The sequence below is a fragment of the Lagenorhynchus albirostris genome, chromosome X, assembly GCF_949774975.1.
Source record: "Lagenorhynchus albirostris chromosome X, mLagAlb1.1, whole genome shotgun sequence".
In the NCBI taxonomy this organism is placed as follows: domain Eukaryota; kingdom Metazoa; phylum Chordata; class Mammalia; order Artiodactyla; family Delphinidae; genus Lagenorhynchus; species Lagenorhynchus albirostris.
In genome coordinates this window covers 84914028-84982427 of record NC_083116.1, presented here as the reverse complement: position 1 = coordinate 84982427, position 68400 = coordinate 84914028, and the positions used below count along the sequence as shown (strand labels likewise).

General features: G+C 41.7%; 1 protein-coding gene and 2 pseudogenes across 2 annotated transcripts; 1 reads left to right on the top strand and 2 right to left on the bottom strand.

Annotated features, from left to right (window-relative positions):
- The first annotated feature begins 18236 nt into the window (after positions 1 to 18236).
- Positions 18237 to 44287, top strand: GNL3L (G protein nucleolar 3 like). 2 transcript variants are annotated; one of them, XM_060138610.1, is made up of 16 exons: positions 18237 to 18345; positions 20576 to 20644; positions 27076 to 27116; positions 27947 to 28054; positions 28791 to 28907; positions 29647 to 29730; positions 30261 to 30396; positions 31319 to 31422; positions 33154 to 33298; positions 35331 to 35418; positions 35904 to 36078; positions 36165 to 36307; positions 36616 to 36752; positions 38504 to 38631; positions 42152 to 42371; positions 43981 to 44287. In XM_060138610.1, exons 2-16 carry the CDS (start codon positions 20626 to 20628, stop codon positions 44061 to 44063), a joined length of 1728 nt encoding a protein of 575 aa, XP_059994593.1. In that variant the 5' UTR covers positions 18237 to 18345; positions 20576 to 20625; the 3' UTR covers positions 44064 to 44287. The 2 variants fall into 2 exon arrangements, with proteins under 2 accessions (XP_059994593.1, XP_059994594.1); XM_060138611.1 differs by lacking the exon at positions 18237 to 18345 and adding an exon at positions 18401 to 18418.
- Positions 44288 to 54168: 9881 nt separating this feature from the next.
- On the bottom strand, positions 54169 to 55500 carry LOC132513160 (ubiquilin-1-like; annotated as a pseudogene).
- Positions 55501 to 59568: 4068 nt separating this feature from the next.
- Positions 59569 to 60367, bottom strand: LOC132513255 (small ribosomal subunit protein eS4-like; annotated as a pseudogene).
- Positions 60368 to 68400: the final 8033 nt, after the last annotated feature.

Here is a 68400-nt window from a genome sequence, read left to right as displayed (position 1 = left end):
TATGCAGAAAACTATAAGACACTGATGAAAGAAATTAAAGATGATACCAACAGATGGAGAGATATACCATGCTCTTGGATTGGAAGAATTAATACTGTGAAAATGACTATACTACCCAAAGCAATCTATAGATTCAATGCAATCCCTATCAAATTACCAATGGCAGTTTTTACAGAACTACAACAAAAAATCTTAAAATTTGTATGGAGACACAAAAGACCCCGAATAGCCAAAGCAGTCTTTTTTTTTTAAATTAATTTATTTAATTTTTGGCTGTGTCGGGTCTTTGCTGCGTGCGGGCTTTTCTCCTGTTGTAGCAAGTGGGGGTTACTCTTCCTTGCGGTGCACAGGTTTCTCATTGTGGTGGCGTCTCCTGTTGCGGAGCACGGGCTCTAGGCGTGCAGGCTTCAGTAGTTGCAGCACGCAGGCTCAGTAGTTGTGGCTCGCAGCTCTAGAGCGCAGGCTCGGTAGTTGTGGTGCATGGGCTTAGTTGCTCTGTGGCATGTGGGATCTTCCCGGACCAGGGCTCAAACCCATGTCCCCTGTATTGGCAGGTGGATTCTTAACCACTGCGCCACCAGGGAAGCCCTAGCCAAAGCAGTCTTGAGGAAAAACAATGGAGCTGGAGGAATCAGACTCCTTGACTTCAGACCATACTACAAAGCTACAGTAATCAAGATAATATGGTACTGGCACAAAAACAGAAATATAGATCCATGGAACAGGATAGAAAGCCCAAAGATCAACCCATGAACCTATGGTCAACTAATCTATGACAAAGGAGGCAAGGATATACAATGTTGAAAAGACAGTCTTCAATAAGACCACCATTCAATAAGTGGTGCTGGGAAAACTGGACAGCTACATGTAAAAGAATGAAATTAGAACGCTCCCTAACATCATACACAAAAATAAACTCAAAATGGATTAGAGGCCTAAATGTAAGACTGGACGCTATAAAACTGTTAGAGGAAAACATAGGAAGAACACTCTTTGACATAAATCACAGCACCATCTTTTTTGATCCACCTCCTATAGTAATGGAAATAAAAACAAAAATAAACAAATGGGACCTAATGAAACTTCAAAGCTTTTGCAAAGCAATGGAAACTACAAACAAGACGAAAAGACAACCCTCAGAATGGGAGAAAATATTTGCAAACGAATCAACGGACAAAGGATTAATCTTCAAAATATATAAACAGCTCATGCCGCTCAATATTAAAAAAACAAACAACCCAGTCCGAAACTGGGCAGAAGACCTGAATAGACATTTCTCTAAAGAAGACATACAGATGGCCAAGAAGCACATGAAAAGCTGCTCAACATCACTAATTATTAGAGAAATGCAAATCAAAACTACAATGAGGTATCATCTCACACCAGTTAGCATGGGCATCATCAGAAAATCTACAAACAACAAATGCTGGAGAGGGTGTGGAGAAAAGGGAACCCTCTTGCACTGCTGTGGGAATGTAAATTGATATAGCCAGTATGGAGAACAGTATGGAGGTTCCTTAAAAAACTCAAAATAGAATTACCATATGATACAGCAGCATATATATACTAGGCATACTAGGCATATACCCAGAGAAAAGCATAATTCAAAAAGACACATGCACCCCAATGTTCACTGCAGCACTATTTACAATAGCCAAGTCATGGAAGCAACCTAAATGCCCATCGACAGACGAATGGATAAAGAAGATGTGGTGCATATATACAAGGGAATATTACTGAGCCATAAAAAGGAACGACATTGGGTCACTTGTAGAGACGTGGATGGATCTACAGACTGTCATATAGAGTGAAGTAGGTCAGAAAGAGAAAAACAAATATCATATATTAACACATATGTGTGGAATGTAGAAAAATGGTACAGATGAACCAGTTTGCAGGGCAGAAATAGAGACACAGATGTAGAGAACAAACATATGGACACCAAGGCGGGAAAGTGGCAGGGGCATGGTGGTGTTGTGATGAATAGGGAGATTGGGATTGACATATATACACTAGTATGTATAAAATGGATAACTAATAAGAACCTGCTGTATAAAAAAATAAATAAAATTCATAAATTCAAAAAATAAAAGAAAACAAAAAAATTGAGTGTTAACTGATAAAAAACAAACAAAATAGACTACATAGTAACATGAATTTAATATATAAAAATATAACTAAAAAAGAAAATAAAACTTAATGTGATAATATTAACACCAAACATCTTTTGTATCGATAAATATAAATGGTCTTAGCTCATCTATTTAAAGAAAAACATTTTTGTATTGGATCCCTGAGCAAAACTCAACTACTGTATTCAAGAGAGTCAACTAAAACAGATTCAGAGAGGTTAAAAATAGAAGAAGGGCAAAGGTATACCAGTCAAATGCAAATAAAGAAAGCAGAGGTTGTAATCTTAATTATCAGCCAAGTTAGAAAGTCAGAATGAAAGGCATTAATTGACTGTCAATGTCATGAAAAGGAAAGACTAAGGAACTGTCCACAGGTTGGAGGAGATATGATGACTAAATGCAATGTGGGATTCTGGTTTGGAGCCTGGAACAGAAAAAGGATATTAGTGGAAAAACTGGTGAAATCTGAATAGTCAGGAGTTTAGTTAATAGCAATGTACTAATGCTAATCTCTTAGTTTTCTCAGATGTAGTCATATAAGATATTAACATGAGAGGCAACTAGATGAAGGGTTCTATAAAACTAAAATTATTCTGAAATAAAAAGCTTATTACAAAAAAGAATTGAGACAAAAAAGGCCACAATTCACAATGAAAATATAAAGTTATGAGTATTTTTGTATCAAATAACATAGCAACTTTCACAAAGCTGAAATATTAAGAGATACAAGGAGAAATAGATAATAGATTGAAACAAACTAAGAACAGGAGAAATTTAACTCACCTTTCTCATTCCAGGACAGATCAAATGAACAACAACAGCAACAAAAACCCAGTAAGAATACAGAAAACCTAAACAACAAAATCAATATTAGGCCAAGAAGAAAATCTCAATAAATTCCAAAAGGTAGAACTAATACTGACAATGTTCTCTGATCACAACTGGATAAAGGCAGAAATCAATGTAAAAAAGATCTTCCATCTGAATATATAAAAACTCTCTGTCAAACAATTCTTGGGTCAAAGGGCAAACTCAAACCAAAATTGCTGAATTTCTAGACAATAATAATAATGAAAACATTACATATCAGAATCTATGGGTACAGATAAAGCAGCAGTCAGAGAAAAGTTCATTGCCTCAAAATACTTATACTAAAAACAAGGGAAAAAATTAAATGAACCCAACTCAGAAAGTTAGTGAAAAGAGAAACAGAATAAACTTACGGGGAACAGAAGGAAAGAATTAACAAAGAGAAAAGCTCAAATAAAGGAGTTAGAAAACAGGTAACAGTAGAACTAATAAATAAATAGATTAACCAATTCTGTTAAAAAGAAATAAATAAGCCATTAAATAATAATCAAAAAAAAAGGAGAAAGCACAAAGACACAAACCAGGAAATGAAAAGTTGGACATAACCATAGCAAGAGGACATTTTAAACATTATGAAGGACTTCCTCATGCAACTCTATGCAAATCGTTTTAAAGACCTTGAAGAAATGGAAAACATCCTAGGAAAATATAATTTACCAAAACTCTAAAAGAGAAAAGTCCATATAGACCAATTTCCATGGAAGAAACAGAAAAAGTTACAAAGAGCTACTTTCCCCCCAAAGCACTGGGCCATGATGATTTCACAGGGGAAGTCTGCTAACACTGAAAAGCAGATCATTTGAATGCTATTTTTATTTTCCTGATCCTAGATAAAGAAGGAACACCTTCATATTCTTTTTATGAAGTGAGTATAACATTGATATCAAGATCTAACAAAGATTTCACAAGAAAAAGAAAATGATATAAACCAATCTTCACTTATGAATATCGATGCAAAATCCTAAATATTAGCAAACAGAATCCCTGACTATGTGGAGTTTATTTTCAAGAATGCAAAAATCATTCAATATTAGGAAATCCATTAATACAATCTAACATATTGTTGAATCTAAGGAGAAAAATCATATCATCATTTCCAGAGATGCCAAAGAACCATTTGACAAAATTCAATACCCATTCTTTACAAAAAATTCTTTATAAAAATTTCTTCCTTAATATAATTATGTCTGCCTCTTTCTCTATCTATCTATCCATCCATCCATCCCCAAATCCAGCAATCCTGCACTTCACTTAACCAGGAAACACTAGCAGCATTTATATGCTAAACTCACAAGGGTATCTACTCTCTCCACTACAATTTAACATTATATTGGAGGTAGCAAAAGCATTGTGATTAGAAAAGAAAAAGAAATTAGAAATTACAATTGGAATGGAGGAGGTAAAGCTATCATTCCTTATAGATAAGACTGTAGAGCCAGAAAACCCAAGCAAACCAATAGAAAACTATTACAAACAAGAGAACTCAGCAAGGTACCAGGATATAAAATTAATATATAGAAATCATTCAGTTAGAAGACATATGGAAGAGAAGGCTTCATTTATCATAGCAACAAAAAAAGACAAAATAATGTCTTAGTCTGTTGTGGCTGCTATAACAGAATACCACAGACTGGTTGGCTTATAAACAACCGAAATTTATTATTCAGAGTTCTAGAGGCTGGGAAGTCCAAGATCAAGACACTCAAAGATTTTATGTCTGGGGAGGGCCCACTTCCTGGTTTATAGACAGCCATCTTTTTGCTGTGTCCTCACATGGCAGGAGTGGAAAGGGAGCTCTCTTGGGTCTCTTTTATAAGGGCACTAATCCCAGTCATGAGGGCTCCAATCTCATGATCTAATCACCTGCCAAAGGTCCTACCTCCAAACACTATCACATTGGGGGTTAGGTTTCAACGTAAAATTCGGGGGGTGGGGGCAGACACAAACATTCAGTCTACAGCAAATACCTAGAAACAAACTTAACAAGAAATGTCTAAATCCTTCAAGAGAAAACATTTGTAACACTCTGAAGAAACAAATAGAAAGGCACCCCATTTTCTTAAATAGGAAGACTCAAAATCATAAAGATGTAAAATTAATTTATAAATTTAGTATAAGCTAATTAAAAATACCATATTTTTTCTTTTTCTGAAACTAGACAAGCTGAATTAAAGATCAAATGGAAAAATAACGAACAAGCACAGCCAGAATATCTCTGAAAAGGAAGAACAATGATGGGGGACTACTGCTACAATAATTCTCTATAAAAAACCAAAATGAATATTTAGATACCCAAACTTAGACAGAGTCTATGGTCAGCTGAGAGGTTCTATGCACTGGATCAGGCTCTGTTGATCTCAACTCTGCCAGCTCATGTATCTGCACTAAGTTGGTGGCTTGGCTGGAGGTTGGCTGCTATAGGATGCCTTGGCTGGGAGGACCAGGCTCATTTCTATATGTCTCTCACATCCCTCCAGCAGACTAGCCTGGGTATGTTCTCACAGCAGTGGCACGGGTCCAAGAGAGGAAGCAGAATATGCAAGAGCTTTCTCAAGTCTCTGCTTATATCAAATTTGCTACTATCCTGTTGGTTGAAGTAAATTATATGGCCAAACTCAGTCACTATGGGAGGGCACTACCAAAGGGTGTGAAGACACATAAAAAATTGGGGCCATTAATGCAATCTATCACAAAAGTACAAATCAAAATCTAGAATCCATAAAAGAAAACATAAACTTGTTTACATAAAAATAAAGTAAAATTTGCTTGGAAAATATCCATTAGCAAAGTCAAAAGAACAACAAACTGGGAAAAAAATACTGACAACTGATATCATTCACAAAGGTCTAATTTCTCTAATTATATAACAAGCTTGTAGAAATCGAGAAAATAAACAGAGCATATAAATAGACAACTCACAGGAAAAGCCAAAAATGACCCTTAAACATATGAAAAGATGCTCAACCTCACTCATCATAAAAGAAATGTCAATTAAAACTACAGTGAGATACTGTTTCTCACCTATCACATTGGCAAAAATCCGAAAGTCTTTAATGATACACTTTCTGAGCGAGGTGGTGGTGAAACACATAAACTCATACATGGGTGGTAAGTGCAAAATGGTACACCTACGGAGGGAAATTTTGGCAATATCTACCAAAGTTATAAATGTGATTCTTAGAATTTATCCTATAGAAATATCTGCATACATATGAAATGTCTATTCATCATGGCACCATTTGTAATACCAAAGGACTGAAAATACCCTGAACATCCATCAGTAGGGTATTGCAGTCATTAAATAAACTATTACACATCCACATAATGTAACGGTTTCTCAGCTCTCAACAGTTTCAAGTCATACTACATGACTTTCTATGTAGTGGAAACTTTCTAATGCTCTGATATGCAAGGACCTGCAGGATGTATCACGTGAAAAAAGCAACATGTATAACTGTATGTATAGTATGTCACCTTTTGTGTAAGAAAGAGGGAGATGGAATACGATATACGTTTACACTTGTTTGTATCTGCATAAAGAGACACTGGAAGAATAAAAAAATAAATGAATAAAACTGGTAACTGTGGGCGGTGTGTATGGTGGCAACTGGGTAGAATGGACAAAGATGAGTGACAATTCTCAAAGTATAATTTTTATATAGTTTTGCTATTCAAAATGCATGTATATTATCTATTCAAAAAATAAAAATATTCAGAATAGTAACTAAAACTGTAAAGTCACTAGGAATTAAATTAGTAAAAACACAATAATTCTAAAGAGAAAACTTTAAACTCTTAATAAAGAGCACAGGTAGAAGGTGAACTGAACAAATGAGGAGATATTCCATGATCTTGGATGGGACAAGTTAATATTTTGATAGTGTCAACTCTCCCAAATTAATCTATAAATTCAGTGCAATTCTAATCAAAATTACAGTTGTTTTTTTGAAGAGCTTGATAAAATCTTTTGAAGATTTATGAAGAGTTATAGTTAAAAGACAACCCAAAAGAAGACTAAAGAGGAGGAGACTTGCCCTATCAGATTTAAGATATGTTACAAAATATTAAAAAAATAGGTGGTATTGGTACAAGAACAGAAACAGACCTATGTGTGTATGTTTCATAATATACGACAAAGGTGGCATGGTAAATCAATGAAAAAGGAAGGATTGTTTAGTATTTGGTGGTGGGAAATGTGGCTCACTATGTGGAAAAAATAAAATTGCATACCTACCTAACACCATAAATGAGCGTGGATTCTAAATGGATTAAAACCTAAAGGTGAGGGGGTCGGAGGAAGATGGGGGAAGAATAAGGCATGGAGATCACCTTCCTCCCCACAGATACACCGGAAATACATCTACACGTGGGACAACTCCTACAGAACACCTACTGAATGCTGGCAGAAGACCTCAGACCTCCCAAAAGGCAAGAAACTCCCCACATACCTGAGTAGGACAAAAGAAAAAAGAATAAACAGAGACAAAAGAACAGGGACGGGACCTGCACCAGTGCGAGGGAGCTGTGAAGGAGGAAAGGTTTCCACACACTAGGAAGCCCCTTCGCGGGCGGAGACTGCAGGTGGCGGAGGGGGGAAGCTTTGGAGCCACGGAGGAGAGCACAGCAACAGAGGTGCGGAGGGCAAAGCAGAGAGATTCCCGCACAGAGGATAGGTGCCGACCGGAACTCACCAGCCCGAGAAGCTTGTCTGCTCACCTGCCGGGGCAAGTGGGGCTGGGAGCTGAGGCTCCGGCTTCAGTCAGAGCCCAGGGAGAGGACTGGCGGCGTGAACACAGCCTGAAGGGGTTAGTGCAACATGGTTAGCCAGGAGGGAGTCCGGGGAAAAGTCTGGACCTGCCAAAGAGGCAAGAGACATTTTCTTCCCTCTTTGTTTCCTGGTGCGCGAGGAGAGGGGATTAAGAGCGCTGCTTAAAAGAGCTCCAGAGACGGGGGCGAGCCGCGGATAACAGCGCGGACCCCAGAGACGGGCATGAGACGCTAAGGCTGCTGCTGCTGCCACCACCAAGAAGCCTGTGTGCAAGCACAGGTCACTATCCATACCTTCCTTCTGGGGAGCCTGTGCAGCCCGCCACTGCCAGGGTCCCGGGATCCAGGGCCAACTTCCCTGGGAGAACGCACGGCGGGCCTCAGGCTGGTGCAACGTCCCGTTGGCCTTTGCTGCTGCAGGCTACCCCGCACTCCATACCCCTCCCTCCCCCCAGCCTGAGTGAGCCAGAGCTCCCAAGTCAGTAGCTTCTTTAACCCCGTCCTGTCTGAGTGAAGAACAGACAGCCTCCAGCGACCTACACGAAGAGGCGGGGCCAAATCCAAAGCTGAGCCCCAGGAGCTGTGCGAACCAAGAAAGGAAAGGAAAATCTCTCCCAGCAGCCTCAGCAGCAGCGGATTAAATCTCCACCAGCAACGTGATGTACCCTGCATCTGTGGAATATATGAATAGACAACAAATCATCCCAAATTGAGGAGGTGGACCTTGAGAGCAAGATTTATTATTTTTCCCCTTTTCCTCTTTTTGCGAGTGTGTATGCTTCTGTGTGAGATTTTGTCTGTATAGCTTTGCTTTCACCATTTGGGGTTCTGTCGGTCTGTTTTCTTTTTGTTTTTTTATTTACTTTTAAAAAAAATTTATTTTATTTTATTTTATCTTACTTTATTTTATTTTACTCCCTTCCTTCCTCCTTTCCCTCCTTCCTTCCTTCCTTCCTTCCTTCCTTTCTTTCTTTCTTTCTCTCTCTCCCTCTCTTTCTCTCTCTCTTTCTTTCTTTCTTTTCTTCTTTTTCTCCCTTTTATTCTGAGCCACGTGGATGAAAGGCTCTTGGTGCTGCAGCCGGGAGTCAGTGCTGTACCTCTGAGGTGGGAGAGCCAACTTCAGGACACTGGTCCACAAGAGACTTCCCAGCTCCAAATATTATCGAACGGTGAAAATCTCCCAGAGATCTCCATCTCAACATGAGCACCCAGCTTCACTGAACGACCAGCAAGCTACAGTGCTGGACACCCTATGCCAAACAACTAGAAAGACAGGAACACAACCCCACCCATTAGCAGAGAGGCTGCCTAAAATCATAGTAAGTCCACAGACACCCCAAAACACACCACCAGACGTGGACCTGCCCACCAGAAAGACAAGATCCAGCCTCATCCACCAGAACACAGGAACTAGTCCCCTCCACCAGGAAGCCTACACTACCCACTGAACCAACTTTAGCCACTGGGGACAGACACCAAAAACGACGGGAACTACGAACCTGCAGCCTGAAAAAATGAGACCCCAAACACAGTAAGATAAGCAAAATGAAAAGACAGAAAAACACACCACAGATGAAGGAGCAAGATAAAAACCCACCAGACCTAACAAACGAAGAGGAAATAGGCAGTCTACCTGAAAAAGAATTCAGAATAATGATAGTAAAGATGATCCAAAATCTTGGAAATAGAATAGACAAAATGCAAGAAACATTTAACAAGGACCTAGAAGAACTAAAGATGAAACAAGCAACGATGAACAACACAGTAAAAATGAAATGAAAAATACTCGAGATGGGATCAATAGCAGAATAACTGAGGCAGAAGAACGGATAAGTGACCTGGAAGATAAAATAGTGGAAATAACTACTGCAGAGCAGAATAAAGAAAAAAGAATGAAAAGAACTGAGGACAGTCTCAGAGACCTCTGGGACAACCTTAAACGCACCAACATTCGAATTATAAGGGTTCCAGAAGAAGAAGAGAAAAAGAAAGGGACTGAGAAAATATTTGAAGAGATTATAGTTGAAACTTCCCTAATATGGGAAAGGAAATAGTTAATCAAGTCCAGGAAGCACAGAGAGTCCCATACAGGATAAATCCAAGGAGAAATACGCCAAGACACATATTAATCAAACTGTCATAAATGAAATACAAAGAAAACATATTAAAAGCAGCAAGGGAAAAACAACAAATAACACACAAGGGAATGCCCATAAGGTTAACAGCTGATCTTTCAGCAGAAACTCTGCAAGCCAGAAAGGACTGGCAGGACATATTTAAAGTGATGAGAAAAACCTGCAACCAAGATGACTCTACCCAGCAAGGATCTCATTCAGATTTGATGGAGAAATTAAACCTTTACAGACAAACAAAAGCTGAGAGAGTTCAGCACCACCAAACCAGCTTTACAACAAATGCTAAAGGAACTTCTCTAGGCAAGAAACACAAGAAAAGCAAAAGACCTACCTACAATAACGAACCAAAAACAATTTAGAAAATGGGAATAGGAACATACATATCGATAATTACCTTACATGTAAATGGACTAAATACTCCCACCAAAAGACACAGATTGGCTGAATGGATACAAAAACAAGACCCATATACATGCTGCCTACAAGAGACCCACTTCAGACCTAGAGACACATACAGACTGAAAGTGAGGGGATGGAAAAAGATATTCCATGCAAATGGAAACCAAAAGAAAGCTGGAGTAGCAATTCTCATATCATACAAAATAGACTTTAAAATAAAGACTATTACAAGAGCCAAAGAAGGACACTACATAATGATCAAGGGATCGATGCAAGAAGAAGATATAACAATTGTAAATATTTATGCACCCAACATAGGAGCATCTCAATACATAAGGCAAATACTAACAGCCATCAAAGGGGAAATCGACAGTAACACATTCATAGTAGGGGACTTTAACACCCCACTTTCACCAATGGACACATCATCCAAAATGAAAATAAATAAGGAAACACAAGCTTTAAATGGTACATTAAACAAGATGGATTTAATTGATATTTATAGGACATTACATCCAAAAACAACAGAATACACATTTTTTCTCAAGTGCTCAAGGAACATTCTCCAGGATAGATCATACCTTGGGTCAGAAATAAAGCCTTGGTAAACTTAAGAAAATTGAAATTGTATCAAGTATCTTTTCCAACCACGACGCAATGAGACTAGATATCAATTACAGGAAAAGATCTGTAAAAAATACAAACACATGGAGGCTAAACAATACACTACTTAATAATGAAGTGATCACTGAAGAAATGAAAGAGGAAATAAAAAAATACCTAAAAACAAACGACAATGGAGACACGACAGCCCAAAACCTATGGGATGCAGCAAAAGCAGTTCTAAGAGGGAAGTTTATAGCGATACAATCCTACCTTAAGAAACAGGAAACATCTCGAATAAACAACCTAACCTTGCACCTAAAGCAATTAGAGAAGAACAGAAAAACCTCAAAGTTAGCAGAAGGAAAGAAATCCTAAAAATCCGATCAGAAATAAATGAAAAAGAAATGAAGGAAATGATAGCAAAGATGAATAAAACTAAAAGCTGGCTCTTTGAGAAGATAAACAAAATTTATAAACCATTAGCCAGACTCATCAAGAAAAAAAGGGAGAAGACTCAAATCAATAGAATTAGAAATGAAAAAGGAGAAGTAACAACAGACACTGCAGAAATAAAAAAGATCATGAGAGATTACTACAAGCAACTCTATGCCAATAAAATGGACAACCTGGAAGAAATGGACAGATTCTTAGAAATGCATAACCTGCCAAGACTGAATCAGGAAGAAATACAAAATATGAACAGACCAATCACAAACACTGAAATTGAAACTGTGATTAAAAATCTTCCAACATAGGGAGGGTGGGAGGGAGGGAGATGCAAGAGGGAAGACATATGGGAACATATGTTTATGTATGACTGATTCACTTTGTTATAAAGCAGAAACTAACACACCATTGTAAAGCAATTATACCCCAATAAAGATGTTAAAAAAAAAATCTTCCAACAAACAAAAGCCTAGGACCAGATGGCTTCACAGGCGAATTCTATCAAACATTTAGAGAAGAGCTCACATGTATCCTTCTCAAACTCTTCCAAAATATAGCAGAGGGAGGAACACTCTGAAACTCATTCTACATGGTCATCATCACCTTGATACGAAAACCAGACAAGGATGTCACCAAGAAGGAAAACTACAGGCCAATATCACTGATGAACATAGATGCAAAAATCCTCAACAAAATACTAGCAAACAGAATCCAACAGCACATTAAAAGGATCACACACCATGGTGAAGTGGGGTTTATTCCAGGAATGCAAGGATTCAATATATGCAAATCAATCAACATGATACACCATATTAACAAATTGAAGGAGAAAAACCATATGATCATCTCACTAGATGCAGAGAAAGCTTGTGACAAAATTCAACACCCATTTATGATAAAATCCCTGGAGAAAGTAGGCATAGAGGGAACTTTCCTCAACATAATAAAGGCCATATATGACAAACCCACAGCCAACATCGTCCTCAATGGTGAAAAACTGAAAGCATTTCCACTAAGATCAGGAACAAGACAAGGTTGCCCACTCTCACCACTCTTATTCAACATAGTTTTGGAAGTTTTGGCCACAGCAATCAGAGAAGAAAAGGAAATAAAAGGAATCCAAATCGGAAAAGAAGTGGTAAAGCTGTCACTGTTTGCAGATGACATGATACTATACATAGAGAATCCTAAAGATGCTACCAGAAAACTACTAGAGCTAATCAATGAATTTGGTAAAGTAGCAGGATACAAAATTAATGCACAGAAATCTCTGACATTCCTATACACTAATGATGAAAAATCTGAAAGTGAAATCAAGAAAACATTTCCATTTACCGTTGCAACAAAAAGAATAAAATATCTAGGAATAAACCTACCTAAGGAGACAAATGACCTGTATGCAGAAAATTATAAAACACTGGTGAAAGAAATTAAAGATGATACAAATAGATGGAGAGATATACCATGTTTTTGGATTGGAAGAATCAACATTGTGAAAATGACTCTACTACCCAACGCAATCTACAGATTCAGTGCAATCCCTATCAAACTACTACTGGCATTTTTCACAGAACTAGAACAAAAAAATTCACAATTTGTATGCAAACACAAAAGACCCCGAATAGCCAAAGCAATCTTGAGAACGAAAAACGGAGCTGGTGGAATCAGGCTCCCTGACTTCAGGCTATAATACAAAGCTACAGCAATCAAGACAGTATGGTACTGGCACAAAAACAGAAAGATAGATCAATGGAACAGGATAGAAAGCCCAGAGATAAACCCACGCACATATGGACACCTTGTCTTTGATAAAGTAGGCAGGAATGTACAGTGGAGAAAGGACAGCCTCCTCAATAAGTGGTGCTGGGAAAACTGGACAGGTACATGTAAAAGTATGAGATTAGATCACTCTCTAACACCATACACAAAAATAAGCTCAAAATGGATTAAAGACCTAAATGTAAGGCCAGAAACTATCAAACTCTTAGACGAAAACATAGGCAGAACACTCTAAGACATGAATCACAGCAAGATCCTTTTTGACCCACCTCCTAGAGAAATGGAAATAAAAACAAAAATAAACAAATGGGACCTAATGAAACTTCAAAGCTTTTGCACAGCAAAGGAAGCCATAAACAAGACCAAAAGACAACCCTCAGAATGGGAGAAAATATTTGCAAAGGAAGCAACTGACAAAGGATTAATCTCCAAAATTTACAAGGAGCTCATGCAGCTCAATAACAAAAAAACAAACAACTCAATCCAAAGATGGGCAGAAGACCTAAATAGACATTTCTCCAAAGAAGATATACAGACTGCCAACAAACACATGAAAGAATGCTCAACATCATTAATCATTAGAGAAATGCAAATCAAAGCTACAATGAAATATCATCTCACACCAGTCAGAATGGCCATCATCAAAAAATCTAGAAACAATAAATGCTGGAGAGGGTGTGGAGAAAAGAGAACACTCTTGCACTGCTGGTGGGAATGTGAATTGGTACAGCCCCTATGGAGAACAGTATGGAGGTTCCTTAAAAAACTACAAATAGAACTACCATATGACCCAGCAATCCCACTACTGGGCATATACCCTGAGAAACCAAAATTCAGAAAGAGTCATGTACCAAAATGTTCATTGCAGCTCTATTTACAATAGCCAGGACATGGAAACAACCTAAGTGTCCATCATCAGATGAATGGATAAAGAAGATGTGGCACATATATACAATGGAATATTACTCAGCCATAAAAAGAAACAAGACTGACGTATTTGTAATGAGGTGTATGGACCTAGAGTCTGTCATACAGAGTGAAGTAAGTCAGAAAGAGAAAGACAAATACCATATGCTAACACATATATATGGAATTTAAGGGAAAAAAAGGTCATGAAGAACCTAGGGGTAAGACAGGAATAAAGCCACAGGCCTACTAGAGAATGGACTTGAGGATATGGGGAGGGGGAAGGGTAAGCTGTGACAAAGTGAGAGAGTGGCATGGACATATATACACTACCAAATGTAAAATAGATAGCTAGTGGGAAGCAGCTGCATAGCACAGGGAGATCAGCTCGGTGCTTTTTGACCACCTAGAGAGGTGGGATAGGGAGGGTGGGAGGGAGGGAGATGCAAGAGGGAAGAGATATGGGAACATATGTATATGTACAACTGATTCAGTTTGTTATAAAGCAGAAACTAACACACCATTGTAAAGCAATCCAATAAAGATATAAAAAAAAATGCACAGACACAAAATATTCTCCACCGTGGGCCAACCTGGTATTAAGTGCCTCCTGAGAAGATACAATATGAAGTAAGCGGTATCCTCTATGTCCGGTTATTGCTGAAATTATTTAACCTGAATAATGGTTTATATAATTTATATAATTAATAATTTATATAATCATAATTATATAATTATATATAATTATATAATTATATATAATTATATATAATTATATAATTATATATAATTATATAATTATATAATATATTTAATATATAAAATTATATAATTAGATATATAATATATATAATATATAATATATATAATTACATATAATTATATACAATTATATAATTAATAAGTTTATATAATTAATAATTTAACCTTTCATGTGGAAAGAGCAGATGAATCCAGATATTCTGTGGGATATTCTATAAGAAACTGGCCTGGACTCTTGAAAAGTATTGGTGTAATCTCAAACACACAAAAAATCTAGGGGTACTATTTTAGATTAAAAGAGGTTAAAGTGCTAAAACAACCAAACGTAATACACAAACCTTAATTAGATACTGGGATCAAAAAATCAGAGCAGGTCTAAGAACATTTTGGGCTCAATTGGAAAATTTGTATATAGGGTATCTTTGATGGTATTATTGAATTAGTAAGTTTTCTTAGGTGTGATAACAGTATTGTGGTTATGCAGGAGAATGTCCTTATTCTAGTAGATGAGTGCTGAAGTTTTTAGGGGTGAGCTGTTATACTGCCTGCAAGAAGATGTACACATATACATATAAAGAGAAGTAGAACAAATTTGGCAAAATATTAAGAGTGTATGGGCTTTCATTGTACTATTTTTTCAACTGTTCTGAATTTTGAAAAATGGAAAAATGAAAATTTTGGGGAAATACATGCATGTAAAACAACAATACATATTTTGCAAGAACACATATAAACAAAAAGATATGCATAAAACACTTTAAAATGCTTGCCTACATGAAGGAAATGAGAGTGGGAAGTAGAGATGAAAGAGAATTTAAAAAACAACAAAGACCTCTCCCTAAAGTAACACTCACTCATTGAATACATGGAAAACAAAGAAAAGCACAATGAAGAAAACTAAATTCATTGATAATTTCATTTTCTCTGTCAGCAGTTCTCAAAATGTGTTACCTGGACTAGCAGCAGCAGCAGCTTCATCGTCATCATCATTTTCTTCTTCATCTTCTTCTTCATCACCACCACCACCACCACCACCACCACCACCTGAGAACTTGTTAGAAATGCAATACAGACTTAACTAAAACACAATTCTGGGTGTGGGGCCCAGCATCTGGTATTTTAACAAGCTCTCCCAAGTGATTCTGCTGCAGCCCAGGTTTGAGAACCACTGATCTAGATTTAGACACCATTAATTTTGTTATAGATCCTCACAGTCTTTCTAAAAAAATATGAAATACTTCAGGCATACAAATAAGTATGAAGAATAATATAGCACACACCCATGTACCTATTACCCAGATAAAATATTAGACAGTCAAAGTCCCCTGTGTATTTTTCTCTCATTTTGTTCCCTAGAGATAATCACCATTCTGCATTTGGTGTTTAATTCCTTTGTTTAAAAAATATTGTTTACATAGCTATGTAATTGATAAACAACATAGTGCACTGTTTTCTAGTTTTAAAAAATCTATATAAATGGTCTCACACATCATGTATCCTTCCACAACTTGCATTTTATCACAGCAGTATGTTTCTGAAATTAATCTGGATTGATATAACCAATTCTGGTTCATTTTTTTTTTACTGTTGTATATAGTAGTCTGTTGTGTGGCTACACCACTATTTATTTATTCTCCTTTTGGTGAACTTTTAGATTGTTGAGATTTTTTTCTCTATTACTAACAGTTCTGTGATGAATATTCTTTTCTTGATTGTTTTCCTTTTATCTTTATTTTGCAATGAATATTCTTGCACATGCCTCCTTGTGCATATGTTTAAGAATTTCTCTAGGACTTAACATACATATATATATATATATATACACACACACACACACACACACACACACACATACACACACACACATCTCTAACAGAATTGCTGGGTCCCAGGGCCATCTTTAACTATTCTGATTGTTTAACTATTCTTAATTGTTTTCCAAAGTAGTAATACCAATTTTCATTCCTATCAAAGACTTCATCACAAATTTTTTCCTCATGGTTTGTGCATTTCGGACTTTGTTTAAAAAGTCCTTCCACAGTCCTAGGTCACAAAGATATTCTCCACCCTCTCATGTGGAAATAAATAGGGATCCAGTTTTATTTTTCTCGTTATGGTGAGCCAAATTTCCCAGCACTATCTACTAAAATGTCCATTTCCCATTGATTTGTGGTGTAGGCCCGTAAACTTACCCGTTTAACAAACATTTGCTGAAGCGTGCCTTGTACCAGTCTTGGGCTGGGTCCTGCTGAGGGCGCGAAGATAGATGGCTCCTAGTCTCAGGGAGTTCACTCTCCTGTGAGGAGATACAGCCACATAAATGATTATAATACTAAGTGATAAATGCAACAAGGTGCTCTGAGTTTCTCTCTCAGCTGGGAAAGTTCATAGAAGCGACAAGAGTTAGGTCTTAAAGAAAAAGGAAGAATTTGCTAATGCAGGGGGGAAGGTGAAGGTGGCTAGGGCTGGTTTGGGGTCCAGAGGAGTTGTGTTTCTCTAGGGTAAGAGTTTAGAAGCCTTCCATGGATGTAGGGGCAGTGAGTCCTTCGCACGTAAGAGGTAGGAGTAGGCAGAGGGAGTCATTTTCTGCCTGGATATGCTAGAGGTTGATATCCTTGGGGTACAGGGGCTCGGCCTCACCCCAAAGTTTAGGCTAGAGGAAGAGGAGTGGCTGGAACTAAGTTATCAGGAAGAAGACATTTTCAGACTAATAATTATTTTTTTAAGGGGGAGACCTCATTCTCCAGCCAGGTCAGGAGCTCCCTGAGATGGCTTCTGAAGAAACTCTTACTTGCCCCCACTCCAGAGGTAAATCCATTCCCTCCAGCGGACTCTGCTCTGGGGCCTGAGGGAGGGAGGGGGGGAGGAGGAGGGGAAGAAGGCAAATGGGTGGGAGAGGCTTCCAGTTCTTCCGTCTGTAGGCCTGGCCGTGGATCTGCGCTGCAGCAGAAAGAGCTCTGAGTGACTCCCTCAGGGTTCCTCTGGGACCCCGCAAGCCGGGACGGTTGCTGGGAGCAGCTAACCTAGTCATTTCAGGTGGGTATACTCAGCAAAACATGTGACCCTGGCGGCCATTTTCTCACACCCTGCCCGTCGCCATCTTCCGTTGTAGACAAAGGCACCGACCCCCCCACCCTTGTCTGATGCGGCCTTGGCGATCACTTGGTCACTAAGATTCGAGAACATACATATTTAGGGCCAGGCAGAGGCCCGCAGACAAGAACTTGTCTTACAAGTAGGTTATATGCCCACACCAGCCAACGAACCGCTGCCGCCTCCCCGCCTCCCCCCCTCGCCGCCTCGCCGCCTCGCCGCCTCCCCTGCTCGGCTATTTCCTTACCTTACGGAGCGTCCGGGAGGCGGGGCCAGCGCGGCCCCGGGGAAGGGACGGGAGGGAGCGAGCTGTCAATCCTAAGCCCCGCCCCCGGGTACGCTCACAGCGAGGCTGGGATCCGGAAGTCGAAGTCTAATGCTGCGAGCGCAGTCTGTGGGCTGACAGTGTTGTACTGTCTTCTCTTCTCAGATCTTCTCCGGAAGTGGAGGTAAGGCACGACTCTCTTTTTTCGTGGTGAGCGCTCACCCAGCCGGCCGCGCCGAAAGGATCAACTATTTCAGGTGAAACCCGAGGCGCCCTCTGCCCTGGACTAGAGAGGTGAAGAGTCGGGCTCCTTCCAGGGTAGAAGGGCCCGGATGAGAGGCAGGGATTGCTCGCCTGTGGACATGCGCCCAAACACATTCTTGCGGGGTAGAGGGGCACGGACGCACCTCATCTGGACAGGTATAGACCCCTGGACACACTGTATGGAGAGTTACAGACCCCACTTGTGTGGAGAAGCGTCGAGTGCCCTCCTCCTTTTAGGGTAGTGAGGTTCCATTCCGTATTTTCCCGGTGTAGACAGGCGTGGACACCCCGAAGGTGTGGCGACATCGACCCCACCCGTAAAGAGACACATCTCCCTCCTCACGAGGCTGAACGGCGCAGATTTCTACTGGCGCTAAGGCACACAGATCCACCTCAGCGCACACCTTTTCCCTTAGGCAGAGGCTTTGATGTATTTACCCCCACCCCCGCCTGACGACCAGAATAGAGGAGCTCCGAAATTTTAATATACAGAGGAGTGAGCCTCCTTCCCTTAGCGTCAAGACCTAGAGACCTCCCTACCTCGCCCCCGTGTAACTAATTGACCGATGTCTCGCCCCCGCTCCTGCAGAGGCGGTAGACCACCCCTCCCTATGTGTTTGGAGGCACAAGTCTCATCCCACAGAGAAGCACGCAGATTTACCCCTTCTAGGCTAGAGTGAGTCCCCATTATGGAAAATCAGATCTCACCACCTCCTCCCCAGGTGCTGGCATACTGAATTTGTAAAGGCTTGACCCAAAAATGCCCTGCAGCAAACAACAGCAGACCTTAACCCATGAAGAGACAGTCAGAACTGCCTCTCCTGGGGTACCCGGGGAAGAAGGGCTCAGATTTATTCTCTTTTTTAGGTAGACACAGATCATCCCTCCTCTCCCCCCTTCCCCAAGGATTTAGAATCACCAACTGTAGGAAAGGAGAGACCCCAAGGGAGCAGAGAGGTGCCCTCCAATGTTGAGGAGCAGTGACATCACTGATCACCCCATAGTGCGTGCATATGGGCTACCCCCTTATCCGAGGTAGAGGAGCTCAGATCTTTTTCTCCCTATCCAGGAAAAAAACCCACAGGAACCCCCCCCCCACCTACTGTAAGGGCCGTTCCATTGAATGTATAGCTGCATTCCCCCCTCCCCCATGCAGAGAACCAGAGGTCCTTTTCCTTCAATATTAACACGCTGCTGACTTCAACCCGTACACGAGATAAACAGATCGTGCCCCATCCCATCTCTCATGGAAGGGGCTAGAGTAACCCACTGCGGGCAAGGTGCAGACCCCATTCATGCAAAGCTGCATAATTCCCCCCTTTGTTAGCATGGCACTAATGTCACCTTGTAGTGGAGATCGGTATATCAGTCCCATCTCATGGCCCTCCCTAGGATAAAGTGATTCAAAGTACCCCCCAGCCCCGGTCCCTGCACAACTTACAGATGTAGACTTGTGCTCCTCTCCCATGCAGCGAAGATGCACACAGCCACTGTGCCGGTTTATCTAGTTCCTCTGTATCCTGGAGTAGAGTGACAAAAGGCATCCTGCCCTCCTCCCCCCTGTCACCAAGGAACAGACCCCAGCCATACATACAGGTGCACATTTTTCCCCCCTCCCCCAAGATTTTGCACTGACCTCAGTCCACATAGACATACAGATAAAAAGCCCTATTCTGAGGTCCCTTTTCCCCAGGGTAGATTCCTGGGATATGTCTTTTCCTCCCACTTCCAGGGTAAATGAGAACCCCCTATTTGGGGAAAAGAGGTGCAGTTAATACCCTTTGTAGAAACAGATTGTCCTTGCATACCACTCTCCCCTTAGAGAGGTTTAGTGCTAGTCCCTTACCTGGGGTATCCTATATCTGATGCATTGAGGCACTGACTCCACCCAGGAAGAGAGGTTTAGACTTAATTTCCCATTGGGTAGTGTGACACTACCTTCCCTGTAATATTATTATTATAATTAATTATACTCAGCCATACCAGGTGCCAGCTCCAGTATAACCCCTTCTCTCAGATTCCTCTAATTGTTAGGGCTTCCTTATCATGTTCTTTAACATTTTATTTTGCCTTCAGGGGGCTCAGAAGGGGCTTATAGCATTGTGGTTCCTCTCTCTGTCTTCAAATTGGTTCTTCTCTCATTCCAACAGGAAGAAAAAAGCCTGCAGATTTGAATCTACCTGCTTTCAAGCTAGTCATCATGGTGAAACTTAGACACAGTGAGTTTCTTTTACCACTTCTTCCCAATCCTAAGCTTTAATGAATATTCATAGTATTTTAAAAAATTTCCCAGAATGGGGCTTCCCTGGTGGCGCAGTGGTTGAGAGTCCTCCTGCCGATGCAGGGGACACGGGTTCGTGCCCCGGTCCGGGAAGATCCCACATGCTGTGGAGCGGCTGGGCCCGTGAGCCATGGCCGCTGAGCCTGCGCGTCCGGAGCCTGTACTCCACAACGGGAGAGGCCACAACAGCGAGAGGCCCGCGTACCGCAAAAAAAAAGAAAAAAAAATTGTCCAGACGCACAGTATTTGTAAATTGTCCAGTCAGTAATAGTATTTGCCTACCAGTGTTGTTGTGAGGATTTAATGAATTAAAATAGGTAGAACACTTAGAACAGTGCCTGGCACATAATAAGTGGTCTGTAAGTATTAGCTTTAAAGATTCAGCCTTCATTTCTCTTTGGAGTTTAGCCCCTCAGAGGATGCATACACTGTCTGCCACTGAATTATTGTCTGATCTCTCTTGAGCTTTGGATTTTTCTTACCTATGAAACAGACAGTGTGGATACATTGCTGTTCTTTCTGCCTTCAGGACTCTTTCCCTTTCCTTCTCATCCTTTAATGGGATAACTCTTGCTTGTTTTTCAGATTTCAACTTATACATCATTTCCTCTGGGAATCCCTCCTGTTAACCTCCTCCCTTGGTTTCTACTTGTCTGTGTACCCACAGGAACCAGGGCTGTTGACTCTATGATTGGGTCTGTCTCTTTCACAACACTGTTAACTTCTCACTGACATCTGGTTCATCTTTGTGTCCCAAGGGCCCAGCATGACCAGGCATAGCTATTTGGCACTTACTGTATGCCAGGCACTAGAATGTCTCAATTAATAGTGCTAACTCAATCCCCCCCTCCTCCCACCATGATGCTTACAGCCTAGAGGGAGAAGACAAATGTGATACATGGACTCTTCCTTAAAAGAGGGAAGGCAAAGGCAGTAGGACAGGTCTGGTTCTGTGCTTCCCTGCCTTTATCCTGCTATGGCCCAAGCAGAAAATGATAACATTTGGATAGCACACTGGATAGACTGGATGAGAATTGTGCAACCCAGTGGCCTTGTATTCTGTGTGAATTGTGGCCCTGCCTATGTAGGGCTTGGTGAAAAAAAATTCACTTACTTTATATAATCATAAAAATTTCATCAAGAATCAGACTTTGGTTATGTTAATACCAAAAGCAAATAATCATTTTTTCACGTAACACAAGAAAAGTGAACAAAAGTAGTTATACTCTATTTAAGAATATCAAATACAAGATAATAATAAAAGTATTATTTTTTAATTAATTTTTATTGGTAATAGGATTATTAATAGTGATGAAAAACAATAATTACCTGGTGAAATAGAGTGTATGCATACAAAGGAACTCTGGCAGTTTAAAAAAATGAGGAAGTAGTATATGGAAAGACTATTATATGGAAAAACTGTTAGATGGAAAGATCTCCAGGATTTGTTAAGTGAAAAAAGCAAGTTGCTGACAGGAGTACATAGTATGTTACCTTGCCTGGGAGAAAATGGAGGGAAATAAGAATATAAATTTGTTATTTGCATAAAGAAACTGAATGATGCATCACAAACTAATAAAGTGGTTTCTTGTGGTGAGGGGACTGCAGTGGCTAGGGACAAGTGTGGGAGGGAGATCTCTCAGAATACATGGTTTTATTTTTATTTATTTTTCATAATTTTTATTGGAGTGTAGTTGATTTACAATGTTATGTTACTTTCAGGTGTACAGCAAAGTAAATCAGTTATACTTATACATATATCTACTCTTTTCTAGATTCTTTTCCAACATAGGCCATTACAGAGTATTGAGTAGAGTTCTCTATGCTATACAGTAGGTCGTTATTAGTTATCTATTTTATATATAGTAGTGTGTATATGTCAGTCTCAATCTCCCAGTTTATCTCCCCCGCTTTCCCCACTGGTGACCATAAGTTTGTTTTCTACATCTGACATGGTTTTACTTTGGAACCATCTGACTGTATTACCTGTTAAAGAACAATCATACATATCTGCATTAGTGGGAAAATGGTGAACATTAAATTAAATAGAAAAACTTTACATGTGCACACAAAACAAAGACTTTCACTGTTAAATTGCAACTGAAGTCTTGATCAGACTAACTAGGATGATTGCAGCGGAAGATGGGGGAGGTGCTTCATGGTGCAGCTCCCTGCACCCTGGGCTAGAGATACCTTGGACCCAAATGGTAATGATAATGATTAAATCTGGGAAGGTTATTGAGAAGCCCTAGAAAGAGTGTTCACATACAGTTTCAACTGTTGTACGTTTTTGAATGGCTATTAAAAAGGAGGGTACGTTTTATCATTTAAAAGATTTACAACCATCAATGATTGGTGGCACAGGTATGTAATCCATCGTAATGACAGACTGGAATGTAAGCTGCACAGGGAGGGAAATAGGGTGGCCGTTGAATAAAGAACCGAGTGGCGCCAGTGTTTTGGAAGTCTCTAGGAGGTTGAACAAATGTGCTTGAAGATAGTTGAGAGGGGTGTCTGAGATTGCTTTCTGAAGTACAAGCAGTTATAGATGATGATCATAGATGTCACCAACGCAATGCGTGGGCAGGTGGCTACATGGAATGGGGATGTCAAGGAAGTGGGAAACCTGAGCATTGGAAGGGGCCCAGTGATCACCAAAGTTGCCCAGGTTGATGATGGCAGGAGTTCAGTTGAAAGTAAAGCTATGGACTTCCCTGGTGGCGCAGTGGTTAAGAATCTGCCTGCCAGTGCAGGGGACACGGGTTCAATCCCTGGTCCGGGAAGATTCCCACATGCCGCGGAGCAACTAAGCCCGTGCACCACAACTACTGAGCCTGCACTCTAGAGCCCGCATGCCACAACTACCGAAGCCTGTGCACTCTAGGGCCTGCATGCCCCAACTGCTGAGCCTACATGCTGCAACTACTGAAGCCTGTGCACCTAGAGCCTGTATTCTGCAACAAGAGGAGCCACCGCAATGAGAAGCCTGTGCACCACAGTGAAGAGTAGCCTCCGCTCGCTGCAACTAGAGAAAGCCCACGTGCAGCAACGAAGACCCAATGCAGCCAAAAATTAAAAAAAGATAATTAAGAAAAAAAAAGCTATGAGCTAGGTGCTTCAGTAAAAGAGGAAAAGTGACTCATAGGTGACAGGCATAGCAGCAGTCTCAAAAAAAAGTAGGATTCCCCCCTCCCCCCTCTTTTTTAACAAGAGGGAGAAATTGGTTTGGCAGTGGTGAGTCTGCAAGATACCTCCTGCACCTACTGGCTCCAAGGTATTCATGTTAATATAAACTAATAGCCACCTTTCAAGCCTGCAGGTGAAGCAGTGTCCTCAGGGGAGAGCTGAGTCTCTATTAAGGCAGGAGGTTGAGGAATTGTTCCCAAGAAAAGATGGAAGAATTAGGGGAGTGCTGATCTCCTAAGTGGGAGTTTCAGAGGGCATAGTGGGAAGTCAGATGCAGGGGTAGATGGAGGATGGGGGCAGAGTCACTGCCAGGCTGGGGATACAGGGATGTAGTGGGGTGAGAGTATGGGAGATGATGGATGAATGGAGAGATCCACCTTTGAGTATTGATATGAGAGTTGGTGGATGGAGATATTGGTGGTCAGAGAGATTTAAGGAAATTCTTCAAGGTCATATAGCTAGGTAGTTATTGAGCCAGAACAGGAACCTAGGTATGGCTGGCTAAAAAATGGTAGCTGTTTTCTCTCTGAAGCTATTAAAAAACAGTAACAGCGGCTCCTGGGTGTTGCAGTGTTGTGAGTGTTGCAGTGTTGTGACTGCACCCCTACCCTCTTCCTCGCTTCTCCTCCCCTCTCCTTCTCCTCTCTGAAGCAGACGTTTTTCGCCACTTTAAGTGATGTATTTTCTTTCATCGTGTGCCTGTATCCAGTGCAGGCCCTCATTTTCCAGGGAAGTTAGGCCGATGGAAATTGTTGAGTAAAATGGCCAGACCTGGTTCCTTCCAAACCTCACATTCTTTTCATTGCAACATGAGTACTTTGGAAGAAAAGGAGACTTGGGATCTGATTTTTTTTTTGTTATGGGGAGATTAGGCCCATTCACATTCATTATGATAACTAATATGTTTGGTCTGATTTTTACCATCTTATTTTATATTTTTTGTTTGTTTCTTCTTATTCCCTTATTACTTTTAAAAAGTTTAACAAGTTAAAAAGAAATCCTCCACCAGGACTTAAAATTACGTTGGTAATTGCATTCATATTTATATCAAGCATAACTAAATTTTTTTTATCACTTTACCAAAGTTAAATAACTATTTTTGCCCTACTCTTCCAAAGTGAGACCTTTAGCATGATTTTATACTTATTTTTGCTGGTATACTTCCTCAAGTAGTTTTACCAGAAAGGGAACACAGGTGGTAATCTTTGCACATGTCTGTCTTTTACCTTCACGTAAGAGTGAAATATTGATCAGTTATAGGAATTTAGCTTGGAACACGGTCCCTTGTCTCAGTACTTTGTAATGGTTATTCTTCTGTCTTAAGTGTTCAGAATTGTGGATTTGAGAAGGCTGTCTGCTTCTCTCACATTTGTTGGGAATGCCTTCTGTTTGGAAGTTACAAGATTTTCTCTTTATCCTTGGAGTTCAGAAATTTCATCAGTGTATGCCTAGGGCATATGTCTTTTGTTAATCTTGATGCTCCATGCGCCTTTCTAGTCTGAAGCCTCAGTCCTATTTTCAACTTGGGAAACTTTCATCTATTATTTTAAAAAATAATTGCTTCTCCATTTGTATCTTTTCTCTTTCTGGAACTCCTGTTAATTTAGATACTAGCTCTCCTGAGTCCATTCTCCATTTTCTGTTTTTACATTTTTTTTTTTTTAAGTTGTGGCGCGCGGGCCCAGCAGTTGTGGCTCGCGGGCTCAGCCGCTCCGGGGCATGTGGGATCCTCCCGGACCAGGGCCCGAACCCGAGTACCCCACACCGGCAGGAGGACTCCCAACCACTGCGCCACCAGGGAAGCCCCTGTTTTTACTTTTCTTTGGATTTTTGTCCTGTTTTAAGCAAGCTCTTCCCTTGGCCTTCTAGCTTATTAATTTGGTTATTAGTGATGTCTGTTCTGTTTTTCACTACATCAATTGAATTTTTATTCAATATCAAATTTTGGGAATCTTTTTCTCACACAGTTCATTTGAAGTATCTTCTTGAATCTCTTTAAGAACTTGCAGTAGTATTTATTTATTTAATTAATTTATTAAAAAAATTTTTTTTTGGCTGTGTTGCGTCTTTGTTGCCTCGCATGGGCTTTCCTCTGGTTGCGGCAAGTGGGGGCTACTCTCTGGTTGCAGCAAGTGGGGGCTACTCTTCGTTGTGGTGTGCGGGCTTCTCATTGCAGGGGCTTCTCGTTGCAGAGCATGGGCTCTAGGGCACAGGCTTAGTAGTTGTGGCACACGGCCTCAGTTGCTCTGCAGCATGTGGGATCTTCCCAGACCAGGGCTCGAACCTGTGTCCCCTGCGTTGGCAGGCAGATTCTTAACCACTGTGCCACCAGAGAAGTCCTGCAGTAGTATTTAACTCCTCTGTTTCCTACATTAACTCTGCTTTGGCGTGAACCACCTAGTGTGATTGGGGAGCCTGTTCTCTGATAATCTCAAGCTGCTCCTATATTTGTTTGTAGCATATATTCTGACCTTCCAGAACCTCCCCCTGTAAGAATTCCTTTAGCCCCCTTGCAAATGGTGAGAATTAAGGGAAGCCATTCTTTCTGAGAGGCCAGCTGTGAAGGAGATGACAGACGGGACTCCTCATTGAAGTGGGAAGAGGCCCCTTAAGTTGCTGGGCTTTGTTAAGGCGTGATTGTAGAAGGTGAACTCTCTCCTCCTTAAATCAAAGGGAGGTTGCAGTTTAGCTGTGTAGCGCAATTCCCTTTGGAGGCAATGACATGAGCAGGGTCAGCAGGAAGGGACAGTGCTGAGGGCATCTACTCTGGCTTAGCTGGCTGGGACTCCTCAGAGTCCCTAACCAGGGACTAACCAGGGTCCCTAACTCTAACCCTAACCCTCAGATCACTTTCCCATGCTACCAGCCCCCCACCTCAGCCTGGTGCCAAAATTGTTGAGCTGCCCCAGCTAGAAGTTGGAAGAGAGAAAGGAGTCAGAAGCGCACCTTCAAGTTGCTCTCTTCACAGGATTCCCTTAAGAATTGTTTCAGTTTGCACTGAATACCCCGAACATTTATATCCACTACCTCCTCTGACACTGTTGCTGCCAGCTCCGTGTCTGTCTTGTGCGCCTAGACAGACATGGTGTCTGAGGCTTCCTTAGGTTCCCAGTGTGGCCTGACCTCCATTAAGGTTCAACAAATGTTGGGTAGGTGGATGATGGCTTTTTTTTCTTTCTTTAGAAAATAAAAAGCCAGGTAAAAGTTCCAAAGGCTGCAAGAAGGTAAGTTGGTTCCACGCTCAGGTAAGGTATACCCATTGTTGACGACAAGGTCAGGAACAGGTTACCCACCCTAGAAGAGGCCCACAAAACCAGGTAGATATTGGGTGACTCCAAACAGAGCACTGCATTGGAATCAGTAGATCTGGCTTTCCCTCCCTCTCTGGGTGGCTTCAGCAGAGAAGCAGCAGCATTTATTAAGTTCCCACCACAAGCCATGTACTGCTTTGTGCTTGGTTTACCTTGGTTAGGGATTGTCATCATCCTATTTTTTAGATGAAGAAACTGAGCCTCAGTGAGAAAGTTCTTAGGTTCAAGGTAGCACAGCTAGGACTTGAGTCTGTCTAATTCCCAAGTCCCTATTGCTCATGGAGAGGAGGGAGGTTCAAACAGTCTTTGGCCCCAGCTCCTGGATCTTCTGGTCCTGCTGGGAAAGTTGTGGACACGTAGGACTTGGGTCAGAGCAGCGGTTCTCCAACTTTAACTAGCCCTCCAGAATCACCTGGAGGGCTGGTTAAAACACAGATTGCTGGGCTCTACCCTTGAGTTTCTGATTTGGTAGATCTGTCTTGGCATCTGATAATTGGTATTTCTAGTGCCTAGGTGATGCTGTTACTGTTGTTCCAAGGGCTGCACGTCCCTGCCTGGCTAGGGGAAGAAGGGTCTTTTTCTAGTCAGATGGGCAGACCTCTGGGGACAGAGCCCTTTTTGTTTGCTTCTCTCCTCTTTCCCCCAACAACTACACTTCTGAGCAGCTTTAACACCCGCTGGGAAGGGTGATTTCCATGTGTTCATTAAGTCTGTTCATTTTTTCCCTGTTGTGTGGTGACCAGCCTGCAAAGCAGAATGGGAAGAAAGCAGCCACCAAAGTGGCCTCCGCTCCCCAGTTTGTTCACTCCAATGATCATGCCAATCGGGAGGCTGAATTAAAGAAGAAGAGGGTAAGCCCTTTCCCTTGGAGAGAGAGGGCCTGGCTTGACTGCCAGGTCTACAGAAATGTTGAAAGGCAAAGGCCAGAACTGTTAGGGTTGTTGAGGCTGTTTGTGGAAAGGGGAAGAGAGGGCAGTTGCCTTGATACTTGATTTAGTGTCCATTTGCTCACCTCCCAGTCCATGGCTGTCTGGTTTATGTTCTCATTGCTCCACTGGAATGACCTCTGCCAGCCTCACCAGCATGTTCTCTGATATCAGACTCATGGATAACTTTCTTCCCTCATGTTATTCAAATTCTCAGCATTTGAGACCATGATTTTTTTTTTTTGAAACACTCTCACTTTGGCTTTCCTGTCATCTCACTCTCCTGGATGTCCTTTCTTTTCTGCTGTCTCTTGCTGCTCTGTAAATGATGGAGCATCCCAGGACCTTGTTTTCTTTTCCTCTCTGGTCTTAAGTGCTTCCCGCTACTTAGAACACATTCTCTCTCAGCTTCACATATCTTCCTTGTATTAGTGTCTGCCATACTTTCCCTTCCTTCATCTCTTTGTCTTTTTCTTTCTCTCAAACCCCTTATCTCTTGCTGTCATATCTTCTCCCTTCCTGTATCCCTGCTCCTCCCACCTGTGCCATGTCACACTGTTTTCTCCCTCTGTCACCTGCTCCCTGTTACTCTTGGTCTTCCATCCCTCCCTTAGACTGCAGACCTAGTCAGCTACAGCCCTGGTGTGCGTTCACTTGTTAGGTTGAGGAGATGAGGGAGAAGCAGCAGGCTGCCCGGGAGCAAGAGAGACACCGACGCAGGACCATTGAAAGCTATTGTCAGGATGTCCTGCGATGCCAGGAGGAGTTTGAGCGCAAGGTAAGAGAGCAGTCTTTGCCCCTGGGTAGGACTGGTGTGGGTTTGCTCAAAAGCATCTTTTGCCATTGATCTGTGAAAAGGAAAGAGGAAGGGTGTGAGATTGTTGGAGGGGGAGTAGAGAATCAGCTCAGAGAGGACGGGAAACAGTAGGGACATGGAGGGAGGGTGAGAGGGAGGTGAAGAGCCTTATCTGTGACTGGACAACCCTGGTTAGGTCCTTTCTCCCAAGCTGGAACCCAAAGACTGGGGTCTGGGAGTGGGGAGGCGTTGGACTAGGGGACAGGGGGAGAGAAGGAATGAGAACGTGAGGGGAAAGTTAAGAGAAGAGTCTTCTTTCTAGGACCTCTTACTGCCTTTCTGGCATATAGTCTCATCTCACAGAATATATACTTTCCAACTTAAAGTTCCTTTTCTAATATAAAGTACACATTTTGCTTCCTCCATCCCACATTCCCCATAGATTGTTTTTCTCACTTATACCTCCCTCTTACATTTCTCCCTTATACACTCAGGTGCAATCCCAGGCCTCTAGCTGGTGCTCAAACACACACTTACAAATAGGCACACACATGGACCATGTGGGTCTATCCTTTCTTCTTCTAGTTCCTGGCTTTGTTGGCTGATACAAGCTGCTCTTTGGTGGGCTGGGACTCACATGGCTCTCCCAGCCTCCCATGGTTGCCAAAGACAGCTCTCACTCTCTTTCCTCCCCTGGACCATTGTCTTTTTTTCCCTTTAGGAGGAAGTTTTGGAGGAATTAAATATGTTTCCTCAGTTGGATGATGAGGCCACAAGGAAGGCTTATTACAAGGAGTTCCGTAAGGTATGGAGGCCCATTTTTTAAAAAAATTTTTATTCATTTATTTATTTTTTGACTGCATTGGGTCTTTGTTGCTGTGCGTGGGCTTTCTCTAGTTGTAGCGAGCGGGGACTGCTCTTGGTTGCAGTGCGTGGGCTTCTCATTGTGGTGGCTTCTCTTATTGCAGAGCACAGGCTCTAGGCATGTGGGCTTCAGTAGTTGTGGCACACAGGCTCAGTAGTTGTGGCTTGTGGGCTCTAGAGTGCAGGCTCAGTAGTTGTGGCGCTCAGGCTTGGTTGCTCTGCGGCATGTGTGATCTTCCTGGACCAGGGCTTGAACCCGTGTCCCCTGCATTGGCAGGCAGATTCTTAACCACTGCACCACCAGGGAAGTCCCGGGGGTGCATTTCTTAAGGCCCTTTAGGGAGGGCATCAATCCAGTGCTGTCTCCTCTCTGCTTCTGTTTTTCCTAAGATGGAGACCTCTTCTTTCATGGGCCTGTTGATTGCTACCCAGTTCTTTCCCTGCCTTCATCCCTCATTCCCTGCCCTGCAGGTGGTGGAATACTCTGATGTGATTCTAGAAGTCCTGGATGCCAGGGACCCATTGGGCTGCCGCTGCTTCCAAATGGAGGAGACTGTCCTGCGGGCAGAAGGCAACAAGAAGCTGGTCCTGGTCTTGAACAAGATTGGTGGGTATTGGGCAGTATTGGGTAAGGCAAGGCAGGGACCAGGACTTGTTGAAAAACTAGCTTGGACCAGACCCTGACACCCAGCAACTCAGTGGTATCCATAACAGTTGTGCAAGGTAGGAATTCTTGTTTGAGTTTTTAAAGCCAGGGATTTGAGAGGTGAAGTCACTTGTCTAAACACACACACACCACACACACAGTACAGCAGAAGTTGGGAATGGAGTTAAAGCCTGTCTGCCTTTCAGTCCCCTGTTTTTGCCATTTTGAGCTTTATCTGTGACTGGCCAACCCTGGAGAGTTCCTCTTTTCTCCCAAGCTGGAACCCGGACACTGGGGCAGAAGAGCACATCGGCTCACGAGTCACTCAGGTCTGGGTCTCATCCCAGTTTTGCTGTCTGTTTTCTCTGGGATCTTGGACAAGTCATGTCACCTGAGAGCTTCTGTTTCTCTAGGTGTAAAATGGGCTGTGATTGTCCCAATCTCATAGGATTGTTGGAGAATTAATGATAAAGTGCTTGGTACATACATGTTCAGTTCTTCATAAATGGTAGCCATTTTTGTCAAGGTTATTCTTGACATTTGGCCCAACCTAGAATGATCCAGGGAGGGGTGGGAAGCACTGTCTTTGGGAGGCCTCTGGTACCCTGGGCCCCCTGGTCTGGAAGGAAGGCATCTAGGACCATAGAGCTGTTTACCCATTCTCCTTGAGGAAACAGGTCTCCTCAGGGAGGGCCAACTGGTCCCCTAGACTAGACTGTCCTTTCTAACTCTAACCTGGGGACTGGACAGGGACTGTCAGTGCTAGGGAGATATCTGTTGGCAGGAGGTGGGCCAAGTCTTGGATGTGGGTGGCTGCATCTTTAGAGTGAGCCATCGAGGTGATGTTCTCCTTTCCAGTCCTCTCTGTTCCTATTTTCCCCAGACCTGGTCCCCAAGGAGGTTGTGGAGAAGTGGCTGGAATACCTTCGGAATGAGCTGCCAATTGTGGCTTTCAAGGCCAGCACCCAGCATCAGGTCAAAAACCTGGTAAGCTGGGGCCAGGGACATCTAGCCTCTTTCAGGATAGCCTGGGGCTACACTGTTTTCTAATTATATCATTAACATAGAAATGTGTTTTCAATGTAAGATATTAAAGTATACAGAAACATTTGTTGCTTTGATGGAGAGAAACTGGGTCCTGGGGGACATTTGTTTTTTCAATTTTGTACCAGGTATAAAACTTATTTATTTAAAAAAATAAAGTAGAAAAAATAAAAACAATTACAGTTGACCCTTGAACTAAACAGGGGTTAGGGACATCCACCTTCTGCACAATGGAAAATCTGTGTATAACTTATAGTTGGCCCTTCATATCTGCAGTTCTGTATCTGCAGATTCAACCAACTGCGAATCAGGTAGTACTATAGTATTTACTAGTGAAAAAATTTGCGTATAAATGGACCTGTGCTGTTCAAACCCGTGTTGTTTAAGGGTCAGCTGTATAGATGGAAGCTTGAATATCCTTACGCTGGTACCTCCAATTCCAAACTCTTTTATCCATATCCAGAAGTAACCACCATTGTTAGTTTGGTGTGTATCCTTCCAGATGTTTTTCTGTGCTTTATATTATATGTGGATGTGTTTATAAAGAGAAAATAGTGTTTACGAGTATCATATATGTCATCCTGCATTTTGTTTTTTTTTCCTTGAAGATCTTTCTATAGAGTTCTACCTTTTTGATGCTAAATAAAATTAGTTTCCAATTTTTTTTATCATTATAACCAGTACTACAACATGTACTCTTACACGTCTTGGCTAGTGGGCAAGTGTTTGTGTAGGTTGGGCACTGAGAGGTAGAGTGGCTGGGTCATAGGCTTTTTGCATTTTACATTTTCCTAGTCACTGACAAATTGCTCCCCAGCACCCCACCTCCTCCACCCCCACCCCTCAGTGGCTGTACCAATTTATCTTCCCACTAATGGGATAGATGAATGTGTGAGAGGGCTTATTTCCCTACGCCCTTGCCAACATTTGATATCATTAAACATTTAAATCTTTATTCATCTGGGAGAAACATGATATCTCCTTTATAATTTTTTGGCCTTTTTCATGGCAAAAATGTGATAAGCATCCTTTTTTAACAGTTTTCTTTCATTTGTGTTCCACTTCAAGGATATAGCTCCTTAATCTGTTTCTTATTAATAGATATTTAAGTCAATTCCTATTTTGAAGTACTGTGGTAGGTAAGTAAGGACAGAAGAAGAGCCGAAAGGGCATTGTAGGCAGAGGAGGTAGCATCAGGAGTAAGGAGATGGAGGCCGAAATGACCTTGACCTGTGTGAGGAATCAAGGGAAGGTAGACTTTATGTGGGCCAGGCACCATCTCTTCTCTCCACAGACAGGGAGGCAAACGTCCCCACTGTGTAGGCGAGGTTCACTGAGGCCCAGAGAATGAAATCAGAATTTGCCAGGCACACGCCTGTGAGAGGCAGAGCTGAACTCAAACCTGGCCTGCCTAGAGGCAAGGATGCTATCCTGTCCCTGCTGAGGGAGGCAAGAGACAGGCAGGGACAGAGAAGACTGGAGGTGCAAAGACAGTGGAAAAATAGGCCTTGTGGAAGCAGGGAAATGGCAGGTATTCAGGGCCTATGTGAGAAGCCCTCTGCTTCAGGCTGGGGGTTTCAGTGATCACAGGGAGGCGGCCCTGAAAGTTGGAAATCTGAGCTGAGACCACATCTCCCACCTGATGCCTCTTCTATAATACCCCTCATTTTCCAGAATCGCTGCAGTGTGCCAGTGGATCAAGCCTCTGAGTCACTGCTGAAAAGCAAAGCCTGCTTTGGAGCTGAAAATCTCATGAGGGTTCTGGGGAACTATTGCCGCCTGGGTGAAGTGCGCACCCATATCCGTGTGGGCGTTGTGGGTAAGGCCTTGGGGGAGGTCATGGGACCCAGGCTTCTTCCTTGTGCAGGGGCTTCATTGGGGCAAAGGATTCTGGGAACTTCATGTTACTTTTGTGGGGGGAGGAGAGGAACTGTTCAGGAAGGGTCTTGTGATTTGTAATTCGGATAGGTGGACGTGGGAAGGCATACTCAGGATCACCACCATGGTTTGAGTGTTAGAACCATGGACCAAAAGTGCGGGGCCGGGCTTGGAGTTGGCCTCATCTCATTCTACCAGAGCTGTGGGAGGGAGGGGTGAACACCTCCCTTTCATAGATAAGAACACTGGGGCTCAGAGGAGGGAAAGGGACTTGTAGGGCTCAGCCCTGGGTGAGACAAGGCAGAGCTGAGGCTCAAACCTGGAACCCAGGGTACTGAGGGAAGGCTGGTGGGAAGGGAACAGGGAAATTGAGAGAGGCAGAGATAGACCCGCAGGGAGAGGAAGTGAAGGTGGACACTGAGAAAAAGGTATAGATTTGCATACCTGAGTAGACACAGAAGATTTGAGAAGCCAAATGGTGGGATTGGTGGGGAGTGGAAAGGGAAGACAGATGTGAATGACAGAGGCATGCAGAGAGAGGGAGATATGATCACAAAGAAGTGTGCGCAGAGACTTGCAGAGAAACATAAGAGGGCTAGAGACCCTCCCATGTAAGTAGAGAGGCAGACATGCATACCCAAGGAAAGAATGAGTGAGTCAAACACAGGGATAGAGAGAGATTCAGAGGGAGATACACATAGAGGCAGGAACAAAGATGCAGACACAGAGGAATGCACCCCCAGACCTATGCACACATACAGATCCACAAACACATGTACACATCCACATGTATGGAGACATGTACAGACCCAGAGGCAAAATACATGCAGACCAAACTCTTCCCATACACTCACCCAACTCCGCTTCCCCTCTCCAATGAAATAGAGCCACGGAGAGACACGTGCCCGGATACACTCGACCCTCAGACATAGTCACGCCCCAGAGTCACAGAGACAGATACACGTCTATGATGAGACGGATATATATGTATATATAGAGAAATAGAGATACAGAGGGCATTAGGGAGGCACAGAGAAAAGAGACACAGTGGAACACGTACGGAAGGACATACATGTAGAGAGACAAGCCCATGGAGAGAAGGAACATGTACAGAAAGAGCTGAGAGGAGCTGACATAGAGGGAATTACAAAGAGGTAGAATTGGTGGGGTGGGGAGAATTAGAGAGAAAGGACAATGGCCAGAATGAGATACAGTGAGACAAACCGGCAGAGAAAGAGGTGCTTAGATACACAGAGATACACAGACAAAGAAAGATGTGATAGAGAAAAAGATGGAGTGAGAAAGACAGAAATGGGAAAAGCAGTGGCATTTAGAATGAGAACAACCAAGAGACAGAAGATATACAGAGACTTCTATACATGAGGGATATATACACAGGCACATCTGTGAGGGAGCAGTACATGTGTAAGTTCTAGCACACAGAGAAAGAGAATGGTGGGAATGAGAGACCCAGTGAGGAAGAAATAGACAAGGACATCCATAGGCTGAGAGGTGCTCACAGATGCCCAAACAAAAAAACACGCACCACAGGCGGAAAGCTGCTCAGAGACTGACATCTGGAGATGAGCTCCCCCCACCCCCTGCCAGGTGAATTATATACCAGGATGGATGATTCTGTCTTACAACATTTCCCAGTGTCCACCCTCCACTGGATTTTGTCACAGAGGCCTTGCTTTGAGCGTCTTTCCCAGGCTGTTTGTAGGTAGGAGGTGAGTGCCACATCTAGAAAGAGGGACACGTCTAGCCAGGTTGCTCACATATGGAGGAGAGGGGTAGAAAGACCATGGAGGGGGTTGGTCAGGGCCTTGGATGGGAAGGCAGGAGGCCAGGCTCTGTTTTTGGCTCCCCCATGGCCTGGTCACACTGCCCCTGCCTGGGCCTCCCACACACAGGCTGTCCCAGATATTCTTGAGGACCCTTCCTGCCCTGAGCCATCTGCTGCTCCTTTGTAGGCCTTCCCAATGTTGGGAAGAGCAGCCTGATCAATAGCCTGAAGCGCAGCCGTGCGTGCAGTGTGGGAGCCGTTCCTGGGGTCACCAAGTAAGCACCTGCCTGCTCCCCCACTTCACAGATCCTTCACCCTACCATTCCCCCAACTCCCACGCCTTCAGCCCCTGTCCCTTATCTTGGACCAGCCTTTGATTCTTCCCTGGGCATGGGAGTCTCACTAATAGCCCTCATTTACCTGGCACACCCTGGCTGTGGGTCAGGCACCCAGCTGGGTGTTTCCCCCACTTAGCTCCTTGAAGCCTCCCGACACCATGCAAGATTGGGCTCTGAATAAGCAGCTCCACTTCCTCGGTGAAGCAACAGGCTCAGAGAGTCAGAAGCTTGCCTGTGGTCCTGCAGCTCAGTCCCCGGTGGTGGAGGCTAGACTGGAATCAGACCCCATATCTCTCCGCCTTCACCTGTGTGCCATCTGTCCCACCCCTTCTCTCAACTGGGTGCTTGGAGCCTAGAGGATGCCAGGCACATCTGGGCTTATCACCGTCCTGTGTCCTCATATCTCCCCTCTCCCACCCCAGGTTCATGCAGGAGGTCTACCTGGACAAATTCATCAGGCTGCTGGATGCCCCGGGCATTGTCCCAGGACCCAACTCGGAGGTGGGCACCATCCTGTGCAACTGCATTCATGTGCAGAAGCTGGCGGATCCTGTGACCCCAGTGGAGACCATTCTTCAGCGCTGCAACCTGGAGGAGGTACGCGGGCCTCTTGCTTATGCCCTACCCTGCTCCAAGGGCCCTTCGTTCTTCCTCATGATTTCTCTTCTTCCTCTCTTCACCAGATTTCCAGCTATTACGGTGTCTCTGGGTTCCAGACCACTGAGCACTTTCTGACTGCAGTGGCCCACCGCTTGGGGAAGAAGAAGAAGGGGGGCATATACAGTCAGGAGCAGGCAGCCAAAGCTGTCCTGGCTGACTGGGTGAGGTGAGGAGGGGGCTAGGTGTAAGGGTGAAGCCTGCTGGGAGTCAGGCTCCACGAAGGGGATCATCTGTGTTCACTGCAGCGGCGGGGCAGCCTAACTTCTTGGGTAGGGAAGTCCAAGGCACCAGGTCACATCCTGCTTGGCAACTTATGCCCAGTGATTATCCAGCAGCTCAACCTCTTGTTCAGAAGCAACTGTCTGGGTTTTCTAGTTGACCCTCACTGTTTCTGACCTGAGAACTCATTCTCTCTTTGATTGGTCATTTGTTGTCTTAATGAGATCACCAATTTCTTCCCACCTCCCAATTCAGCGGGAAGATCAGCTTCTATACACTCCCACCCTCCACCCACACTCTGCCTGCCCATCTCAGTGCTGAGATCGTTAAGGAGATGACTGAGGTCTTCGACATTGAGGATACTGAGCAGGCCAATGAGGACACCATGGAATGTAAGTAAGGGCGAGTAGGTTGGCCTGCCTGGCACCTGGTCCTGCCCTAGTAGAGCCACACAGACCTGACAACAGGTCCTACATTTGACCTCCCCCTGCTCTGGCTCTACTCTGACTTGGGGAAAACTGTTTAACTAGCTTTAACCTTAATGTCTTTTCCCACAAGGTGGAGAATTGTAATCTGGGTCATGGGAATATGGGGGTGGGGTGGGGTAGGGAGGCAGCTGGTTGTGGGCTCTTGGTAGATAGGAAAAAAATCAGCAAAGTACCTGGAACATGGTGAGGTATTTACGAAGTGTGAGGTTCCTTTCCCCATCTCTTGAGGCCTGGAGTGGACTGAGATACTCCTCTCAAAAACCCCTTCTCTCATTTTGCTCCAGGTTTTGTCACAGCCATTGCATGTCCATTTCTAGATTTTTACTTTTATCCACATTGGCAGGTGAGGCATCTGAGACACAGAAAGGTGATATTTGCTAAATGGTGCATGGTCATTGACAGGCAGACGTGGCATTCAAACTAGCTCTCTTGCCTTGTTTTGAAGATTCTCCCAACTCAGTATCTAAGTGGTTAAAAGAATGGACTGCCTGGATTAAAATTTGAGTGTTGTGTGGTGCTGTACAAGTTCTTAAGCTCTCCATGTCCAATGATGTCATCTGTAAAATGGGGACAGTAGCACCCACCTGATAAGATAGTTGTGAAGACTTATTTGATATGTAAAAACACTGCCTGGCATATAGTACATGCTTGGTAAATATTAGCTGTTATTAAGATGGTTATTTGTTGAGGTATAGAGGTATGACTTTCAGAAACTCCTGTAGGAAGTTTGTTCTCTTCAGATACTCTACCATCTGCAGCTCTGGTTGATGGCTCCTTTCTTCTCTATCCCACCCAAGGAAGGTACCCGGTGATCTCTGGGCCTGTCTGTGGACACTCGTGGGTAGTGGAGAAAGCCTTGGCTGGCCTGGCTTCTAGTTACCCTGTTTCTCTTGAGGGCCAGTAGCTTTCCTTCTCTGGGCCTTTTAGTGTGCTTGGATTACAAATGAGGACAAGAGGCTTGCCTACCCCCATGTGGCTTTGGGCAAGTCAGCCCTTTTTCTGAACTTTGCTTTTCTATTAAGTGGGTAGCTGGGAGGAATTAGTGCTCACATTTTTATGATGATGCTTGACTCTGGCTGTGTGTGAGGGCAAGCAGGGCTCTGGCAGTGAGAATGTACTTTGGCAAAAGATAGAGGTCCCGGAAATTGAGAAGAGGGAGTGGTTAATAGTGAGAATTTCCTAGTTGCCCTAGTGTTGAATCTTGAAGATTAGGGATTAGAGGCCCAGGGCAATGGACACATTTGTGGTTTGCACTGGAGGCCAGCTCTAGGCAAGGCACCAGAGAGAGAGGGAGAGAGGCCCGGTCCTGGGGAGGGAATCCCAGTAGCTGCCATTTACAAAGCAGTGTCTCAGGCCAGTGCATTTCAGGTACCCTCTGCTGTAATTCACAGCAGCCCTTTGTTATAGGGCTTGTGGCATTCTCATTTTCCAGATGAGGAAGCTGAGGCTCCAAGACCAGCTCCCAGCAGGCGAGTACCCTACTGCAAAACCCACATCTTGAATCATTTGTCATGTGGCCTCCCAGCAGGAATAAAAGAGCCTTCCCTCCTGACTACCCTGGGCAGCGTCCACATATCCTTTCCACTGAGGCCTGACCAGGGGGCTAGTAGCAGGGAGGAGCCAGGGCCCTGACAGTGGTATTTATTGTGTTAAAGGCTTGGCCACTGGAGAACCTGATGAGCTGTTGGGTGACATGGACCCGCTCGAAATGGAGATCAAGTGGCTCCATTCTCCTATGGTGAAAATAGCAGATGCCATGGAAAATAAAACCACGGTGTATAAGGTACCTGTTCTCTTTCTTCATGGCAACACTCTCCTCTACCCCGGGCTCTGGGAAATGGTCAGTCCCTTCCACCTGGCTCCCACAAGGTCCGCCTATAATACTGGGGAGATGCGGGTTGTTCATTCATACCTTGTGGGCTCCCTGGGTGCTAGGCAGGGTGCATCCTTTGCCAAGCAATGGCAGGTCCAAGGAGGAGGCATGCTCTCTCAAGTAGCTTTCCCAGCCCAGCTCTAGCCTAGAGAACAGGATCCCTGTCTATCCACCCGCTTCTTCAAGTTACAAACCTGGGCAACCCTGATTCTTCCTTCCTTCTAACTAGTATCCTGGATCCTATATACAGTCAGTCACCAAGTCTGTGGCTTCTCCTGCCTAAATCTTAAGAGATGCTCTTGGCCTCTTTCTATTCCTACCATTCCTGTAACCCTAGCCTAACCTTCCAGTTGTCTCCCACCTGGACATTTGTTCCATATGGCAGGTCCCAAAGGTCACCTGCCCTTTCATGGCTCCCCAGGATCAAGTAGATATGCTCTGCTATGATCTCTGGAGGCTTTTTCAGCCTCTATGTCTGCCAGTCCCCCATCGCTGCCCTTCGAGAGGTCACAGTTTAGTGGTTTCAACCACGGATATCTACACTGTGATGGGAGACACACAGGCTGGGGTTGGGGGCAGAGGTTGGAAAAGCATGGATCTAAGGGCCCTAACTAACCTATACTACTTGTGGGTCAGGGAAGTATTCCAGGGGGCCTTGATGCTTGTGCCACGTCTTGAAGGTTGAGGAATTCTCTGGGCAAGGGGGGCAGCAACCTGTGGTCAGGGGCTCAGCCAGTGCGCGTGCCAAGACCCAAAAGGGTGAGAGCGTGTTATTTTGCAGAAATCACTAGTGGTCTGAGGTGACTGGAGTGAGGGTAGAGGCGGGGAAAGATGGATCTGGTGTCAGATCATTGAAGGCCTTGAGTTTGACTTTAAACCATGGGTAATAGGTAAACACTGAAAGTTGTTTATGTTTTGTGGGGGAGGGGAGGCAAAGGGTTTAAAATTTTTTTCCCATTTTGTTTATTTAAGATATTTTTTTGATTAGGTACATGGTATAAAATTGAAAAGGTAGGATATTCCCTGGCGGTCCAGTGGTTAGGACTCCACGCTTTCACTGCTGAGGGCCTGGGTTCAATCTCTGGTCGGGGAACTAAGATCCCACAAGCTGTGTGGCGTGGCCAAAAAAAAAAAAAGGAAAGGTAAAGGGTATACAGTAAAAGTAAATCTCTCTCCTGCTTCTCTCTCCCAGCCACCCTGCCCCCTCCTGAGTGTCCTTTCAGAGCTACTCCATCTTTATACACACATATATATATAAAAGCAGATAACAGATCTATTTCAATGCTTTTTTAAAAAATTTTATTTATTTATTAATTTATGTCTGTGTTGGGTCTTCATTGCTGTGTGTGGGCTTTCTCTAGTTGTGGTGAGTGAGGACTACTCTTCGTTGCAGTACATGGGCTTCTCACTGTAGTGGTTTCTCTTGTTGTGGAGCATGGGCTCTAAGTGTGCAGGCTTCAGTATTTGTCTTGCGGGCTGTAGAGCGCAGGCTCAGTAGTTGTGGCACACAGGCTTAGTTGCTCCATGGCATGTGGGATCTTCCCGGACCAGGGCTCCAACCCATGCCCCCTGCATTGGCAGGCGGATTCTTAACCACTGAGCCACCAGGGGAGTCCCAACAGATCTATTTCAATTCAAATAGTCGTATGCTGTTTTTATTGTTCTGCACATTGCTTATTTCACTTACAAATTCATCTTGTAGATTGTTCCACATGATTACTTAAAGAACAGTCCTTCATTTTTAAAAAAGAAAATTATTTATTTGGCTGCATCGGGTCTTAGTTGTGGCACACGGGATCCTCACTGTGGTATGTGGGTTCTTCGTTGCAGCGCGAGGGCTTCTCTCTAGTTGTGGCATGCGGGGGCTAAGTAGTTGTGGCACGTGGGCTTAGTTGCCCCGCGGCATGTGAGATCTCAGTTCCCCGACCAGGGATTGAACCCACGTCCCCTGCATTGGAAGGCGGATTCTCAACCACTGGACCACCAGGGAAATCCTCTGTCGTTCATTTTTGATGGCTATATAATATCTGGAAGGGTTTCTTAAGCAGGGAAGCAACATGGTCAAGTTTATGTATTAGAACTATCACTCCAGTGGCTGGGGTAAAAATCAAGTTGGAAAGAAAGGAGCCAGAGTGGAGGTAAGAAGTCCAGGAAGGAAACTGTTGCCTGAGCTCTGTAAGAAATGATGAGGCCTGCATTGGGGCAGTGGTAGGAATCACGCCATTCCCATCTTCACATAGTTTCGAAAGTCCCCCCAGTGCTTACAGGAAAATCAGTTTAAAGTTGTGAGTTTAAGGCCATCCCCTGATATTTCTCACTGAGCCCATAAGCCCCAGAACATACCATTTTTCCTCAAGGACCAGCAGTAGTTCCCTACTCCATACTGCAAATTCTAGGCTCAGGTTCAGGGCCCTGAGTAGGGCCACTCAATTGCACAACTCCATTTAGGAGTGCTATGTTGTAAATGGTGCCCCCTCCCACCCCCGCAACCCCATAGTTGTACAGTGTGGTAGCCTTGCCTTTTACCCACTGTAGTGTAGCAGGTAGTCATACATACAGAATCCTGACTGCTTGGGTTCTCATTTATTCTACTGCTTACTAGCTGTGTGACCTTACGTGCCTTGTTTGTCAAAGACATTGTTGCAAGGATTAAATGAGTTAATACACAGGTGTGTGTGAGTACATGTATACATATACATATGTATGTATATGTATAACACACACATATATGTGTATGCTTAGAAAGGTACGTGGCACATAGTGAGCTTCCTGTCAATATTACCTTTTACTGACCACATGTATCTTCTGTTACAGCCAAATAGACACCCTTTTGGGTGCCCAGGTATGCTCTCTGCTTTTCCAGTGTTCAGTCAGGAATGACCCTTCCATTAGCAGAAGTATGTTGACCACCACCATCCCCTCAGCCTCTGTCACTTACGCTGCATTTCTTTGGTGGGCACTTACTACATTCTAACTTGAGGTGTGGTTGGGTTTTTTCCTCTTTAGCCTGGTTGCTTCGTGAAGGTGGGACTGCATCCGAGCCATTTCTCCAACATTTCCCCATACAGAGCTAGGCACAAAATTGGTGTCAGAACATATTTGTTAAATTGAGTAAGACCTTGAAGGGTCACTTGAACAAAGAATCATTGAATACCAATTGTCATTGACAAGTAATTCTGCTTTTTCATTTTATTCTTGTAAAAGCCATGCAAGCTACCTACTGTCCACCCTTATTTGACAGATGAGCAAATTGTGGCTGAAAGGATAACTAAGCACCTGCTAGTCTGTGGTGGAGCCAGACTTGAAGCTTATTAGTTCTGTATGGCTCCAAGGCTCCTGTTCTTATGCAAGCCTGTCCTTGCCTCCTCTGCAGAAGTCTTTGGAGGTACTCTGGGGGCCCAGACCTCACTGTTGTCCTTTCTTTCCCCAGATCGGAGATCTCACTGGGTATTGCACCAATCCAAACCGTCATCAGATGGGGTGGGCTAAGCGCAATGTGGACCTTCACCCCAGGAACAACAGCTCAGTGGATGTCTGCCCAGTGGACCGCCGCCCGATGCTACAGAGGATCATGGAGACAGACCCCCTGCAGCAGGGCCAGGCTCTGGCATCTGCCCTGAAGAATAAGAAGAAGCTCCAGAAGCGTACAGGTAGGGGCACTTGACCACACCCCTGTGCTCCAAAAAGAACCTACCTGAGACCTTAATTAGGGGCTCCTGAATGAGCATCTCCATGTGTCCAGCCCCGGGCCAGGGTTGGGGGGCAGGGAGGGGTTAGGAGGCTTACCTGCTAGCACAGTGGTTCTCAAACTTTAGCTTGTATTAGAATTGCCTGGAGGGCTTATTAAAACACAGGTTTCTGGGACCCACCCCCAGAGTTTCTAACTGAGTAGTTGGACCTTGGGTGGGTGGGTGGCAGGGCGCTGAGAATTTGTGTTTCTAACTGGTTGCCAGTTAGTGGTGATGTTGCTCCTCTGGGAACCACACTTGGAGAACCACTGGCCTAGTTTTATGTATCAAATACCCACCATTTATTTATCACCTGCTTTCTATGTGTTAAGAAGCTTTCAGGCTATATATGTTTACTTTATCAATAGGCGATATATTCAAAATCCAAAGGGTACAAAAGAATATACAATAAAATGTCTCCTTCCAATCCCGCAGTCTTTCAGGCATCCCTCCAGAGGCAACCATTTCTTGTATCTCATTCCTGAGATAGGTACACAGGCAAATATCTGTATATTCTTTGTTCTCTTTTTGTAGACAGAGGCTAGTCTCCTGAACATATAGTTTTGCCACATCATTTTTCCACTCAATATATATTATAGATATTTCCCCATCAATTCACAAAAGAACTTCTCCCTTCATTTCAATGGTGGTCTGCTGTATGGCTGGTCCATTTAGGTCTTCATGCTATACTAATTTTCACTAACTCATTGCAAAAGTCTTATTCTCATTTGTTAAGTGAGGAAACTGGGGCCCAGAGACATTAAGTGACACACTCAAGGTATTTGATGGGGCCAAAATGCAAACCTAGATTTGACTGATCCCATGAGCCCTGTTCTTTGAACTAGACTATGTTCATAACCATTCGCTCTTGGCCTGATTCCACGCTGAGTCCTGGGAATACAGAGATGAATTGCTCTTGAACTGCTGGTCTTATTGGGGAGTGGGGAGGAGACGAGAAAACAGACATTGGCAACACAAAGTGATCACTGTGAAGACATAGAAAGCACAGTGCGGGAACCTAACCCAGCCTGGAGGTCGTGGTGGGGTAGGGGTGATCAGAGAAGGCTTCCAGAAGGAGGTGATGTCTGAGGGGAATCCTGAGGAACAATAAGGTGTGGCTGGAGGATGGAGGTGAGCATTCAGGCTCAAAGCCCCTACTGCCATCCTGCCCCTTTGCCGTGAGAGCTTTGAGGGTCATGGCAGAGTGCTAATAAGTTCAACACAGTAAAAGAAAACAGCTGTTTTGATACTAGGAAGAGAAAAATACTTGAAGCTCAGTACTCTGACACTCTGAGATACAAGCTATTTTGGGGTGATCATTTCATAGGTAGACAAATGGGTCTTCCTGTGAGGCTGAGCAGTGGCTGCCATTAGCTCACCAGTTGTTTTGTTTAGTGTTGGGTGGGGAGGGGGCGGTTAGGGAGCCAGTTTGGGAGTTTGGTGCAGACCAAGGTAAATGTAGGCTAGCTCCTGCAGGCCTCCTGTTGGCAAGCCAGCCACCAAGTGACTGCCCATTTTTCTCCATCTGCAGATAAACTCGCCAGCAAGCTGTCTGATTCCATGATGTCCGCCCTTGACCTCTCTGGCAATGCTGATGACAGTGCTGGTGACTGATCCACTGATCTCACCTCCTTCCCCCACTCCAAGCATCAGTTCCAGTGGAAATAACAGATGAAATGGTTTGCTTCTCCCTGAAATTAAAAGAGCCCCTTCCCCCAACCCCCCTTCCCTCCATTCTCTGGGAAAAAAAAGTCCCAAGTGTCTGAAACTGACAAACCCAATACCCTTATTTAATCTGTACTCTGTTTTCAAGAGAAATTAAAAAAAAATTATCAGCAGATCCCTTATGCTAACAATTTATCCCCCACCTTATAGGTTGGGCTGGTTGGAGGGCCGACCCCTCACAAAACCCTCTTGGAGAGCTAAACATGCAACTGGAGGCTAGGCTGCTCGTAGATCTGGGGCTTCCTCGGTGGTGGTGGGGGTGATGATTTCTTTACCAGTCTACAACAAAGCTCAGCAGCAAGCCATCCCTGCAATGGGCTGCAGGTCACACATCTTCCTCCCACCCAAGCCCACAGATCCTCGCTTGGGTGGCAGCAGGAGTAGGGGGAACAGTGATGAGCCTTCTGAGTCTCTGGAAGGGTTTAGGGATAGAATAGAGGAAAGAAGACAACACACAAGCCTGGCTGGTGCTGAGGTGTGGTAAGCACTGCCTGTTTACACAAAGGGGAAGAAAGGTACCTCTTGGTAGGTTGCTGCTGTGGGGCATTTCTGGGCAGACTGTGAGTTGGAATTGCTTGAACTGAAGCACTCTGGCTGGGACCCGTCATTGTGTGACCCCGTCTCACCCAGCACCAGCATTTGAATTCCATGATTCAAAAGAGTTCTGGTATCATTTATTCATAGGCTGCATCCTCAAGAGCTGCTATATCAGGGGTATACCAGCAAACTCCTTTTCTGGTGTCTAGAAGACATTATACCCCATAAAAATATTAGCCACCTCTTCTGGGGGAGCATACTCCATCAGAAAAAGACCCAGGCAGTGTCAGGGCCCCTCAGAAAGGGACTAGGGTAAATGATGGCAACAGAAACACAGTATCTTACTTTACCAGGGGTTGTTTGGGTTATGCATAGGACCTCAGTTCCTAGCAGTCTACCTGAGACTGGACATGTTTGAAGGGAATGGGTGTTAGATTGCAGGCTTTGCCCCCCACCCCAAACTTCCACATCATCTGTGGATCCACAGCCACATCTTAGCCTTGCCTCTCTTGCTGTCACCCTATTCAAATCCTGAGACTGGAACCGTGTGATAGGCCCTTGGTTGCAGGATGGTTGGCAGGGAAGTGCAGACCACTTCTGCATTCTGGGGCAGCCAGAGGAGAGAATTACATACTGCTTGAGCACAAACTGAACCAGACCCTGAAAACCTGTTACCTTCTTTAGCCTTCAATACAGCTGTGCCAGTAAGAGGTTAGTCTCCCCATATGAAAGATAAATAGGCTCAAAGTTGTCAGGAAGTACCCAAAACAACATATTAAGTGGTGGTGCCAGGATTGGAACCCAGGTGTGATAAAAACATTATGCAGTCCCTTTCCTCTGCATTGTACTGCCTCCTTAACATTAAGTACCTACGGTGTGCCAGCCTCTGTTATCAAGTCTTTTAAATACATTCTCTCTTTTTTTGGCTTTAAAAAATAGGGCCTTGATAAAATGCCACTCCAAATACTCTTTAATGGGGTCCAACTTACTTTACACTATCCTATCAAAATCTCCTGATAGATAATAGTGCTACAATGAAAAATTGCATACCAGGACAGCTAATGCCATTTTATAACCATATGGCAATTCATAATTTAACTTTAAAAATATTTTCTAATACTCCTAAGAGATACTGGTAACTAAATACTAGGAATAAGAGGTATCTCGTTGAGTAAGAAACATCATGGGAACAAAATTTGGCCCAAGTCAAACAGAAGAACTAAAGTAGTCATGTCAGGATAAGAATTTGGGATTCCAGATTTTCTACAGCATATCACAAGTTTTTTTTCTGCTTTTTTTAAAAAAATCATTTATTTATTTATTTATTTATGGCTGAGTTGGGTCTTTGTTGCTGCGTGTGGGCTTTCTCTAGTTGCGGTGAGCGGGGGCTACTCTTCGTTGTGGTGTGTGGGCTTCTCCTTGCAGTGGCTTCTCTTGTTGCAGAGCACAGGCTGCAGGTGTACGGGCTTCAGTAGTTGTGGCATGCGGGCTCAGTAGTTGTGGCCCACGGGCTCTAGAGCACAGGCTCAGTAGTTGCGGTGCACAGGCTTAGTTGCTCCGCGACATGTGGGACCTTCCTGGACCAGGGCTCGAACCCGTGTCCCCTGCATTGGCAGGCGGATTCTTAACCACTGCGCCACCAGGGAAGCCCTATCACAAGTTTTTTACAATGCTATTTTTCGAGTCTTTTCCCTCTTGCTTTTTTTTTTAAGTATAATTTATATACAATAAAGTTCACCCTTTATAGTGTAAGTTCTGTGAGTTTGGACAAATGTATACAGTAGTGAACTACCATCACTATCAAGGTATAGTTTACATCACCCCCAAAACTCTTGGAACTCTTTGTAGTCAACCCCTACCCCCACCCTCAGATTCTGGGAGCCCCCGATCTTTTTTCTGTCCCTATAGTTTTGCCTTCGTGTGAATGTCATGTAAAAAGAATCATACAGCATGTAGGCTTATTTTATGCCTATAGGTATAGAATAAAATAACCTCTGGTGTACTTAGAATAAGATAACCTCTGGTGTACAGTTCTATAAGCTTTGAAAAATGCATAGAGTTGTGTAACCAACACAATCAAGGTATAGAACAGTTCTATTACCCTCTGCTCTCCCCCGTCAAATTCATCCCTGCTACTTTATAGTAAAAACCTCCCTACCTCTTAACTCCTGGCAACCCTGATTTGTTCTTTGTCCCTATAGTTTTATCTTTTGGAGAATGTCATATAGATGGAATTATACAATATGTAGCCTTTTGAGACTGGCTTCTTTCACTAAGCACATTTGAGATTCATCTACATTATTGGGTTTATCAGTAGTTCCTTATCTGAGTTACACTCCATTGTATGGATGTACCACCATTAGTTTATCCATTCCCCAGTTGAAGGGACATTGGGTTGTTTGCAGGTTTGGGTGATTACAAATAAACCTGCTGTAAACATTTGCATGGATTTTTTTGTGTTTTCATTTCTTTAAATACTTAGAGTTGGTTTGCTGGGATATATGGTAAGTATATGTTTAACAGGCTCAGAAACTGCTAAACTTTCTCAAAGTAGCTCTACCATTTGGCATTCCCATCAGTGTGTGAAAATTCTCCACACATTTTCCAGCAGCTGGCATTGTCAGTTTTTTGACATTAGCTAATCTAGTAGGATGTAGTGGTATCATTGTAGTTTTGATTTGCATTTTTCTACTGACTAATGATTTGAGAGTATTTTCATGTGCCATCCAAATATCTTCTTTGGTAAAATGTTCAACTCTCGCACATTTTGTATTGGGTTGCTCATTTTATTATTGAGTTTTGAGAATTCTACATATAATTGGATAAAAATTCTTTATCAGATATATGTATGTTTTGTAACATTTTTTCTCCAGTCTGTGGCTTGTCTTTTCATTCTTTAAAAAGTGTCTTTTTTCATTCTGAAAAAGCTTTTCATTTATGGCCACACAGCATGCGGGATCTTAGCTCCCCAACCAGGGATTGAACCCGTGCCCCCTGCAGTGGAAGCCCAGAGTCTTAACCACTGGACTATCAGGGAAGTCCCCTGAAAAAGCTTTTAAAACATTTAAAATTTAAAAAAATATTGTGGTAAAATACATATAAAATTTACCATCTTAACCATTTTTAAGTATAGAGTGGCATTAAATTTATTCACATTTGTGCAACCATCACCACAATCCATCTTCAGAACTCCTTTCATCTTGCATAACTGAAAGTCTACCATCTAAACACTAATTCATCCTCCCCGCAGCCCCTGACAACCACCATTCTACTTTCTGCCTCAGAATTTGATTACTCTTGGTACCTCATATAAGTGGAATCATACAGTATCTCTCCTTCTGTGACTAGCTTATTTCACTTAGCATAATGTCTTCAAGGTTCATACATGTTGTAGCATGTGGCAGAATTTCCTTTTTAAGGCTAAATAATATTCCATTGTAGTGTACACCATATTTTGTTTATCCATTTACCCATTGATGGACACTTGGGTTGCTTTTACCTTTTGGCTATTGTGAATAATGCTGCTTTAAGTATGGGTAAACAAATATCTATTTGAGTCCCTGCTTTTAATTCTTTAGGGTATATACCCAAGAATGGGATTGCTGGATCATATGGTAACTCATTTTTAATTTTTTGAGGAACTGCCATACTATTTTCTGTAGAGACTGCACCATCTTATGTTCCCAACAAGAGTGCTCTAGGATTCCGGTTTCCCCACATCCTCACCAACACTTTTTCTTCTCTTCCTTTCTCTTTCTTTCCCTTCCTTTCCTCCCTCCTTCCCTCCCTTCCTTCTTTTTCTTTCATCATCCTAAAGGGTGTGAAGTGATATGTGATTTTGATTTGCATTTCCCTAATGATTAGTGATGTTGAGCATCTTTTCTTGTGCTTATTGGTCATCTGTATATCTTCTTCACCCATTAAAAAATTTTCTTATTGTTGAGTTGTAGAAGTTCTTTATATATTCTGCATATTAACTCCTTATCAGATATGATTTGCAAATATTTACTCCCATCTCCTGGATTGCCTTTTCATTCTGTTGATTGTGTCCTTCAATGCATAGTTTTAAATTTGGATATAGTTAAGTTTTTTCTTTTGTTGCCTATACTTTTGGTGTCATACACAAAAAATCATTGCCAAATCCAATGTCATGAAGCTTTCTGCCTATGTTTATTTCTAAGAGTGTTGTAGTTTTTGCTCTTACATTTCGATCTTTGATCTATTTTGAGTTTTTATGTATGGTATAAGGAAAGTGTCCAACTTCATTCTTTTGCATGTGGATATCCAGTTTTCTCAACTCTATTCTTTATCTAAACAGTGTCTTTTGAAGAGAAGACATTTTAAATTTTGATGAAGCTTAAAAAAATTTTTTATTGGCGTATAGTTTCTTTACAATGTTGTGTTAGTTTCTGAGGTACAGCAAAGCGAATCAGTTATATGTATACATATATCCACTCTTTTTTAGATTTCCTTCCCGTTTAGTTCACCGCAGAGCATTGAATAGAGTTCCCTGTGCTATACAGTAGGTTCTCATTAGTTATCTATTTTATACATAGTAGTGTATATATGTGAATCCCAAGCCCCCAGTTCATCCCATCCCCCCTTCCCTTTGATGAAGTTTAATTTATTATTTTATTCTTCTATGGAATATGCTTTTGGTGTCATATCTAAGGAATCTTCGTCTAACATAAGATTACAAAGGTTTTCTCCTATGTTCCCTTTTATGAGTTTTATAGTTTTAGGCTTTACATTTAGGTCCATGAGCCATTTGCGGTTAATTTTTGTATATGGCACAAGGTATGGCACCACGTTCTTTTTTTTTTTTTTTTAGCATATAGTTACCCAGTTTTTCTAGCAGTGTGTGTTGAGAAGGGTATCCTTTCTCCATTGCATTGCTTTTGTCAAAAATCAATTGTCTATATATGCGTGGGTTTATTTCTGGACCCTCTGTTATGTTCCATTGATGTATTTGTCTACCTTTATGCCAGTATTACACTGTTTTGATTACTGTAGCTGTATAATAATTTGGGAGATCAGATAGTCTTAGGCCTTCAATTTTGTTGTTTCTCAGGATTGTTTTGGCTCTTTGGGGGTCTTTTGAATTTCCACATGAATTTTAGAATCAGCTTGTCTATTTCTACAAAAGAGTCTGCTGGGATTTGGTTGGGATTGCATTGAATCTATAGATTAAAGTGGGGGAAGAATTGACCTCTTAACAATATTGAGTCTTTGGCTCATGAACAAGATGTATTCCTCCATTTATTTAGGCCTTTAATTTTTCTCAGCAATATTTTTTTATAGTTTTCAGTGTACAGGTCTATCACATTTTTTCAGATTTATCCCCACTTATTTCATATTTTTGGATGCTATTATAAATGGTATTTTAAAATTTTCAATTCCCAGTCATTCACGGCTAGTATATAAAAATACAATTGTAGCAGTGAATTTCCAGTCATTCACTGTTAGTATATAAAGATACAATTGTGGGACTTCCCTGGCAGTCCATTTGTTAAGACTGTGCACTCCCAATGCAGAGAGGACACGGGTTCAATCCCTGGTTGGGGAACTAAGATACCACATGCCTCACGGCACGGCCAAAATTGTATATACATATACAATTGGTTTCTGTATATAGATATTATATCCTGAAACCTTGCTAAACCTACTTAGTTCTAGTAGCTTTTTTCTAGATTTCATTATACTTTCTACATAGATAATCATGTTCTCTGTGAATAAAGATTGTTTTAATTTTTCTTTTTTGTTCTCTTTTTAAATTTGTTCCTATCTTCAAGATTTTTTTAAAGGTTTTCTTTCTTTTTTTTTTTTTTGTGGTACGCGGGTCTCTCACTGTTGTGGCCTCTCCCGTTGCGGAGCACAGGCTCTGGACGCGCAGGCTCAGCGGCCATGGCTCATGGGCCCAGCCACTCCGCAGCATGTGGGATCTTCCCAGACCGGGGCATGAACCCGTGTCCCCTGCATCGGCAGGCAGACTCTCAACCACTGCGCCACCAGGGAAGCCCTTCTTTTCTTTTTTTTAAAATTTAAATACAGTTAATTTACAATGTTGTGTTAGTTTTAGGTGTACGGCAAAGTGATTCAGTTATACATATATATATATATATATATATATATATATATATATATATATTCTTTTTCAGATTCTGTTCCATCGTGGGTTATTACAGGTATTCAATATAGTTCCCTGTGCTATACAGTAGGTCCTTGTTTACCTATTTTATATAGTACTGTGTATATGTTAATCCCAAACTCCTAATTTATCTCCCCCGCCCCGCTATCCCCTCTGGTAACCATAAGTTTGTTTCCTACATCTATTTCTGTTTTATAAATAAGTTTGTATGATTTCTTTAGATTCCACAGATAACTGATATCACATGATATTTGTCTTACTCTGACTGACTTACTTCACTTAATATAATAATCTCTAGGTCCATCCATGTTGCTGCAAATGGCATTATTCTTTTTTAAAAAATTTATTTATTTAATTTATTTTTTTGGCTGCGTTGGGTCTTCATTGCTGTTCATGGGCTTTCTCTAGTTGTGGTGAGTGGGGGCTACTCTTCATTGCAGTGTGCGGGCTTCTCATTGTGGTGGCTTCTCTTGTTGCGGAGCGTGGGCTTTAGGTGCGTGGGCTTCAGTAGTTGTGGCACACGGGCTCAGTAGTTGTGGCTCATGGGCTCTAGAGCGCAGGCTCAGTAGTTGTGGCACACAGGCTTAGTTGCTCTGCGGTATGTGGGATCTTCCCGGACCAGGCATTGAACCCGTGTCCCCTGCATTGGCAGGTGGATTCTTAACCACTGCGCCACCAGGGAAGTCCCTATTTTATTATTTTAATGGTGGAGTAATATTCCATTGTATATATATACCACATCTTCTTTATCCATTCATCTGTTGATACACATTTACATTACTTCTATGTCTTGGTTATTGTAAATAGTGCTACATAGGGGTGCATGTATCTTTTCGAGTTAGAATTTTCACCAGATATATGCCCAGGAGTGGGATTGCAGGATCATATGGTAACTCTATTTTTAATCTTTTAAGGAACTTCCATACTATTCTCCATAGTGGCTGTACCAATTTACGTTCCCGCCAAGAGTGTAGGAGGGTTCCTTTTTCTCCACCCTCTCCAGCATTTATTGTTTGTAGACTTTTTGATGATGGCTATTCTGACTGGTGTGAGGTGATACCTCACTGTGGTTTTGATTTGCTTTTCTCTAATAATTAGCGATGTTGAGCATCTTTTCATGTGCTTCTTGGCTATCTGTGTGTCTTTTTTTGAGAAATGTCTATTTAGATTTTCTGTCCATTATTTGATTGGATTGTTTGCTTGTTTTTTTGATATTAAGCTGTATGAACTGTTTGTATATTTTAAAGATTAATCCCTTGCTAGTTGCATTGTTTTCAAATATTTTCTCCCATTCCATATGTTGTCTTTTTGCTTTGTTTATGGTTTCCTTTGCTGTGCAAAAGCTTTTAAATTTAATTAGGTCTCATTTGTTTATTTTCGTTTTTGTTTCCATTACTCTAGGAGATGATTCCAAAAAAATATTGCTGCAATTTATGTCAAAGAGTGTCCAGCCTATGTTTTTCCTCTAGAGTTTATAATATCTGGTCTTAGACTTAAGTCCTTAATTCATTTTGAGTTTATTTTTGTGTATGGTGTTAGGAAGTGTTCTAATTTCATTCTTTTACATGTAGCTGTCCAGTTTTCCCAGCACCATTTATTGAAGAGGCTGTCTTTTCTCCATTGTATATTTTTGCCTCCTTTGTCCTAGATTAGGTGACCATAGGTGTGTGGGTTTATCTTTGGGCTTTCTATCCTGTTCCATTGATCTATATTTCTATTTTTGTGCCAGTACCATACTCTTTTGATGACTGTAACTTTGTAGTATAGTCTGAGGTCAGGGAGCAGGATTCCTCCAGATCAAGATTGCTTTGGCTATATGGGGTCTTTTGTGTCTCCATACAAATTTTAAGATTTTTTGATCTAGTTCTGTGAAAAATGCCATTGGTAATTTGATAGGGATTGCACTGAATCTGTAGATTGCTTTGGGTAATATAGTCATTTTGACAATATTGATTCTTCCAATCCAAGAACACAATCTTTCCATCTGTTTGTGTCATCTTCGATTTCTTTTATCAGCTTCTTATAGTTTTCAGAGTACAGGTCTTTTGTCTCCTTAGGTAGGTTTATTCATAGGTATTTTATTCTTTTTGATGCAATGGTAAATGGGATCGTTTCTTTAAGTTCTGTTTCTGATCTTTTGCTGTTATTGTATAGAAATGCAAGAGATTTCTGTGTATTAATTTTGTATCCTGCAACTTTACCAAATTCATTGATGAGCTCTTGTAGTTTTCTGATAGCATCTTTAGGATTTTCTATGTATAGTATCATGTCATCTGCAAGCAGTGACAGTTTTACTTCTTCTTTTCCAATTTGAATTCCTTTTATTTCTTTTTCTTCTCTGATTGCCATCACTAGAACTTCCAAAACTACGTTGAATAAAAGTGGTGAGAGTGGACATCCTTGTCTTGTTCCTCATCTTAGTGGAAATGGTTTCAGCTTTTCACTATTGAGAATGATGTTAGCTGTAGTTTTGTCATATATGGCCTTTATTATGTTGAGGTGTGTTCTCTCTATGCCCACTTTCTGCAGGGTTTTTATCATAAATGGGTGTTGAATATTGTCAAAATCTTTTTCTGTATCTATTGAGATGATCATATATGGTTTTTAGTATTCGGTTTTTTAATATGGTGTATCACACTGATTGATTTGCATATATTGAAAAATCCTTGCATCCCTGGGATAAATCCCACTTGATCATGTTGTCTGATCCTTTTAATGTATCGTTGAATTCGGTTTGCTAGTATTTTGATGAGGATTTTTATGTCTATGTTCGTTAGTGATATTGGCCTGTAATTTTCTTTTTCTGTGGTATCTTTGTCTGGTTTTGGTATCAGGGTGATGGCGACCTCATAGAATGAGCTTGGGAGTATTCCTCTGCAGTTTTTTTGGAATAGTTCCAGAAGACAGGTGTTAACTCTTCTCAAAATATTTGATAGAATTTGCCTGTGAAGCCATCTGGTCCTGGACTTTTGTTTGTTGGGAGTTTTAAAATCAGTTTCAATTTCAGTACTTGTGATTGGTCTGTTCATATTTTCTACTTCTTCCTGGTTCAGTCTTGGGAGATTGTACCTTTCTAAGAATTTGTCCATTTCTTCTAGGTTGTCCATTTTATTGGCATATAGTTGCTTATAGTAGTCTCTTATGATCCTTTGTATTTCTGTGGTGTCTGTTGTAATTTCTCCTTTTTCATTTCTAATTTTGATTTGAGCCCTCTCTCTTTTTTTTTCTTGATGAGTCTGGCTAAAGGTTTATCAATTTTGTTTATCTTTTCAAAGAACCAGCTTTTAATTTCATTGATGTTTCCTATTGTTAGAGACATAAACCCTGCTGAATCTGTAACAAGGCCTGCGTTGCTCTAGGGTTTGACATTGCCAATAACTTATCAGCAGTCTGCATCTGTGCAGCAAGGTCAGGGTTCTGGCTTAGTGACTGCATCATGCTTCTCATGTAGGGGGCAGACAACATATTTTGCATAAGTTGTGAGTTTTCAGTTATTTGTTGCAACAAGCTCTGCATTCCTGGTGTGTTGAACATACTAGCTCTTACTCCAGGCCCCAAATTTGGCACAGAACTCTGCCCAGCAGTGCCACTGACAGCACTACCACTAGTGCCTCCCAGGCACTTCTGAGTGCCTCCCTCAGAAGCTGATGAATTCTGAGAAGCCTGTGGAGCCCGCGTTTTGGGTAATCGATCTCTATATTCTGTACGGGAAGGTTAACTACCTTCACCTGAGGATATATTGCTCACTAAGGAAGCAAATGGATTACCACCAAACTGTTCTTGTGCAGCACTCAGCATTAGTTCCTGAATATCTGGGTACATGCACCATAAAGCATTGTAGTATCCTCTGGGATGCTTCCTAGGTTGGTTAAGGCTCGGTCCTGGTTTCTCATTATTTCCTGCATCATTGCTGGATTCTTGGCAAGTTCCAATGTTTGTCTCATAATATCTGGATTATTCAACATATAATTACTTTCTGGATTTCTCTGTATCAACTGCTGCATTTGTGGATTGGCCATAATTAACTGCCTCATCAGGTCAGGATTTGAAAGCATGCTCTGGACAGAGGGATTCTCCATGATCTGGACCATTATTTCAGGACTGGACACAAGTTGCTGCTGCACCTGGCTTTGTAGTTCAAAGAAGTTGGTACTATTCAAACCCAAGCTACTCAGACCTGCAAGTCCTCTAAGGCCACCTAAACCAAAAAGGTTGCTAGCAGCAGAACCAAATGTGGAGTTACTATTAGGAGCCGATGATGTGGTAGCACTGCTTCCACTGGTGTGTTTTTGCTGAGCTGAATGATCCTGAGGTCTGTTTTGTGTTTTGATGACGAGGTGAACAATAAGTCCATTGTGAATTCCATGCTGACTTAAAGTATCTTGATCTTTTAAAATGTTTCCAGCAAATATCAACACAAGTTGGTTGGTATGTGATTTGAAACATTTAGAGATTTCTTCCTTGAACTGTGGGGGTGGAGCTATTCTTGGACACTGTGAAGTACTCCTTCAGGGTCTTCAGGGTGACTTTTGTGATGTTGGGTTCTGTGGAGGCAGCGGTGGCAGGGGGGCCGGCACCTTTGGCAGTGGTGGCACTGTCCTGGGAGCTTGGGGGGCTGAGACTTTCACCATTCTTGGCCATGGGACAGCAGTGCCTCAGGTGTGCAGGAGGGAGTGGGCGAGCCAAGGGGAGCCAGGCAACACCTGAGCTGGTCGGCCGGGGCAGCAAAGAATGTGGGGCACACTGCCTCAGTGACAACTGGGCGCAGGGACGCCCTGGCAGGCTAGGGGGCACAGAGCTCGATGTGGGTTCCAGTGCAGGCCCTCAGCACTTTAAACATGTAATCACCTTTGTATCTGATAAGAAATCGGCTGTTAATTTTTATTGAGAACCCCTTATATATGATGAGTCATTTATCTCCTATTGCTTTCAAGATTTTCTTCTTGTCTTTATCTTTTAGTGATGTGATTATAATGTCTTGGTGTGGATCTCTGAGTTTAACTCATTGGAGTTCCTTGAGGTTCTTGGATGTATGGATTCATGTATTTGATTAAATTTGTGAAGTTTTAGCTATTTTTAAAAAAACTTATTTAATTTATTTTTGGCTGTGTTGGATCTTCGTTTCTGTGTGGGCTTTCTCTAGTTGCGGCGAGTGGAGGCTACTCTTCATTGCGGTGCGTGGGCTTCTCATTGCAGTGGCTTCTCTTGTTGTGGAGCACAGGGTCTAAGCGCATGAGCTTCAGTAGTTGTAGCACGTGGGCTCAGTAGTTGTGGCTCACAGGCTCTAGAGTGTAGGCTCAGTAGTTGTGGCGCATGGGCTTAGTTGCTCCACGGCATGTGGGATCTTCCTGGACCAGGGCTCAAACCTATGTCCTGCATTGGCAGGTGGATTCTTAACCACTGTGCCACCAGGGAAGCCCCTATTATTTTTTCAAATATTCTTTTTCTCCATTTCCCTCCTCTTTTGCTTAAACTTCCATTATGCACATGTCGATATGTTTATTACTGTCCCACAGGTCTCCTAGGTCTGGATCATTTTTCTTCATTCTTTTTTCTTTCTGCTCTTCAGATTGGATACTCTAATTGATCTTTTTTTGATGATTCTTTTTTGTTCCTGCCAAAATCTACTATTGAATCCCTCTAGTGAATTTTGTATTTCAGTATTTAACGTTACAGCTCCAGAATTTTAATTTTGTTCCTTTGTTTAATTTTTATCTCTTTATTGATATTCTTTATGTATTTAGACATTATTCACATAACTTCCTTAAGCTCTTTGAACATATTTAAGACAGTTGATTTAATATATTTATCTTTATGTCTACCCTCTGGGCTTCCCTAGGAACAGTTTCAACTGATTGCTTTTTTCCTGTATATGAACCATAGTTTCTTGGTTTTTGGCATGCCTCATTTTTTTGTTGTTGTTGAAAACTGGACATTTGCAATAATACAATGTGTATATAAATGAACAAACCAAACCACACAAAAACAAATACATAGATACAGAAAACAGAGTAGTGGTTATCAGAGGGGGTGGTATCGGGGGGGTAGTGCAAAATGGGTAAGGGGGTTCAACTGTATGGTGCCGGATGGAAAATAAATTTTTGGTGGTGAGCATGTAGGCTATACAAAATTAGAAATATAATGTACACATGAAACTTATATAATGTTATAAATCAATGTTACCTCAGTAACATATGTGTGTGTGTATGTATGTATATATAAAATGTGGCAACTCTGGAAGTCAGATTCTTTCATTTTCCTGTGTTTTGTTGCTCTTTGTTGTTTTTTTTTAATTTAGTGTCTTTTCTGAATTAATTTTGTAAAGCCTGTATTCTTTGTCATCTGTGACCACTGAAGTCTCTGCTTGGTGAGCAAAGTGGTTAGCTAATGACCAAAAGAGATTCCTGTTTTTTAAAAAAATAAATTTATTTATTTATTTTTGGCTGAGTTAGGTCTTTGTTGCTGCTCACGGGCTTTCTCTAGTTGCAGCGAGTGGGGGCTACTCTTCATTGCAGTGCCTCGGCTTCTCATTGTGGTGGCTTCTCTTGTTGCGGAGCATGGGCTCTAGGCATGCGAGCTTCAGTAGTTGTGGCTCATGGGCTGTAGAGGGCAGGCTCAGTAGTTGTGGCCCATGGACTTAGTTGCTCTGCGGCATGTGGGATTTTCCTGGATCAGGGCTCGAACCCATGTCCCCTGCATTGGCAGGCAGATTCTTAACCACTGTGCCAGCAGGGAAGCCCCCAACAGAGATTCTTTAAATGTCTGGAAATAGTAACACTCCTTGTCTTTTCTGAGGGGCTCTGTGTCTTTATTGGGGACATGCTTTTATCAGCTCATCAGGCAGTTTACAACTCTGTCTTAACCTTAACTTCCTACTAGTACAGAGCCTCATTAACAGGCAGAGGTGAGAGCCTAAGGCTTTCTCAGGTATTTCCCCAGTGTCCACACAACCTTAGTCATAAACACAGACCTGCATATGTATGTGGCACTCTGATTCCCAGGAATACATTGGAGCTTTGGACATCTCATTTCCCAGCTTTTCATATAAAATTTTAAATTTTCTTTTCAATATTTAAAAAATCTTTCTGGGCATTGGGGTTTTGATAGGAATTCCATTCACCCTGTGTATTAATTGGAGATAATTGACATTTTTACTATAATAGGCTTTCTAAAGCTTAAACATGGTATGTCCCCACATAATTAAGTCTTTGATTTCTTTCTTCAGTGTTTTGTAGTTTTCAGCATACAAGTATTGTGTGTGTTTTGTTAGGTTAACATCTATTTAATTTTTTGAACAATTGTAATAGGAATTTAGGGATTGTATTTTTAATTTTAGGTTCCACATGTTCATTGCTAGCATGTAGAAATATGTTTGATTTCTGTATGTTTTTCTTGTATACTGTTACCTTGCTGAACTCACTTATTTGTACTAGGTTTTGTATATGTGAATATCTTGGGATTTTCTATGTAGATTACTTTGCCTTCTGCAAATTTAGACAGTTTTATTTCTATATTTTCAGTATATATGATTTTTATTTTGTTTTCTTGCCCATTGTACTGGTGAGAACTTCCAGTATAATGTTGAAGTGGTGAAAGTGGAATTCTTGCCTTATTCCATATCTTAGGGGAAAACATTGTCTTTCACCATTTTGTGTAACATTATAGTTTCTTTTTTACATTCTCTATGTCAAATTAAGAAAATTTCTGTCTATCACTATTATTCTGAGCATTATTTTTTTATCATGAATGAATGTTGAATTTTTATCAAAAACTTTTCCGTATCAATTGATATGATTATTTGATGTTTCTTGTTTAGTCTGTTGATGTGATGGATTACACTGGTTGATTACAAATGTGGAAACAGCCATGTTAGCACTGCGTTAGCTTTATTCTTCAAATTTTGATATGATTTATTTTATTATTTTCTTTTTGCGATACGCGGGCCTCTCACTGTTGTGGCATCTTCCATTGTGGAGCACAGGCTCCGGACGCGCAGGCTCAGCAGCCATGGCTCACGGGCCCAGCCACTCCGCGGCATGTGGGATCTTCCTGGACAGGGGCATGTACCCGCGTCCCCTGCATCGGCAGGCGGACTCTCAACCACTGCACCACCAGGGAAGCCCGATATGATTTATTTTCATTTCCATCCAACTCAATCCAATTCAATGTATTAAAAAATCTTTTTTAATTATTGAGATACCATATCTTCTTTATCCATTTGTCCATTGATGGACACCTAGGTTGCTTTACTATCTTGGCTATTGTAAATAATGCTGCAATAAACATGAAGTGCACATAACTTTTTGAATTAGTATTTTTGTTTTCTTTGGGTAAATACCCTGAAGTGGAATTGCTGAATTATATGACAGTTCTATTTTTAAATTTCAAGGAACTTCCATACTGTTTTCCACACTGGCTGCACCAATTTGTATTTCTACCAACAGTGCTGGAGTGTTCACTTTTCTCCACATCTTCACCAACACTTGTATTTTGTTGTCTTTTTGGTAATAGCCATTTTTGACATGTGTGAGGTGGTATCTCATTGTGATTTTGATTTGCATTTCTCTGATGATTAGTGATGTTGAGCATCTTCTCATGTGTCTGTTGGCCATATGTATGTCTTCTTTGGAAAAATATCAATTTAGGTCCTATGCCCATTTTTTTATGTGGTATTATCTTTAAGTACAAAGACTTTTCCAATCATGTCACTTAGAGTTCATTTTATTCACTGCTGTGTTTGGCCGCCAGTCTCGTTTCTCTCCTCAGCAATGGTAAGGCGGATACCCTTTCTATGAGGAAGAGAGATCCATGGTTTGTTGCCTTTGCCAATAACGAAAATGTTGGAGAGCCGGGTGGCAAAGCTGTTGCCACTGGCATCTTTCACACGAACTACACCTAAAGAACCAGGATGTCTCGCCCGGTTAGTGATTACACCAATTCTTCCCAGGTTAGCACCTCCAGTCACCATGCACAGGTAACCAGTGTCAAATTTGATGAAATCAGTAATCTTGACAGTCTCCAAATCAATTTGAATGGTGTCATTCATCTTGATGAGGGGATCAGGGTAGTGGATGGTGGGAGCATCATGGGTCACCCGATGAGGGATTCCTGTTGTCCCCAGAAAGATCTTTCTCACTTTACACAGCTTATACTTGGCCTCCTCAAGTGTAATACAATGAACAGCAAAGCGACTCTTGGTGCCATAGATCAGACGAAAATTCTCTCCAGTCTTGTCAATGCTGATGACATCCATAAAACCAGCAGTAGGTTATATCAGTGCGGACCTTGCCATCAATCCAAATGAAACGCTGCATGCAGATCTTCTTTATTTCATCTCCTGTTAGGGCATACTTAAGTCTGTTCCTTAGGAAGGTGATTGGGGGCGACATTCCCTTAGCTTGTGGGGACTGGTAGATGGACGAGGAGCAAACACACCAGTCAGTTTATCCAGCATTCAATGCTTTGGAGCTGCTACACGCTTCAGGTGCTTCTTGGGACCATGAGCCATGGCTGCACTAGGCACGTAAAGAGCCCTATGCCCATTTTTTAAAAATTAATTTATTTATTTTTGCTGTGTTGGGTCTTAGTTTCTGTGCGAGGGCTTTCTCTAGTTGTGGCAAGCGGGGGCCACTCTTCATCGCGGTGTGCGGGCCTCTCACTATCGCGGCCTCTCTTGTTGCGGAGCACAGGCTCCAGACGCGCAGGCTCAGTAGTTTTGGCTCACGGGCCTAGTTGCTCCACGGCATGTGGGATCCTCCCAGACCAGGGCTCAAACCCGTGTCCCCTGCATTAGCAGGCAGATTCTCAACCACTGCGCCACCAGGGAAGCCCCCATGCCCATTTTTTACTTGGGTTGTTTGTTTTTTTGATGTTGAGTTGTATGAGTTCTTTTCATATTTTGCATATTAACCTCTTGTTGGATATATCATTTGCAAAATCTCTCATTTCCGTTTCATTTTGTTGATAGTTTCCTTCACCGTGCAAAAGCTTTTTATTTTGATGTAGTCCCATATTGTTTCCTTTGCCTGAGGAGACCTATCCAAAAACACGTTGCTAAGATTAATGTCAGAGAATGTATTGCCTGTGATTCTTCTATGAATTTTATGGATTCAGGGGTTACATTTAAGTCTTTAATCCATTTTGAGTTTACTTTTATACATGGTATGAAAAAGTACTCCAGTTTGATTTTTTTTTTGGCATATGGCTGTATAGTTTTTCCAACTATATCATTTATTGAAGAAGCTGTCTTTCTCATATTGCATATTTGTGCCTCCTTTGTCATAGACTAATTAACCATATAAATGTGGGTTTATTTCTGGGCTCCCTATTCTGTTCCATTGATATATGTGTCTGTTTTTGTGCCAGTACCATACTGTTTTGATTAGTGTAGCTTTTTAGTATAGTTTGAAATCAGGGAGCATGATACCTCCAGCATTTTCTTCTTTCTCAGACTGTTTTGGCTACTTGGGTTTTAGTTTGTGTGTGATGCCATACAAATTGTAGGCTCCTTTGTTCCAGTTCAGTGAAATATTTCATTGGTACTTTGATAAGGATTGCATCAAATCTGTAGATCATCTTGGGTAGTATGGTCATTTTAACAATATTAATTCTTCCCCCCCCCCCCCCCCCGCCAACCTCTGGGCTCTGCCACTTTATTTATTTATTTATTTATAACAGAAAGTTTTTTTAATGGATTATTTATTTTATAGTCACAAAACTAAAAATGTTTAATGAATTATCTTATTTAATCCTTTCTTCACCTCTGAAAATTAGGTGTATTATCTTTATTTTATTTTTTTAACATCTTTATTGGAGTATAATTGCTTTACAATGGTGTGTTCGTTTCTGCTTTATAACAAAGTGAGTCAGTTATACATATACATATATCCCCATATCTCTTCCCTCTTGCATCTCCCTCCCTCCCACCCTCCCTATCCCACCCCTCTAGGTGGTCACAAAGCACCAAGCTGATCTCCCTGTGCTATGTGGCTGCTTCCCACTAGCTATCTATTTTACGTTTGGTAGTGTATATATGTCCATGCCACTCTCTCACTTTGTCCCAGCTTACCCTACCCCCTCCCCATATCCTCAAGTCCATTCTCTAGTAGGTCTGCATCTTTATTCCCATCTTGCCCCTAGGTTCTTCATGACCTTTGTTTTTTTTGGATTCAATATATATGTGTTAGCATATGGTATTTGTCTTTCTCTTTCTGACTTACTTCACTCTGTGTGACAGACTCTAGGTCCATCCACCTCACTACAAATAACTCAATTTCGTTTCTTTTTATGGCTGAGTAATATTCCATTGTATATATGTGCCACGTCTTCTTTATCCATTCATCTGTTGATGGACATTTAGGTTGCTTCCATGTCCTGGCTATTGTAAATAGAGCTGCAATGAACATTTTGGTACATGACTCTTTTTGTATTATGGTTTTCTCAGGGTATATGCCTAGTAGTGGGATTGCTGGGTCGTATAGTAATTCTATTTTTAGTGTTTTAAGGAACCTCCATACTGTTCTCCATAGTGGCTGTATCAATTTACATTCCCACCAACAGTGCAAGAGTGTTCCCTTTTCTCCACACCCTCTCCAGCATTTATTGTTTCTAGATTTTTTGATGATGGCCATTCTGACTGGTGTGAGATGATATCTCATTTTAGTTTTGATTTGCATTTCTCTAATGATTAATGATGTTGAGCATTCTTTCATGTGTTTGTTGGAAATCTGTATATCTTCTTTAGAGAAATGTCTATTTAGGTCTTCTGCCCATTTTTGGATTGGGTTGTTTGTTTTTTTTTGATACTGAGCTGCTTGAGCTGCATGAGCTGCTTGTAAATTTTGGAGCTTAATCCTTTTTCAGTTGCTTCATTTGCAAATCTTTTCTCCCATTCTGAGGGTTGTCTTTTGGTCTTGTTTATGGTTTCCTTTGCTGTGCAAAAGCTTTGAAGTTTCATTAGGTCCCATTTGTTTATTTTTGTTTTTATTTCCATTTCTCTAGGAGGTGGGTCAAAAAGGATCTTGCTGTGATTTATGTCATAGAGTGTTCTGCCTAACAATATTAATTCTTCCAATCCATGAACATGGTATATCTTTCCATCCGTTTGTGTCATCTTCAATTTCTTTCATCAATACCTATTCGTTTTCCAAGTATGAGTCTTTTACTTTCTTGGTTAGGTTTATTCCTAGGTATTTAATTCTTTTTGATTCAGTTGTAAATAGGCTTGTTTTATTAATTTCTCTTTCTGATAATTCATTATTATTGTATAGAAAGGCAACTGACTTCTATGTATTAATTGTGTATCCTGCAACGTTACTGAATTCATTTATTATTTCTAATAACTTTTAGGTGTTTTTTTTTAATTGGGGTATAGTTGCTTTACAATGTTGTGTTAGTTTCTGCTGTACAGTGAAGTGAATCAGCTATATGTATACATATATCTCCTTGGGGATTTCTTTCTCATTTAGGTCACCACAGAGCACTGAGTAGAGTTCCCTGTGCTATACAGCAGGTTCTTATTAGTTATCTATTTTATACATATTAGTGTATATGTGTCAATCCCAGTTTCCCAGTTCATCCCACCCCTTTTAGGTGGTGTCTTTAGGATTTTCCCTATGTAGTATCATTTCATCTGCAAACAGTGACAATTCTACTTATTCATTTTCAATATTGATTCCATTTATTTCTTTTCCTTGTCTGACTGCTGTGGTTAGGACTTCCAATATTATGTTGAATAAAAGTGAAGAGAGTGGGCATCTTTGTCTTGTTTCTGACCTTAGAGGAAATGCTTTCAGTTTTTCACCACTGAGCATGAAGTTAGCCATGGACTTGTCTTCTATGGCCTTTATTATGTTGTGATATATTCCCTCTATACTCACCTTGTTGAGAGAGAGTTTTTATCATAAATGTATGTTGAAATTTGTCAAATGTCTTTTCTGTCTTTTGAGATGATCATATGATTTTTGTCACTCATTTTGTTACTGTGGTATGGCATACTGTTTGATTTGTGGATGTTGAACCATTACTGATCTCTGGAAAAATTCCACTTGATTATGGTTACAATTCTTTTATTGTGTTGCTGAATTTTGTTTGCAAATATTTTGTTGAGGATTTTTGATTCTATGTCTCTCAGGAATGTTGGACTGTAATTTTCTTTTCTTGGTGTCCTTGTCTAATTTTGAGATTAAGGTAATGTTGGTCTCAAAAAATGCATTTAGATGTGTTGCCCCCTCCATTTCCTATATTTTAGAAGAGTTTGAGAAGTATTGGTATTTATTATTTAAATGTTTGGTAGAATTCACCATCGAAGCCATCTAATCCAGGGCTTTTAATGTTTTGGGAGTGGTTGGTCTATTTATATTTTCTGTTTCTTCCTAAATCAGTCTTGGTAGGTTGTATGTTTCTAGGAATTTATCAGTTTCCTATAGGTTGTCCAATTTGTTGGTATATAATTCTTCATAGTAGTCTCTTATTATCTTTTGTATTTCTGTGGTATCAATTGTAACATCTCTATAATTTCTGATTTTATTTGAGACTTGCTCTTTTTTTCTTGGTGAATGCAGCTAACATTTTGTCAATTTTATTTATCTTTTCAAGGAATGAGCTCTTAATTTTATTGATTTTTTTGATTGTCCTTTTAGTCTCTATTTCATTTATTTCCACTCTGATCTTTATTATTTCCTTCCTTCTACTGACTTTGGGCTTCATTTGTTCTTCTTTTTTCTAGTTCCTTGAGGTATAAAGTTAAGTTGTTTATTTGAGCTTTTTATTATTTTATGATGTAGGCATTTATCTCTATGAATTTCCCTCTTGCAACTCCTTTTGCTGTAGCCCATATGTTTTGGTATGTTGTATTTCCATTTTCATTGACTCAAGGCATTTTTTATTTCTCTATTGAATTTTTCTTTTATTCATTGGTTTTTCAGTAACATGTTTAATCTCCACTTATTTGTGAATTTTCCACTTTTCTTCTTCTAATTGATTTCTATAGTCCAAAAAGATGCTTGATATGATTTCAATTTTCTTAAATTTATTTTTTTAAGTTATTTTATTTATCTATTTTTTTGGGCTACGTGGGGTCTTCATTGCTGCGTATGGGCTTTCTCTAGTTGTGGCGAGAGGGGGCTATTCTTTGTTTTGGTGCGCAGGGTTCTTATTGCAGTGGCTTCTCTTGTTGCATAGCATGGGCTCTAGGCACGTGGGCTCAGTAGTTGCGGCACGTGGGCTCTAGAGCATGCAGGCTTCAGTAGTTGTGATGCGCAGGCTCAGCAGTTGTGGCACATGGGCTTAGGTTCTCCGCAGCATGTGGGATCTTCCTGGACCAGGGATCAAACCCGTGCCCCTGCATTGGCAGGTGGATTCTTAACCACTATGCCACCAGGGAAGTCCCTTAAATTTATTAAGACTGGTTTTGTGCACTAACATATGATGTATCCTGGAGAATGTTCCATGTGTTCTTGAGAAGAATGTGTATTCTGTTTCTTTTGGATGGAATGTTGTGTATATTTTGTTAAATTCATCTTGTCATTTAAGGTCAATGTTTCCTTGTTGATTTTCTGTCTGGATGATATATCCATTGATAAAAGTGGGGTATTAAAGCCCTCTACAATTATGTATTGCTTTTTATTCTCCCTTTAGGTCTATTAATATTTCTTTGTATATAGGTGCTCCTATGTTGGGTGCATAAATATCTAAAATTATTATAGGCATACCTTGGAAATACTGTGAGCTTGGTTCCAGATCACTTCAATAAAGTGAATATTGCAATAAAGTGAGTCACATGAATTTTTTGGTTTTCCAGTGCATATAAATGTCATGTTTACACTACACTGTAGTCTACTGTGTGCAACAGCATTATATCTTTGAAAAAGTACTAAAAAATGCTGACCATCATCAGACAATGCAGGGTTGTCACGAAACTTTGATTTGTAAAAAAATGCAATGTCTGTAAAGCACAATAAACAAAGGGCAATAAAATGAGGTATGCCTGTGTATCCTCCTGTTGGATTGACTCCTTTATCATTATCTAATGACCTAATTTGTATATTATTGCAGTCTTTGTCTTAAAGTCTATTTTCTCTGATATAAGTATAGCTACTCCAGCTTTCTTTTGGTTTCCATTTACATGGAAGATCTTTTTACATTCTTTAACTTTCAATCTGTGTGTGTCCTTTCATCTGAAGTAAGTGTCTTGTAGGCAGCATATATATGGGTCTTGTTTTTTAATCCATTTAGCCACTTCATGTCTTTTGGTTGGATAATTTAGTCCATTTACATTTAAGTTAATTTTTGAGAGGTATATACTTTTTGCCGTTTTGTTCATTGTTTTCTGATTGTTTTTTTTGCAGTTCTTCTCTGTTCTTTTCTATTTCTCTTGTTCTCTTCCCTTGTGGTTTGATGATTTTCTTTAGTGTTATATTTGGATTCCTTTCTCTTTATTTTTTGTGTATCTATTATAAGTTTTTTGTTTTTGGTTACCATGAGGTTCATATCTAATAATCTGTATATAAAGCAGATTATTTCAAGTTGATAGTTGCTTAAATTCAAATGCATTCTAAAAGCACTATATTTTAACTTACTCCCCCTTTTAATATTTTTGACAGCCTATTTTAAATCTTTTTATTTTGTGTATCCCTCAACTACTTATTGTACTTTTAGTTGATATTACTACTTTTGTTTTTTACCTTTCATGCTAGCTTTATAAGTGGCTTTGTTATATATTTGTTTTTACCAAGATTTTCTCTTTTGCATATTTTCTTATTTCTATTTATGGACTCTTCCATTCTGCTTAAAGAAGTCCCTTTATCATTTCTTGTAAGGCTGGTTTAGTGGTGATGAATTCGTTTAGTTTTTGCCTGTCTGGCAAACTATTTCTCCTTCAATTCTGAATGATAACCTTGCTGAATAGAATAGTCTTGGTGTAAGTTTTGTCCTTTCAGCACTTTGAATGTATCATGCCACTTCTTCCTGGCCTGCAAAGTTTCTGCTGAAAAATTCACTGATAATCTTAAGGGGGTTCACTTATATGTAACTAGTTGTTTTACACTTGTTGCTTTAAAAATTCTCTTTATTTATTTTTTTTAACATCTTTATTGGAGTATAATTGCTTTACAATTGTATGTTAGTTTCAGCTTCACAACAAAATGAATCAGTTATGTATATACATATATTCCCATATCTCTTCCCGCTTGCGTCTCCCTCCCTCCCACCCTCCCTATCCCACCCCTCCAGGCGGTCACAAAGCACCGAGCTGATCTCCCTGTGCTATGCGGCTGCTTCCCACTAGCTAACTACCTTACTTTTGGTAGTGTATTCTCTTTATTTTTAACTTTTGGCATTTTAATTGTAATGTGTCTTGGTGTGGATCTCTTTGGGTTCATCTTGTTTAGGACTCTCCATACTTGGATGTCTGTTTCTTTCCCCAGGTTAGGGAAGTTTTCAGCCATTATTTCTACAAAGAAGTTTTCTGCCCCTTTCTTTCTTTTCCTTCTGGAGGTCCCTATAATGCAAATGTTAGTATGCCTGAGGTTGCCCAGAGTTCCCTTAAACTATCCTCATTCCACAGAATTCTGTTTTCTTTTTGCTGTTCTGATGGGATGATTTCCACTACCCTGTCTTCCAGATCATTGGTCTGTTCTTCTGTATTATCTAACCTTCCATTGATTCCCTCTAGTGTATTTTTCATTTCAGTTATGTGTTTTTCACCTCTGATTGGTTCTTTTTTATATTTTATAAATTTTTTTGAAGTTCTCACTGTGTTCATCCATTCTTCTCCAAGTTCAATGAGAATCTTTATGACCATCACTTTGAATTTTTTTTTTTTTTTTTGCGGTACGTGGGCTTCTCACTGCCATGGCCCCTCCCGCCACAGAGCACAGGTCCCGGATGCGCAGGCCCAGCAGCCATGGCCCGCAGGCCCAGCCGCTCCTCGGCATGCGGGACCCCCCCAGACCAGGGCATGAACCCATGTCCCCTGCATCAGCAGGTGGACACCCAACCACTGCGCCACCAGGGAAGCCCTGAATTCTTTTTTTTAAGGGGCCACCACTTCTTTATTATTATTATTATTTATTTATTTTTGGCTGCATTGGGTCTTCATTGCTGTGCACAGGCTTTCTCTAGTTGCCATGAGCAGGGGTTACTCTTCTTTGTGGTGCATGGGTTTCTCATTGTGGTGGCTTCTCTTGTTGCAGAACATAGGTTCTAGGCACGCAGGCTTCAGTAGTTGTGGTGCATGGGCTCTAGAATGCAGGCTCAGTAGTTGTGGCTCACGGTCTTAGTTACTCCACAGTATGTGGGATCTTCCTGGACCAGCGTTCAAACCCATGTCCCCTGCATTGGCAGGCATATTCTCAACCACTGTGCCACCAGGGAAGCCCATTTTTATTCTTTATAAATTATATTACTTATTCCCATATCATTAAGATCTATTTCTGAGGGTTTTGTCTCGTTCTTTCATTTTGAACATATTTTTCTGTTTCCTCACTTTGCTTTGATCTCTATGTTTATTTCCATGTATTAGGCAATATTGCTACCTCTCTC

Bases quoted from the DNA above. Each gene is read 5' to 3' on its own strand.
- GNL3L (XM_060138610.1), top strand. The intron at 28,908-29,646 runs GTAAGAGAGCAG...TTTTCCCTTTAG, and splicing joins AGGAGGAGTTTGAGCGCAAG to GAGGAAGTTTTGGAGGAATT. The intron at 36,079-36,164 runs GTACGCGGGCCT...TCTCTTCACCAG, and splicing joins AGCGCTGCAACCTGGAGGAG to ATTTCCAGCTATTACGGTGT.